This window comes from Prinia subflava, chromosome 10 (assembly GCF_021018805.1).
Source record: "Prinia subflava isolate CZ2003 ecotype Zambia chromosome 10, Cam_Psub_1.2, whole genome shotgun sequence".
NCBI classification, from domain to species: Eukaryota; Metazoa; Chordata; class Aves; order Passeriformes; family Cisticolidae; genus Prinia; species Prinia subflava.
The window spans coordinates 8,294,342-8,355,289 of record NC_086256.1 but is presented as its reverse complement, the minus strand read 5'-3'; the positions used below and the strand labels follow the sequence as shown (position 1 = coordinate 8,355,289).

Here is a 60,948-nt window from a genome sequence, read left to right as displayed (position 1 = left end):
TTAAAGGGTTTGTTCAAACAGGCAACGACTCTGTAATTCATAGAAACTGAAGACAAGAAAATACTTGTGCTTCCATTCCTGCTCATCTGCTCCGTGCTTGGTACGGTGTCAGCCACCATTAGCAGCATGGTGCTCTATAAATCTCTATTTTATATAGATATAAAATACAGCTATGTATAAGATATAGCTATGTATAAGATATAGCTATGTATAAGATATGTATATGTATAAGATATATATATGTATAAGATATATGTATAATGTATATATGTATAATGTATATATGTATTATATATATAAGATATATAATATGTATAATTTATTTTTTTTAAAACACACACATGTTCAATAGACCACTTAGCCTGTAAACACTCCCTAATTAGCGCTGTAGATTTTTAAAAGCACTTATGCACTTGGCTGGATAATTTTTTTTTTTTTTTTTTTTTTAAAGAAAGAGGAATTACCATCACTGCCTGTTAAACCATGGCCGAATGCCTGCCGTGGTGCAAAGGGAAGTAGCACGGCCCCCAGCAGCCCCTTCCTTGCACAGTCAGCTTGGCCAAAAGAAGGGAAAAGGCCACTGGAGCCTTTGGGGGACCTGCGGGTGCCAGGCTGGGGGTGGCTGGTAACGCTCGCCTGCGGCGGGGCATTGCTTCATCGCCCGCCTTCCTTCCTGCCGGCCCCGCGCTCTTCCTCCCGCCCCGGCTGGACGTGTGAGTCAAGCAAGGAAAAAAAAAATTAGCAGACCGTTTTACAACTTTTTTTTTTTTTTCTGCCCGTTTATGTCTTTGGCCGGCTGGGAATGGGCCACCCTGGCATCCTCACCCCACAACGCTCAGGGGTGGAACGCCAAATTAATGATGGGTTCAAGTGGTGAGGTGGGACAGAGGCAGACAGCGAGTGGAGGCTGCTTTGTAAAACTTTATTTAGAAATATTCTTGATATATTCATTATATATATATATTTATATATACACACACATTACAACAAATGTGTTTTTCTAAATAGCACATCCACAGTGAGTTGAGACTCAGGGTACCAGGTCTGGTTACTTCATTTCTGCAGAAAAAATGCAGAAATCCAAGGGGAGGGTGGCAGAGAAAGGGATGGGGCTGAAAAAACCAAAATTGGTAAGGCGGGAATTCACTCACACGGCACAACACTGCCCCAGAGCGCTGTTTCCAACAGGAACGGGGGTGATGGTCCACACAGAGAGAGGTGAAGCAGGCAGGGGGAGAGGTGGGCAGAGGAAATGTACCATTCAAATCACAATTAAAGTACAACTGTACATACCCCGAGGGCCTCGAGCACTCCCTGCAGGAGCGCCTGTGCCTGGGGGCTTTTGGGGGTGCTGACAAGGTTGTACCATTTTCCCGACTGTTCAGCTACCGAGAAGATACAAACAAGGAGTGATGGATTTGTGTGGAATGAGGGATTTCTGAGCATCAGTGAATTATTTTTTTTTCTTGCGACGGTTTAGTAATGAGGGTGTAAAACCCCCACATATCCCGCCCAGGGTTATTTGGGAACCAGGAATGGCTTTACCTGTGTGACAGCACACCCCTGTCCCCCCGAGGGCCCCCTGGCAGCCCCCCCTGCTTGCCTCTCCTGCCCCTGGCACCAGTACCAGTCCAAACCTCTTCCTCAGCATTGCTTCCTCACCCACCAGCACCTTCCCTGGCCCAGCCCTGCAGGTAAAAACCCCTCTAGTAAAAACCCCTGTGCACAGGCCATCCAGAACCAAGAACTTCCCTCCTTTCCCCCAATTTAAGATGGGGGACATTGGTGCTTTCCAAAAATTTTGGGGACTATGCTAGAAATCCTTGTATGGGCCAGGATCCCTTCCCAGGCAAGTAATTCCGCCTAACACACCAAGCCACTTGCCAGACTCTTACCTATTATTTACAAAGAGGCATCAAAACCAAGCAGGGACGGAAAGGACAGGGCTCTGAATAAAGCCTGGACAGACCTGCAGACACCCACTCAAATCCTCTGTGTTCCCCTGTACCTCAGCATCCTTGGGAAGGCACGAGTGTGGTGGAAGGTGTCCCCACTCAGAAAGGTTTATTCCCTTCCAAAGGATGTTTGTGTGTGGGTTTGGTTTGGGTTTTTTTTTCCTACTGTATCATGGTAGAGATTCCTGTGCCTGGACATCTCTGCAGAGGGAGAGGATGGGTTTGAGGCAATTGCTGCATCAGGCCTCAGGAGATGGGCTGGTGAGAGATGGGCCTGATGCAGCAGTGATGGCACGGTGTGGTTCTCAGCTCCCACCACCACAGCAGCAGCCTCCTGCTCCCCTGTCCTCCTGTCCCCCTGTCCCCCTGTCCTCCTGTCCTCCTGTCTCCCAAACATCCTCCTGGGGGGCAGCAGGATCAGAGGAGCAGCTCAGACACAGAGCTCAGTTTTGCAGCAATCTGAGCACTCAGGAATGGAGGTTAATCCCACCACTGTTTTTGCTGCTTCCCCACAAGATTCAGAGAGGCTGTGGACTCCCACCAGCCTTGATAGGTGAGGACCTTCCTAACACCAGAATAAATCCAGCACTATTGTCCACACTGTGGGCATTGGCAGAACTGAATTACCATTTTCACACAATAAAGCCAAAAAATTCAAAGCATACCATCAAAAAACCTTTTTATAACCCTATGTACACGCACACTGTTGATACATCATTGACTCCCTTTGCCCTTTTTTTTTGCTTTTTTGAATTTAAAAACTCCCCAGTCCAAAGAGATACTTCACTAGCAAATATTTTCTTCCCTTACCCACTCTGAAATTCATCTTTCTTGAGAGAAGCTCTGGCCCCACAGAAATCACTGGAAAAACTCTAGGAGACCACAGCAGGCTTAAAATTCTCCTGCTGAGTGTTACCAGCAGAAGGATCACGGACTGGGAGGGTGGCAGAAAATACCTATGTACCTTTTCATTCAGTGGATACTGCATGACAGTGTTAAACAGAAGTAATCCCACATCATAAATACAACAAGCCCAAACAATCCAAAATTAGGTAGAAGAGAAAGGAAGAAAGGGAAAGTAAAAAAAAAAAAAAAAAAAAGAAAAGAAAAAGAGAAAAGGAAAGAAAAAGAAATAGTCTAAATCCTTTTAATAGTCCTTTTGCTGAGGGTATTTTTTTGCCTCTTTAAAAAGATACAGTCAAAAGCTCTCGGACAACAGGAATATGTGGCCAAGCTCGTGCTCAGACCAGCTGGATGTGCCACAGGCTGGAGCAGTGCTGCAGCACTGGTGTGATGAGCAGTTTCCAGCACCACGTGGAGCTGGAAAGCGCCGTGGGCAGTGAAAGAGGAGTTCCACGCCTCACCCAGATGACTGTTTGAAAAGAGACAGTCACCAAGCGGTCTGAAAACCCTCTAGACGCTGGAGAGGCACCAGCCACTTCTCCTTGCCCTCCTCAGAGTCCCATCCCGAGCAGTTCTGTACAACGAAGACGACTGCAGCTCTTTTCTTCTTTGTACGGTCGCGTACCTAAACCCCGAACGTCCATCTGGGTCGGCCTTGTCCTCAGCCGGCCGCTGCTCCCAGGGCTGGGGAAAGCGGGCAGCCCGAGCTCCCGGGGAAAGGCAGAGTCCCAAAGCCACCAGCACAAGTTCCAGCCGCCGCAGAGCCAGGCCTGGCCCTTCCCGTGGCGCCTGGGGAGCAGCGTGAGGCTCATCACCGCTGCGCGCTGCCCTCGACGGGGAGGATGGCGTGGTGCAGGCTCCGCGCGTGCTTCGAGTCCAGCGCCTCGTGCTCCTCCGTGAAGCTGTCCGGGCTCGCTGCTCCGTCCAGGGAGCTCCCGCAGCTGGAGTTGGGGGACAGCATGTCCTGCAGGAGGTCCTCCTGGACTATCCCCGAGTCTTTGTTCACTTTGCCCCTTTGGTTGCCTTCCTCCTCCTGGTCGTTGAGCAGCTTGGCCAGGAAGTTGATGTACTTCATAGCCAGGCGCAGGATCTCGTTCTTGCTGAGTTTTTTGTCGGGCGGGTGGGTGGGGATGAGCTTGCGCAGCTCCGCGAAGGCCCCGTTGACGTTCTGCTGCCTCCACCGCTCCCGGCTGTTGGTGAAGATGCGGCGAACCACCTTCGTGTGAGGACCTGCAATTCCAACCGCGCAGAGTTAGGGGCTGGGCTTAACAGACCAGGTGTTACTTCGCTGAGTAGATCACTGCTTTGCAAATTAACTGACTAATTTTAGCGAGGTTTAATCAGCCAGGCAGTGAAACAAGAGTTTCCAGCTAAGTGCAAGCTGACCCTGTGAGCTGAGAAAGACGTAACTTCTGTTCAGTCCAGTGGAAGGGAAAAATGGAGTTGCACCTCTTTGGATATTTCCTCAAATATCTAAATTTACCTCACCAAGGAGGAAGGCTTAGGCCATGATATATGTCCAGAAGGTTGCTATAATTTTAGGCTATCTCAGCTCATCAACAAGGGTTACTTGGTAACAATGCTCCTATTAAAATTTTATCTCACTAGCTGGTTTTATTTTCTATCCCAAAAATTGTCTAAAGGACACACCATTGGGAAGGGAGGAAATTAGGTTGAGCAGAGGCTTTGACAGCTCTGGGATTCAGAGGCCTTCCCTGCTGAGAGAGACCACAGGATTGCCACCAGCCCTCTGAGTGAAGCAGGGTGGTGGGATTTGTCCCACAGCAATGAGGACAGGCAGGATGTGACCCACAGTGTCCTGCTGGAAGGGTGGTCACAGGTGAGGGTGGAACAGGTCCACAGCTGACCTGAGGGCTGCCTGCTCTCTCTTCTCATCACTGCCACAGGGCAAAAACTGTCTGACACTAATTGGAGAAGGGATTCCAAATTGCCAGAGGTGTCCATTTGACCTAATTATGTGTAACCTCCAATTACACCTTGAAATTTTACAGCCATGTTTCTGAGAGGGGATGCTACTCAGGATGAAGGTACAAAACATAACAATTCTCCTTTCAGCACATCAGGGTAACTCCTGGTGTACATGGGAAAAGCTTTGTCTCTGTGCTAGAAGAGACCCCAAAGCACATCTACTGCAAAGTGCTGTTCTGCAGGAGCAGCAGTGCTGTAAATCAGGACTGCAGCTCCTTGGGTCCATGGAAACCAGCTCACAGGAGGGAACACTACCATAAGACGCTTTTATTATTACATCCTTCCCATCATCTACTCCAGGAGACATCAACAATGGAAGGTCACATCAATCTCATGAAAATCATGAAGAGTGACCAGGGCAGAAACTCCCATGGGATAGGAAGCATCACATCCAATGAAAATCATCACAGAGTGGGAAGCAAATGCTTGCAGGTAACACATTGGTGAGATTTACCCCAGAGGTCTGTGGAATTCCCATTCCCCCCATCTCTCCCCTGTATTCCCCACTCTGAGACACCTGCCTCACTTCCTCCTGGTGGGAACCAGTCCCTGGCCTTGGTGAGCAGTTTAAGCCACAGTTCCAACATCACCCAGTGGAACCAGCACTCCAGGGCACATTTAAACACCTTTATCCTTTTCCAGCAAAACTCTTGGCTGCCTTGACTGCGGCACAGGAGCCAAACAGGTGTGACTTTCTGTAAATATCCTAGTCAGGCTGTACCTCAGCAAATCCCACCTTGCACAACAGGAGAAGTGCAATCCCTTGTTCCAGCTGATCAGACACCATCAGGGGAGGCTGAGTCCCTTCAGTCCAGCACCACACAGAACGCCCTGCACTGCAGAGTTTGCATGGGGGCACACTCCCAAGCAGCCAGATTAAAGCTGCCAGCTTCTCCAGTGTGTGAGCAGTCACACAACTCACTCCTCCTTACAGTGTGCTCAGAGCTGGGAGTCCCCTAAATTCACAAACAGCCCCTGGGAGAAGCTGGGGGTGTAGAAATGACAAACACCTCTCTGACCTCTAAGATTCCAATGTGATGCTTTAAAAAAGGCAATATTCACCCCCAGAAAGCACAATGCCCTTTATATGAATAAATGTGTAAGAGCTCATGCAAAGGGAAGGTTTCTTGTCCCTGATGTGCACAGCCTGATATGCCACAGGATTGTGGGGAAGGTGACAGGGACCAAAGGGACCTCAGCAGCACTGCTAATTAAGCAATGAGGACTGTGCTACATCCTACTAAAATAATATGACATTTTTAAAACTTTACTGCCCTTTCCAGACAAAATAAAGCAGCTGGTCTTGAATCCAGAAAGAGATGGAGCTTAAAAGCTATTTACTTCCATAAGGGTGTGAGAAATAACCCCATCTTGGATACTGTTCATAAAAAAAAATCCTCAAGAGACTCTGAGTCTTCAAACATGGGTCTCTGTTCACTGAAAGGTGATTACTAAAAGACACCTATTCATAAATTGAGTCAGAAATCAGGAAAAAAAAAAGAAGAAAGACCTGTTCCTTTTCATCCAGGGGCACCCAAATCAAGCTTCAGTACATAAAACAAATTCTGACACCACTCAAATTCTTGATTGCTGCACCAACCGAATTAAACATATCTTTTAGAAAGAGATCAGGCTTTGGCCAAAACTTGTCAAGCAATGGAGGAAATTAAAATGCCCCATAGCTGTGTTATAATAGAAAATCTATTTCTTGTAAGAAAACTTGCCTCATAATTAATTCAGGCAATTGGATGAGAATTTTTGCCTGGATTTTGTTCTAATGGATTGACTGATGCTTTTTAAATTTGTAATTAGAAATATGAGGAAAAGTAATAAAAATACGATCTTCCAAAGTTCCAGGATATACTTTTTTAGAGATACTTTTTTTTTTTTTTTTGCATTTTTATCTTGACTTCTGGCTATTTTTAAAGAAGATATTAAATGGAACAAAATTTCCATAAAAATAGATAAAGAACTACTTGCAAAACCCCCACCATTATTCTCTTGCAGAAAAAAACACAAATGCAAAGTGTCTGGCAAGACTTTCCTGCCCTTCTGCAGCCCCCAAGGGCTGAGGACCCTCAGGAGTGATGCTCCTGTGTGCTGTGGGTGTCACTCACCAGGTGCCCAACAGAGCAATAAGCAAAGTCCCTCAGACCACATGGATGTCTCAGCATGGGATGTACATCCCTACAAATTGTTCCTGTTTAGACAACATAATCTAATACTCTTTTTTCCCAAAAAAATAAAATTTGTAGTCAGATCGTGGAAATTCACATGAACCAGAACCTGCAGGATTGGGCCCAACCTGTACACCTGCATCAACCCACATGTTCAAAAACTTGGTTACAACCAAGTGTTTCTGTATTCCTTAATACCTAATTTAATAGCAAGTCCAAAGCTTCAGTCAGACACCGAGATTTGATGGACTTTTCCCCGCCACTGCTAAGCCTCGGAATCAAAACCCAGACAAAAAGCCCTTCTTGTGCCAGGACTCTGACATCCCCTGTCCCACGGGGCTGCAGTCTGAAAGGACCAGGAGGGCAGAGAGTGGGGAGAGAAGGACTGATTAATGCAGATAAAACCCTGAGCCTGCCATTTGGGGATGCATTATTTTAGACCGATGCAGGTTATGATTTAGATTAGTTGGGTAGAAGGAAAGGGACAGCTAGCTGGAAAGAAGGAAAAATAATTGTCCAGCAATTGAAATACAGTGTTCACAACTGTTAAAGAGAAAACACGTTTCAGTGAATCTCATGTGTACGGGCTGTTAACTCCAGAGATAAACAGGCCAGCCTTCCATGTGCAAATTGTTCTTGCAAGTGTCCCTTTGCATGGGCAGCATCCCGTGGGCAAATATCCCCTCGCAAGCAGCATCCCACACCCCGAGCCTGCTGCCAGGAGCAGGCAGAGGATCCTGCCCTTCCCTCTCCCTGCCGTCCATTCTCCGAAATCATCCTGCGGCTCCAACAGGGATGCCCGCACCCGGGATCTCTGCTCGAACGGCACAATATTCCACATCTCCTCCCGGCTCTGCCACGGGATATTTCTCCACGGCAGACGGGAACAGCGTGTGGATGTACACTGAATTAAGGGCCCGGCCACGATCCCAGCGCAGACCTCAGCACAGGGTTAGCTCTGCCGCCGGGCGGGTTAAAAGGCAGGTTATCCTTTCTGCCCAGGGCTGTGCCCTGCAGTGCGAACGCCTCCTGGCTGGAAGGGCTTACAGACTCAACATCTCACTGCAATGCCCCCGATCTGCACTTCAGCAGAGACTTGCGTTTATTGTCTTCTCTGGGATTTAATCTCTAAGCAATTTGCAGAATAGGGATGTAATTAGCCGCAGGCTGAACGGCATCGTTGGGTGCTGGGTGAGGGCAAACTCACCGAGCACGCTACTGAGGGCTGCTGAGGGCTCCGCTCACCCCGACTCCCCGGGCAACCTACTCGCCTTTTACTGTTTGGGGCTTTAGTCTTTTTATTATTTGGGGGTTTAGTCCCGGAGTGTGGCATCGTGCCGGAACCTGCCCCCCTCGGCAAATGGAGACACCCCCCAGAGGCGGCACAGGGGCGAAATTCGCTCACCGTCCGTGATCTCCATCTCGTACGGAGAGGGTCTCCGCTTCACCCGGTTGCTGCCGTACATGGAGAAGGAGTCTGGCTCTCCGAAAAACCCGCTGCAAAGGAAGGCAGACAGGCCGTGAGGACACACCGACATCCCCCCGGCCCGGCCCGTGAGGGGGGCTGCGTCCGGGGCGGGCGGGAAGCGGAGCCGCTCCGTGACCTCGGGGCGAGCTCACGGCTCACGAAGCCCAGCCCGGGGTCGTGCGGTGACACCACAAGCGGCCAGCCGGGGACACGCAGCAAGACACGCCAGCCCTGCGTGGGCAGGGGGGTGTGAGCGGCGTCCAGGCTTACGGCTTAGGGCAAAATCCCCCATCCCTGGGACTCTGTGCTCCGGCTCAGGCGGGCACGCACTGCCCCCGGGCCGGGTCCGCTCCACAGCTTTCCCTGGAGGCGAGGCGGGGTCCGGCCCCGCACAGCCCCGACTGGCTCAGCCCTGTCACAGCCTCTGCTGTCCCTTTCCCGGATTTGCGGGACCCGTCGGAAAACAGAGAGAGCCCGGGGAGCTCGGAAGAGCTAAACCGGTTCTCGTCCGTTTATTGACGGACCCCTTCTCTCTGCCCAGGACTTTACCACTGCAAATATTTTTCCTTCGAGGAACGAATTTTTAGGGAGTTGTGTTTTTTTTTTTTTTTACTTCCCCCCCTCCCGCTTTTCTCTTCCTCTCTTTGCAAAGTTGCGTGCAAACCCGTCAGGATTTAAGCGACGAGCCCCGCGCAGAGGAAGGGATGCTGCTGCTGCTGCTGCTGCCCCCGCACCTCACCCCGCGCCTCCCACCGCCGCTCGGGACACCCCTGGGGAGCTGCTCCGGGATGGGACGGGGCAGGGAGACACGAACCTGTTGATGGTGGCCAGCGGCTGGCCCAGGTTGTAGAGCATGGCCCTGCCAGGGGGCTGCAGCGGGAGCGCGGGGGGGCTCAGCTGCACCATGCGGGCCTCGCAGGCGGCCTCGGCGGCGCGGCACGGCTCGGCTCCCGGCGCTCTCTGCATCGCCTCCCCCGCCGCCTCTCGGCTTTTTATGTCCAGGGAGCCCCCGCGGCGCACCAGCTCGATGACGGGCACGGGGGCGGCGGGGGGCCCGGGGGAGGGCCGGCCCGCCTCCTTGGCCGCCCCGTTGAGCAGCAGCTGGGGGTCCGCCGGCGCCTCCATGCCCCCGCGGCTGCTCTCCGGCTCGCTCGTGGTCTCCGCTTCCGAGTCGTGCCGCCGGGCGGGGCGGGCATCGCGGGGGTCACTGGGGGGCGGCGGGGCGGGCGGCCTGTCCATCGTCCTGCGGAGAGAGGCAGCGCTCAGGGGCGGCCCGCAGGGGGCCAGGGGGGCTTTACCCCTCCGCGGGCACCGCCCCGACGGGGAGGGCGCTTCGGGGCTTACACCTCGTCGGTGAGAAACGGGGGAGTTCCTGATCACCCCGAATAATTTAGAGTTTGCTGGCGGGACTAGGGGGGGTTCTGTGGGTCCACCCCGCCAAGCCGTGCCGTGACGTCACGGGGCGCCCCGGCCCTGCCGTGACGTCACGGAGCCTGGCGGAGCGGCGCTCTGACGTCTGGCGGCGCCCCGGTCCCGCACGGCGGGGACGGGCCGGAGCCCCGGCCGGCCCCGGCGCCCCCGGGGATCCACAGCGGCACCGGCGGCTCGGCCGGGCAGCCACGGGGCTCGGGCAGCGCCCGCACCCCGCCGAGGCTGCGGGGTAAATCGCGCGGCCGAATTACGGCGGAGGCTCAGCACACATCCCCCCGTTCTGGGGGCATTTCTCCCGGTTTTGGGGTCCCCGGAGGTGTTTGCTGCCCTGCGGAGCCAGCCCGGGCGCGGCCCGGCCTGCCTGGAGCGGCCTTAGCCTCACGGGCGGCAATTTCTCCTCCCATGATTATTTTGTATTGTTATTTATAAACTATCGAAATATGCCTGAAATCGCTTTTTGGGGGAGAGGGGGTTAACCCAGCCCCTAACGGAGTCAATCCCCCGCGCATTCGCTACCGCAGGAAGGAGGAAGGGGCCCGGCCGCGGCCGCACACAGCATTGTCCCTTCTCCCACAGAACAAATGCTGTCGCGACAGGGCACCTCCCGCCAAGGGCAGGCAGCGATATCGCGATTATTTCTATGCTTTATCTCCCACATATGCCCTCATTCGTTTTTGGATTATTTTTTTATTGATTGATTATTCTTTTCTGTATAAATAAGGAGCTTCATGGAGCAGAGAGCTGCCACCCATCCTTCTCGCTCCCTTGCCTCGGGTAATTTTTTATTTCGTTTCTGATAGGCTGAGTCGCGAGAAAAAAAAATGCCATATTTCACTATCTCGATGGAATATAAAATTATAAAAAAAAATACAACCACCCTACATAAAGTACAAGTTCTCTGCCTTCCCTCCGGCCCCCTTCCCTCCAGCCCTTTAGAAAGAAAAATCTAATTGCCTATTCCGATATTGTATACGAAGAGATTACTCACATGTGTCATATTTAAGTAGGGACACCGCAAGTCTCTCCTGTTTCAACAAAAGCGCTCTCAGTGTCAGGCTGAATTTACTCCTCCCACCTCAAGGTACTTACGACTTTACAGAGAGGAAGGACACCCGCATCGGGATAAAACTGCTAAATCCTGGGAGGAAGAGAAGGGGGGGAGAAAAAAAAAAAAAAAAAAGGAGAGGGTGGATCTCGTGGGTCCAGATCGCCAGAGATCAGTGGAGGGAGAAAGGTGCAGGGGAGAGGGAAGGAGGGGACAGCACCCCGGGGAGGCCCCTGTGATAGGGGACAGCGGCCACCCCCGGGTCCCCCCCCGCCGCCGCCGGGAGCCGCCGCCTCGCACACGGGGCCACAACGAGCGACGGCCATGGTCTGGCGTGGAAAAAAAAAATAAATAAGCAGAGAAAAAAAGGCGTGAAAAAAAGCGCGCCCTATATTTTGGGCGAATTGGGCGGTTTTTTGGACACATTGCAAGCCCGGTCTTCCCGGGAAGGAAATCACAGACGGGGCCGGACACGGGGTTGTTTTTCTCCCGATGGGCTCGCACGAAGCGGCGGCGGCGGCGTTTCTCCCACGTCGGGATGGAAAATTTAATTCCTAAAGGGGCAAATTAAATTCCTCAAGGGGCCGGTTAGCGGCCGCGCTCCCGGCCGAGGAACCGCGGCAGCCGGCACCGGGCCGGCGGCGGAGGGAGCCCGCTCCCCGCCGCCCAGACACAGGAAGGTGAGGCCGGTTCACCCCGCCAACGAAATCACGAAAAATTAGGTTTTCCCCGTGGTAAAAAAAGAAATAATCCCGATGGCGTCTCTTCCCGCATTCGTTAAAAACGAAATAGGCAAAACCGCAAAGATATCAGCAGAATTTCGCCTTAAATTGGGGTGGTTTCGTTTAGAAAAAATGGAGGGGGGGCATTAAATCCCCGCCCGCTGGTTTCTTCTCCGCAAAATCCTTTTGTTTTCCAGCAGCTGATCGGCAGGAAATTTCCAACCCAAAAGCGCACCTCTGCCGCCGGACCTTTGTAGGGCAATCGCCCCAAAACGAAGGGGCTGGAGGGAGCGGGATATCGGGGACCCCCCTCTCGGGGAGAAGCGCTCAGGTTCTGTCCGGGCCGTGTCCCGGTGTTTGTCCCCGGGGAGAGGCTGGGGGAGCCGGGCCCGGTGGGCGCTGCGCCCCCAGCGCCCCCCAGCCCGTCCCTGCCGCTGCCCGGGGGTCCCGGGGCGGTGGGGGTGCCGCACCCCACAACTTCAAAGGGGAAAGTGTATTCTCCTCCTCACCGACCCCGCATCAAAGAACGAAAAAGATTAAAACCCAACCGCGGAAAAGGTTTTGTGTTTTTTTCCCCTGTCTCTGATGTGGGGCAGAAGCCCCCCAAAGCTCACTCGCTGCCCTCCGGAGCCCCCCAAAACCACAGCCCGCCGTCCCCAGCGCCCAGGCTTCTGCAGAGCCGATTCCTCCTTACTCACCATTTGCTTTTCATTGGGAAAAGTGAGTGGAGCCATTTTGTGGCCTACGCATCGCGGCTATATTTGTAGTAAGTGTTGGGTGGCTTCAGCTGGGTAGGCTCTAATTCCACATCACGTCCAGTTTCCTATTTAGTATGGAGAGCGGAACACTACTGCAATGTGGCCGAGAGAGATAAAACCCCAGCAGTGGCCCGCCTGCCCTGATAAGCTTCTAAACCCATTATTTATGAAATGATTCATTATTATTTGGCAATTTTATCGAAGGAAAGCGGAAAATTATTGCAGGGATATGCATAGGAATAACTCCGGAATGCATGCCTTCTAGCTTTTTATGTGTGTGTGCTTAGATGCTCTTAAAAAGACATGGAAAAAAAAAAAAAAAAAAAAAAAAAAAAAAAAAAAAAAGGTAATAAAAAATTGCACTGTGGCTGCCCGCATCTGAATAGGGATTCTTTATTTTAGTCCTCTTGGAGGTTATTATGCCCCTGTTTTGGTGTGGTTTTTTTCTTTTTTTTTTTATTATTATTAAATATGGAACACCTACTCTGTTCGTAATTAAATTTAATGAGCCAAAATAAATTGTTGGAGATGTTGAGAGAGGGGGAAGGGGTGTTGGCTGCTTTGGGACAAGAGGAGGTAAATAAAGCGCATCGAAAGGAGATGTTTTGGAGAAAAGCGGCCCCATCCCCAGCCTTCGTCCCCCCACACTGTGCATTTTTGCTGAAGAGCTGAATTAGGGCGAGCTCCCTGTCTCGTCTCCCGCTTTGGGGTGGGAGATGGCCGAGCATCCCTGCCGAGCTGGGGGATGCTGGGGACTGGGAGCGGAGCGGGTACCGAGCCGCCACATCTCGCCCTCGAGGAATTTGGGATGTGAGCGGTGGAGCCTGGAGGAGAAAGGGGATCGGGGAAGGGAGAAAAGGGCCCTGGCTCGCCCCGTAGCAGTGCGGGGCAGCCAGCGGGGCTCGGGCCGGGCTGCACATCCCGTGGGGCCGGAGCTCGGGCCCGGCTGAGCGCCCCGTCGGGGAAGGGGCTCCGCCAGCTCCGGGCCGGGCTGGGGCCCGGACAGGGAACCCCGGGCTGGCCGAAGCCGTCGCGGCCCCGGGGCGGCTCGTGGGGACGGCAGCGGGCCGTGCGGGGGTCGCGGTGCCCTGCGAGGAGATCGCAAAGCGACGGGAGGAGTGGAAACCTCCCCGAAATGCCAAAGGCTCCCCGAATGGAAAGGGGGGAGGCGGGAGTCCCTGGAGGGTCCCAGATCCGCTCCTCCGGGCACCCACGGGTGGCGCGGCTCTAAAGGCAACAGCGGGGAGCGGCCTGCGCGGGAACCCGAAAATCAACGAAATCACCCCCGAAATAACCCGGCGCGGGGCGGGAGGGAAGGGGCCCGGCCTGAGGCCCTCCCGGGACACCCCCGGTGCCCTTTGCCGGGTTCGGGCCGGGCCCCCGGCCGTGTGCGGGGCTCGGGGGACAAGCGGCGGCGAGGCCCGGCCGCACCTGCTGCGGAGCGGGGGGGGGCGGGGCCGCGGTGCGGGGGTCGCTATTGTCTCCCCGCCACCTGCGCGCCCTGGCGGAGCGGGAAATGCCGGAGCTGTTATTCTTCCTTTCACTCCTTCCCCTCAGCCTCCCGCTCTGGCCGCGGCCGTGGGAGAGGTTTCCAGCAGGCCCGGCGCGGCCCCGCCGTGTCCCGGGCTGAGGGAGCCCGCACGATGCCGGCAGCGTGCGGGGGGCGGCGGCGCGGACCCGGTCACGACGCGCCGCAGAGCCCGCCGTGCCTCCCGCCAGGAAACACGACCATGTTCGAGCCGGCTCCTCTACCAACAGGAAGCGTTAAAGATAGAACAGCCGGCGCTGGGCGGGGGAGATGAGGAAGCCGAGCATCTTCTGAGCACCGAGGGCTGCTGCGGGGCCGTTCCAGCCGTGCCCGTGCCCGCTGCGGTGGGAGCCGGGGCAGCGCTCCACACACCTCCGGCCCGCAGCTTTACTTCACTGAAGAGGGATCACAGCCTTTGGTCAGGGCAGGGAGCACCACAAGGATCCGAAGTAAAGCGGTCAGTGCTGCTCCAAGCAGGCCCAGCATCTTTTCAGCTAGCACTATAAACATCGTGCCTTAATTATAATAAAGAATAGCCAGAAACAATAGAAGAAAACCCCAACAACTTAATGTTGCCCCATTTACCCATGCCAGCACCTGACAAGCCAGCTCTAGAGCTTGGGCTTCAGTGCTCAGTTAACAAAGCTAGGCCTGACTTTACATGTGTTTTCTTTTTTTTTACCTCAAATTGCAGTAAATGCTTCAGGGAAAAAAAATCCAGACATCTTGAAATTACTCAGCACCACACTGTGAAAGGAAAAATGTTGCTTAAAGGGAAGGGTGTGGGGTTTTTTTTTGTTTTGGTCCAGTAAATTAACATTTTGCTTGCTCAGAGGTTGCTGTCCAGGATTATACGCTTTGCATAACTTATTATAACACCACACCCTTGTCCTGAGCTGTGTGCAAGTAGTTTGGCTTTTGTTTTTGAATTGTTTCTAGCCCTTGAGCATTTGAAGAAAGTCTTTAAAATATTAACCAATACAACTCTCATCTTCCTGTGTTTCCAGACATTTTACAATAGGAAACAAAGAACAAAACCCTGCAACAATAGCTCAGAGGTATGAATTGCCTCATTCATCTCACTGGAATGTTCAAAAACATTAACTATTTTTTGACTGATTCAGCAGAAAATGTGCTGGCAGATAATAAGCTTATGCCTGATCCAGGGGAGATTCAGGGACTGAGAAAGGTTTTATTTTTCAGCACAGCAAAGTAGCACCTTTCCTGAAAGGAAGCAAATATCCTTGTTGATGGAAGAGGCTGCGTGAGAGGAGAAATTCTGGCTTAAAAGGAGCTGCTGCCTTCCTCTCTCTCTACTGGCTTCAAAACAGCACATGGTTTATCTCAGCCCAGTTCTATAATAAATAATTAGCAATTAGTGCCCACTCAAACATACCAAGAACTAACACTGCAGTCCTTAAGATCTGACCAGGAAAGGCCCGGGATTTCGGTGTGTTTTAATCTCAGGTTTAACACTCAGAACAGGAAAGGCAAGGTCAGCACCACTGGCTGAACTGCCCTTGAGACAATGCCAACCCTAAAACAAAGTTTGTTCCAGCGCCTGTGAGAGAATGCTGAGGCACTAAAAGAACAGTGAGAAAACACATGGCTCCACCATCATTCCACTGTCCTCCCACCAGGAATGGTGGGAATGGGAATGAATCACCACTTTCTTCAGCCAAATTCTTCACCTTGTGCAACATTCTCATCACAAGGTTATGGAAAAGAGCTGTTTCATTATTAGACTGGAGTGCTTGGTGACAGAATATTTATGTGTTAATTCAGAACAATGTAAATTATTATTTCTGCTTACCCCACCACCCAGATTCCTGAGGAGTTCAGTAGCAGGTGAACCAGCAAACTTCAGGTCAACCATTTTAACAATGACTGGGAAGCCACATGTGTCTTAAATAAAGGCAGCATTGGACAAGTGAAGATTAATTTTTTTTAATGGAACCTTTGACCTTTATGAGCAGTATGTAATTTTAAATAAATAGAAAACATAGAGGTGGAAAAAAATTACAAGTTTTAAAAGTGCCAGCTTTCCCCCTTTTCCTTCAAAGATTTCATGATACACAGAGTTACATGTGTCATTTTGGCTGAATTCAAAATAAGTTTATGCAAAGTAAAGCCAAAGTTATACTTCTCTTCCCCACAGACACAACCCCCACACAGGAATCTGAGCATTTCAGCAAACTTCTAGAAATTAGTGCTTTAGCTCTGTTACCCCTGCTTTGCCACACACATTCTCAGTGGCTCACAGTTGGCACAAACATGGAAAAGTCTGTTGTTAAAATGTCAACAGAAGAACACGCAAGTAATCACCACTGTTAAAATGATATTAAAAGTACATCTTGGGCTCAGGTTGATTCACCTTCAATATGCTTTAAAATCACACCTAACTGTAAACAAAAGTGCTCACATATGTCTATGCTGATCAGCACTGCCTCAACCAGGCACTTTGAGGTGGCTGTCCCTGAGCTGGGCTGAAAACTCAGTTCTGCAAGTTTTACATTGCTACAACAGAGTGACCTCTTCAAAGACAGCCCAATCCACAGTTTCCTGTGGTCTTTTATAGAGAGATCCCTCTGATTTGAAGCAGTGGTTGCAGCCATCTCAGGGGATGTTCAGAACAGCTTTGGTAATTGCCTGAGTTGTTTCACATCAAGAATGGTGCCAACAGAATTTATGCTGTTTGTCTGGTTTAACATTTCAAGGGTTGGAGTGTGTAGATTTCCACGGAAGGCCTGAGAATCTCCTTCATCTTTCCTGACGGGTTGTTCTGTGAATTCAACCCTCCCAGGTAACAATCTGGTTTTTGATTTTAAATCCTTTAGGAACTGAAGGGAGTTTTCATCTGCTGGATCTGTCCTGGGAGGAAAAATTTCATTTGCAGTATTTCTTAACACAGGGCTGTTTAATTCTGGTGGAGAAGCATTAGTAGTCAACTCCCTGCTGTGACTTTTTAGGTGAAGTCTTCCATCCATTCTTTTGGGTAATTCAGTCCGGTGGCTCAAGCTGTCCAGTGCAGCAGTACAGTTTTTGTCTGGCATGCTTTTGCTTTTGACAGGGCCAAAATTACCATCTTGAGCCTGCAGCTCCTCTTCCTCTTCACTGCTGTCATCGCCCTGTATCAGCCCATATCTCTTCATGTACTTCTTGGTTGCAAAGGACATGTTGTTGGGTGAAATTAAACTCAAACCCACCATGCTCTTGTCTGTGTTTGTTTGCAAGATGTCGTGGAAGGAGAAATCTGTGGGAGGGTTTTGGCCTGAGCGACTGAGAGACAGTCGGGATAACTGATTTTCACTGAGATACTTCAGTGCTATGGCATTGGCTTCCATGCTCAGATCAACAATGTTGGGACACATGCTGACATTGGCAAATGACATGGAATTCAATCCAGGCACCACTGCTTCAGGACTTATGCACGCCAAAATGCTGAAATAAAGCATCAAAAAGTTACCTTAGCATTACAGGAAAAGCATCAATTTCACGATTTTGCTCACTGTACTGATTTCTTTCTTCTGAACACAGCTCCATATCAGGACTGAGATCACATCTGCACATACTGCAAATCAGCTACTCACCCCCACAGTATCCAAACACTGTGGAGGATGGATGATATCCCCTTCTTTAAATACACCTCCCATCTCTAGCAAGTTACAGAGCTGGCTTTGGCTTTAAAGCAGGTTTGAGCTCTTGGTCTTTTCTCACCAGTGAATGTGACAGTATGTGTGCCTGATCCTACAACTCTGAATTCAGCCCAAATTTTATAGCTAGAAATACAAGCCCAATGACTGAGACCAAGAATATCTTTCCCAATGCATGGTAATTCCAGGATTTTTACACAAACTCTACCATAGCATGTGTTTCCAGAAGTCTACAAGGTCCTAGATTTTGAAGTATCCTCAAATGGGAAATGTTCATTTGTTCTGTTGCCTGGTGCAGCAATTTCTTGTATATATATCAAGTGTTTAAAGACTGAAAGGACAAGCTCAGGTACACCAGTAATGGTATATAAAACACTGCATTTAGTTCACACATCATACATTAGTTCACAAACCCAAGCTCCTCATATTAAGAATTAAGAGCCTTCCTATTTAATTGAGCACAAATTCTGAAGTTTGTCCAGGGAGAATAAACTGGCTCAGAACAACAGCAACCACTTATTATGCTATGGAGCTGCACTGTTGTTTCCTTCTCTACTGAGCTGTAGACCTATTCTCAGAATTGTTTATCAGTCTTGAAAGTGGCAGAAGGAAGAACTCCACCCCACTCCCCAAGTTTGAAGAAAAAAAACCCCAAGAATTCCAGTTTTGCCTTATGGGTTCACATGTTAGCACGTTATTGACGTTAAAAGAACACTGACAGACTCCAGCCAGGAAGGCAGTTCAGAAATTCCAGAAAAACACCCAATAAAATACAAGTAAAAAGGAGAGAAAAGAGGTTAGAAACTGTATGACTGGAAACAGCTTTTGACACATGGCTGAAGAGAAGATGAATTAGGAGGTGGTTAGATTTTTTTGTTTACATAACAGCTACACACTGGGATCAAGAAGACAATAAGGATGAAAGTGAAGCTGTACCAGGCAGTCATCCTATGCCTACACAGCTACACAAGTAAATTCCTGTGCCTAAAAGCCCTCCTTCAGAAGTTACTTCTCTGTTCCTTCCTCTGTTTCAACAAGGCTGTTTCCCTCCCCAGCACTTTCTCTGCTCAAGGCACAGCACCCACAGTAAAAAGCAATTAAGACAGAACTAGTTTTGATTAGATACCAAAGCCACAGTAACAATATCACATATACTGATAAAGTGCCAGACAAAGATTGAGAAGCAATGACAAAATACACAGCTGCTTAATGTTCAGTCTCCCAAGTCCAGAGTTGCTCTAGAATACTTTGACACAACCAAAGAATTGCCCATAACTTCCTCGTTGTTCTAGGGAATTGCATGCACAATGCTTAAGAATCACCAGGTGCTCTAACAAGCAAGAGCTACTTGTGTTATATTTAAATAATCTGAGTTTTGCTAGCAGAGCTCTTAAACCCATCTGAAATGCCCACAGCATGAGCCAGCATTCCAATTTTGCAGGAAATGTAGATCAAGGTGCACCCAAATCCCAGTGGTAGTGAACAGTCTTCTCTTCACTCATTGAGCCAGATACTCATTTTCAGTTGGATCTGCACATTACTACTCAAAACCACCAGCATTTACCTGGCACTCTCCACTTTGTGTGTATTTTCCTTCATAGTGCCAGGTGAGTCCACGGTCACTCCAAGACTCCTCAGTTGCTTGAGTGTGGCACTGATGACACTCTCTTTGTCCACCCCTCCTGTGTCACCCTCTGGAGCCACTTCTGCTGTATTCTCAATATCCTGATACGTGGGACAATCACCAATAACAAATCCTGATTTTAAAGGCAAGTGATTTTGCTCTTCTGAGGTCTTTAACAGGTGGTTTACCTGGCCCTACAGAAAAAGGGAGCACATGGCAAAAACATCATGACATACAGGGACTGTCAAATACCAAAATCCCGACTTATTCTTACACAACTTCGTGGATTAATAGCTTATTCTGACAAAGAAGGCAAATTGAGATACAGTTCAGATGCAATCAAACTCACAGCAGTGTAGTCAAACACTGGAACATCTTACACTTCAAGCTTTCTATAAGAGTCTGTTCTGAATTTAAACACATCACAATACTGATATTCTTCGAGATTAAAATATCTGCACTTTGAGGGACTTAAAGGTAAAATGTCATGTTATATTAAAGGCCACTAATCTGGGAAGTTATCAGCTGATGTCCTTGAATAGAAGAATTATTATTTATTAGATAATAGAAAGTACTCCATGTATGCATGAAAGAGAAGTACAAAATAACCACTTAAACACTTTTAAAAATTGAAGAACCACAAACTTGGAGCCTTCTGTAGAGCACAATGTGAATTTGAAAACCACACGCAGCTTTCATTCATGCCAACACCACATCATAACTTCAGCAGGGTGCTGTTCTGACTGTTGTATTCAGTGCAGAATATAAAACGTGCATGAGTTACCAGTAAGTCCTGGTAAAGCTTCTGCTCCTCTGAGGGCTGCAGAGGCTGTAGCGAGGTGGGTGGCTCCGAGCTCTGCTCACTTGTTACCACCACCTGGCTCCTGGCTCCCTCCGATGGCTCTTTCTGTAAAGACACACTGACGCTTTCTTCCAAGGATGAACCACGAGCAAGTGCTTGGGAAACGTTTCCAGTTCTGGAAGAGAACACCAAGATAGATACATACTTCCTTGAAACAGCAAAAGCATCATTATTACTATATGTTTGTTATTTTTCCACAAACATCAGGGGAAGAGAACAATCAAGTACTGCAAACATAACGGGTTTTAATTTTGCCTGCTGCTCAAGGCTTTGCTCCTTTGTGCAGTCACTTCCTCTCAAAAATCATTTGAGGACTGAGGAAATAGACAATAAAAAATAGAAGTGTGCAACTACAACAGCCTGACTAGTTTTTCAGAAGATCATTTGAAAGTGGCAATGGCATCTCTGGACTAGCCACAACTCAGTGACACTCTGTGACTTAAACCAGATGTAAGGAAAGTTATTAACGATTTGGAATTTATGTTTTCAGCATTTCACTTATAAGTCTTTAGGAACAAGTATCTTCTGTATGCTCTGACACACAACTTGTGCAAAAAGCTGCTTTTACCAGGGTACAGAACTTATCACGGGATTCCTGTGGCGGTTTAAAAACTTCTCAAAAACAGTTACAGGTACACACATGCACAGTGAGTATCACAAACTGAGAACACACACCTAATTGAAATATTTTTCAATAAGAGATGTGAAAGAGGAGTTATAAAGGCTAAAAAGGGCAAACACTGAATGAGTTACAACATGATGCTCTGCACCCCCCTCAGTTGGTGTGTGCATTGCATAAGCCCTTGGAGACCAGACATATCAATACTGCTATCATCCCAAGAAGATCCACCAGCAACCCTCCTCCCCCTTCCTGTTCCTCCTGAGGAGACAAGTGTAAGATAAGGGAATTTCAGAACTCAACTGATCAATTGCCTGTGTTGAAAGCGATAAGATTTAAACCACGTGACATACCAGATAGTCAATGTAGGTTATCAGCTACTGTTACACTGGCAATTATTCATCATTCCCAAAAATGTTCCCATCCTCCTCCTCAAAGAAATCTGGGTGATGGTTTACATTCTCACTATAAGATACTTTACAGCTATTTTACTGATTTATGAATCAAAGTTGAAGAGACCCTTAAGATGCCATTGTCCTAAAATACAATATTCATAAGATTGATCTGAATCCATAATATTTCTGGTAGCAGTATATGTTTGCAGACAGTACTTTAATCAAGGACTATGAACAGGTTATAGCTTAATTACCATCATTTTTCCCGATATGAGTATTTTAGGAACCTAATTTAACTGGAAGGGTATTCCCCCTCCTTTGGTTTTTTATACTCAGACAATATTAGATCACTAAAGTGCTACATTTTTGAGCTATTCCTACATAGAAATAGCATCCATATAGATAATTAAAAGCATTTTTAAAACCACTTCCCAAATTAGTCTGAGATTAGTCACTACACTATAAAGAAACTGAGCTTAAAAATAATTAAATTAACAGCAGTGAAGTCAGTATCTGCATACACCACACACAAAGTAATCAGGCATAAAATAAGGAGAAATTCAGGGAACAGCCACATAATTACAAACTCCTCATCCCAAGCCCCTCAGAACTGGAAGAGTTCTGAATGCTGACAAGGAAAAGCCATTGTAGGAAAACAAGTGAGTATAGCAGCACCCCCTTTTGCAGTCAGGATTTAAGGTAAGAAAAGGAGTGCTGCCAGCACAGTGCATGCTTTTGCACATTAAAGGCTTTTGCCATCAGCTGCTGCTGATAGGTAGGCGAGCTAAACCTGCGTGACTGATAAATGCAGACTCTAAAGGCAGCTGTGTTTTGGTGAGCTATACAATTCAAAGCATAATTAAAAAAAATAAAGAAGGGAGAGAACACAACAGCTGAGGTCAGACTATTTATAACTCCTGAAGAAAAAAATAATACAGAAGTAATAACTTACATAAGGCATTTCAGCACATTATGTGAGCACAGGGTGTTTCTGTTACTTACTGGGGAGGGTTCTGATTAGTCCCTTCTTCCACAAGGTGAATACTCTCTACAAAGCTGGGCAAGTCAACCACCCTTAAGGAAGAAGCAATACTTGTATTACTTGCATCTTGTTCAGCATTAATTGAAATGCTTATATCCTCCTTGGAAATCTCTCCATCCTCTTTTTTCCCTTGTGGTACAGAGTTGCCTTGTTTTTCTGAGGTTGTATTCCAAAATAAACTGGCACCTAGGATAAAATTAAACATTTAACTGTTCAGGAAGAGTCATTACTTTTTTCTGAGACCCTTTGGCTTTGTATAGCTAGAGGAATAATTTTCTCCTGTTCATGTTTCTTTCAACATTTTAAAAGTAATTTACAGTTTAAATCAGCTAAAAGTTGCCAAAACATCATTCAAGTCCTAGTTTCTTCCAAAGTATACTTGATAAAAAAAAAAGTTGTATTAAATAATTTTAATGTATTGACCTTGAGCCTGTTTCAAAGTTTCCTCCAGACTAACCACATTTCCATGGATTTAAGAGGAACTAATATGTTAATATGCAGCTGTACAGATACAGCTGCATAACTTGCCTAAATTAAAGCATATACAATCTCCTCTTCATGCATGACTTACAAACAACATCAATAATATATTTATTGGAACACTATATGACACAGAAGCTATATACTTTTCAAAACAGTGTATTAAATCAAAAAAGATGTGGAGTTATGTCTTAACAAGACACCATTTTAAACAGAACACCTTTCTAAAGCTATTGGAAAAATAATTCTTTCAGTGATGGCAATCAAAGACAAAAGTAACTCCAGGCTGAACTTGCAAACAACACCTCAACAACTCAAGTGTTTTTTGGATCTAGGTGCATGTTTGCACAGCTTCAGCATTTCTGCACATTTCCTCCACGCTCAAACAAACCACAGAAACGTCCAGAAGAAGCGGTGCCAGCCCGTTTGAAATCATGCGGCGTTACCTGTGCTCACGGCAACGCTGACGCCTCTCCTCCTGAGCGGTGGCGGTGAGGTCTGTGTCTCCATGGATACGAGGTCCCCTGGCCTCGCCTGCACAGCCCGCCCGGCTGCTGCCGCCTCCCCGGAGCCCGCCTGGCGAGCCTGCGCCTCCAGCAAGCGCTGGATCTGCAACAGCCAGCACAAAGTTAGGCTCTGCACAAGAAAATGTAAGCTGTAGCAGGCAAAAGGGAATTAATTGGGTTCTGCTAAGATCTGGATTCAAACACGGGCTGCGCTGCCACAGTGGTCTGAACACCTTCCAGTTCTCAGCAGTGCACACAGCATAAATCAAAACACCAATTTTGATGTTGGCAGAGCTAGCAAAGATGTTTAAGCACGTTGGCAGAGGCAGCACCAAGACAACTTGGGTAAAGCCTATTTGCACCACACTTGCTGGAAGTATTCCCTCCCTTTCATTCACACACAAAGCCTATTAACCGACTTACCAGCCAAGCATTTATATGCCAACTGTCCCTACACCAACTTTGTATTAATTACAAAGCTAAGCAATTAAATGATAAAATTAAGGTTGCCAGGCAATCTTCTCTCTAGGATTTTCATCCATCCTGTTCACCAATTAGTTTGCAGCTCCAGGGAGAAATACAGTAACAGTGAAGGCAGTAAGGAGGGGTTTCCCCTCACACAATCCATGCTTTGGTAGCCTGACTTTACATACAGGAACTATACCAAAAACAAATTCCAGGTGTAATTTTCTAGTTCAAGTACTGCAAACTTTCCTTTTTGTATTGTTCATCACCAGCAGCAAAATTTAAACTCTGGCTCTTCAGCCCCAAGTCATAGCCTGCAAAATACAGGGCCAGCAGATTGATCAAGGGGCTGGTATTTTAAAGAAACTTAACCTTGTGAGGCAACAGAACACAGCAAGACTCCCAAAGTCCAGTTTTCTAGCACAGCAAAGACCTGATGAATCAGGAATCGATGCAGAAAACTGAAGTTTTCGAAGCAACAGCTCAGGGAGCTGCAGGCTTGAAGGTGGAAAAAGCAACATATGTGAACATTTGTGCTTCATCTTTAAGTTCACAATAATTCCAAAGCCTATGGATTTTTTTTTTTTACACAAATAAGCATTTAAGTAGAAAAGCATTTATACAAAGAGTGTATCAGTTTGCATTACAGTCTACTAAAAGCAAATCTTCATGTTACGGGAACACCACAAAAATAAATGCAAAATTTAATGAGATATAAGTCAAATAATTTTTAAAGGGACACCAATTGGTAGAGCTAATTGAGTCCCTTCTCCATGCCCAGACTCCAGCTGGTATGACAGGCTCCCTTGTTCCAACACAGATAGACAACAATTAATTTAATTCCTTTGGCAGGGGAGCAATCAAAGCATAATCACGGAGAGGGCAGAGCAGAAAGCTGACATCTCCACAAACCTGAGCCTGCAGTAATTTGAGTTGCCTGTCTTGCTCGGTGAGGAGGCGGAATGCATCTGGAGATAATCCCATCATGCCATTATCTGGTGCTGCTGCAGGAGCAGGGCAGGGCAGGCACGGCGAGTGGGCTGCGCAGCACTGCAGGCTCGAGGGGCTCGATGGCATCCTTACTCCAGGTGATAAGCCACTGTCAAGAGAACAGCTCCCTGTTTTCCCAGGATATCTCACATTTATAGGGCTGCTTGTGGCATATCCTGGGTTGCAGCAAACATTTGGGCAAATGGTATTGTGATGGAACACTGCACAAGGATTTTGCTGAGCCACCTCCACTTGGATTTCCGCTCCGTGGTTGGGGCTCATTTTACCAACTCCTTGCCATGAGTTTATGGGATTGTACTGGAGAGAAGCAGGACACTGACAGCTGCATGCTGGACAGGAAGGTGACACCTGAACTGGCACCTGCAGGTCTGGTGGCTGTCTGCAGCTCTGTGGTGACAAAGCAGAGCTGTGGAGGACTGGCTGTGTAACAGCAGGAAGCTGCTTGGAAGCAGGTATTGATGCTCTCCTAGCCAGAGGCTCTCCCTGGGATGTGACACTGTCAGGATTTAATACAAGTTTTTCCAATGGCTTCCTGGGGTGGTGCACAGATGCATCTGGGGAAGGCCCACTACAGGGAGTTGAAGGAGAAGATGATCCTGAACTTTTTCTTGATTGAGAGGAAGCCTTCTTACACTGCACCTGCTGCTGTAGTAGAACTTGTTTTCCTCTACAAGGCACTGAAGGTGGAATTTTCTGGTTTATAGGAGTTGGTAATCGTCTCAAAGAGGGATCTCCCATATTAGTAGGAAAGTTCTGCCTGTCTTCAGAGTGCTGGCTGGGGGGACACTTAGATCTCATGCACCACTTCTTTTCAATTGGCTGATTTGGCACTGTGGGTAGACTTTTGGCATTTGAAGTCCCCACAGGCTTAGATGATTGTCCTGATTCTATGAAGCTCCCATCCAAAATAAGTGACAGCTCCGGCACCGAAGGAAAAATTTTGGTAACCTGAAAGGACAATTACACACGTGTATGGTAATTTAAAAACATTGGCTGCTCTTTGAATGCAGAATTTCCTTAAAGAAAATGTTTTCATTTAAAATCAATATATGATGATTATCAGCTCTAAACCAACCATATGTTAAATACGTTCCTAAAAGATTGGAGAATCCAGAAAAAGCAGCAATATCTTTAGGAACATTCTGAAAGGAAAATTGCTTTCATATAGTGTAACAGCCATGTCTGCCAAACGAATGCTCCATGTCATTTGGGAGTACATTTCAGAGTATAGATATTCCCCTTCTAGAGGTGGACTCTATGTTCCCTCTTGCTATTCTTAGATGCAGGAGATACCTGCAATGGAACATATTTTATACACAATTATCACATCCCTCTGGACCTACGCTGTACAAGGGCTGGTATTTATTGCATTTGTATACACTTTAGTAAAAAAGGGACAGAGCAGCAGATCTTTTGGGTAAATGAAATAAATGTCCTATTTAGGACAGCAAGAGCTTGCTGTCTTTGTCTCAGACACTACAGCTCTTGCATTCAACAAGAATGAGATTCCTAAAGTAGAAACTACTTTCGCTGTTCCCAAATCATAGCATTACAGGAATTATAGTGTCTAGAATCCTGGAAAAATGGCAGGTTAACTAGAGAAGGAGTGGGACTCTTGATTCATTTCTTCAATTCTGTTGTTCCCTGCTAGCATTTACAGAGAGAGCCTTTAACAGTCTCCAGTTCCTTTACAGTGAGTTTTGCTGCTCTAAGTGTCACATCTGAGACACCAGGAACAACTATTTCTGTAGTTACCTGTTGACTCACTGGGTGAGGACTTGGAATTGGTCTGGGGGATAAATCCTCATCTTCCACACCAGAGTCATGATCACTTGCTGACAACTTGCTGGGTGAAGAGCTGTGGGGAGGACTAAAACCAGAACAAATCAAAGTAAAAATGTTTCCTTGTCACATTTGGCAGCAGTAACATGAAACTTTATGTTTTTCAATGTGCCATCTACAGTGCATCATTTTTCTAAGAAGCAGTTGCCATCTCTCTTCTCCCTGATTAGCTGGGGAGTTCACCCAGCAAACAGTTCTAAGATCAAACAATGAAAATACAAATGTTGCTTTTGGGCAAGAATATACAAACCCTCCCTCCACACAGCATCACACAAACACACCTTTTAAGTGACATTCTAACAGCAAAGCATTGATTTATAGTAAAAAGATAGGAGATGCTACAGTAAAGATTGTAACATTGTTTGAAAGAAAATGAAGGCCATCTTCTAGTCATATATAAAAATTTGATGGATAAGCTAGGTTCTTAAAAATTACTAAGTTTCAACCTATCCAGGTCTTGGAGCTCTGAAATCTCCAAGAAGAAAAAAAAGGATTTTTTTCTGATCTAGGTAGATTTCAAGCAGAGATTTGCTTCAAAGGACAGATCTCACTTAAAGCTTAATACAGTGAACTAAGCCTCATCAGTGAGGAAGCCTTTTTAGAAACATCCTCTGTATAAATTAAAACCACCAGTACCAAGTAGGTTTTTTGGAATACAGTCAGCTTGACCATTTTACTAGAAAAATATTAACTCGAGGAATAAACAAAAGCACATACACAGATTTTAATGCAAGAGAATTGCATTAAACCAACACATAGATCAAAAGCCTCATCCAATAAATATTTCATTTTTGCATATAAATGGCATCTGAGAGATTTACCTTTTGATTGGAAGTTTCTTGCAAATTCTGCTGAAGAACTCAGTTTCTGCATTTTGGTTTTCTGCACTCAACTCAAACTGGATAGAGCTCTTGTCTGATGGTTCAACATTCTGGAATTAAATGTTCCACACTTGTGAAGCATGAAACTTTCAAACTTTCAATCACTGAGGTACTACTCCCAAAGAAACAGCTTTAAGGACATTTACATGATTATTTGCTGCTTGTCCTCTACTTTCAAATTTTTCACCACTACAAGGAAGCAGGCAACTTCCCTTCCTGTTAGGCACTGCTCCCTGCTACTCTGTGAAGTAGTTGGGCTAATTATAGTCAGGAGCAGATGCTTCCTCACTGTAACTGCTCAGATACTCCTCCAGGGCTGTCACCACTACAGGAAACTGCAAACGTTCCTGAACTGTTTCACACACCACAGCTAGGCAACTCCTGGAGACAACAGTGAGCTTCTGTGGAGAGATCTGTCATCTTCAGAAAGCTAAGCTGTCCCTAGGCTAAAGGCAGCCCTGAAGAAGGAAATTCAATTAGGAAGAGAACTGAGTACACAGCATAGCATACACATTACACTCACTGCTTCTCTGACAGAGCATAGCAGCATTTACTGAGTAAATTAACAACTCAGCCTCAGGTTCTGCACATTTCCTAGAACTTCCTCAAACCTTACTAGCCATCTCCCAGACTTCTAGCATCAAATTCTTTGAGAGCTCCTTTGCACTAAGTTAAAATTTGCCATGATAAAACTGTGATGAAATTTGTAACCTCTGAATTCCTTTTTGCATTCAGCTTCAAGCAAAGCACAATACTCAGCTTTGCTCTCCAGCAAGCATCACCCAGATGTGAACACAGCACACCAGAGTCACAAATACCATAGGAAGTCTGAGTTTCATAAGGCCAGAAGGTCACTAGTAGGAAGGAACACTAAGCAAGTACAACACAGCACAGTGTACTTAAAAGACAGATGTTTTAATGCTATTAGAAAAGTGAGCAGTGCTGACTTTGGAAGTCATTTCTCAATTTGAGGGACAAACTGAATTTCCTAGTAGTCCCTAGGAAAAAGAAGCTTTATAGAGCTACATCATTTTCAAACACTGCAGATCCATTTGGGTCACATCATAATGACTCTTTTTAAGGCAAATTTTGAAGAACCACGAGGCAGGAGGAAAGCAAGACACTTACTTTGAAGAGGTGAACTGTTTCATGACAAGTTAGGATCTGAAAGCCCAGCTCAGTCTGCCCACTGCACGGAACACACTCATAAAACTCTGGTTCCTTGTGTGTCAATGAATAAAGCACAATAAGAAAACTCCCAGATTCTGAAAAAACCCTAAAACAGAAGAAAAACACATCTTTAAATAGCTTAAACATGAAACCCTTATATTTTCAGTACAGTGAGAAAATTTTCACACAGTTTAGCAAACTGGTCAGTCTCAGCATTCTGACTGGTGCTGAGCTACAGACAATGCAGATTTATTACTGTAGCCACATGCAAGAATCAAAGAAAAGTAGAGAAATGGGAATAATCCATCTCCTTTGTATTTCAAACGTTTATGATCACTTAGTACTTCAAATGAATTCCTGGAATAGCTTAAACATAACACAGAAGAAAACATTTGTAAGAATGATACTGTGTTTTATTTTCTTTAGTTTTCAGTTGAAGATGCATTATAAAGACACTTAGTGACTTAATTATCCCTAAACATTCAAACAACACTAATTAACAAAAAGATTTTTTTAAGGAAAATTATATTGAAGTTTTTTTCCTACAAGTTGAGAATAGCACATAACAATCAGCATTTAACACAAGTTCAAGGATAATAACGATGTGTGTTTCCAGGAAAAGGTAATACTACTTTCAGAATACTTTTCTTTTTATAGCACTTGTAGCATGCTTCTTTGTGGAGTTTTTGATTTGTTTGCTTTTTCATTAAATAATACATGTGATAGAAAAAACAGTAGAAACAGGATGCTTGAAAAACACATTCATGCAACTTCAAAATTATACTTACAATTTAAAGAGTTAATGTATGATGCACAGATTAAGCAGTTAGCCTGCAGAGGTTAATGCTGTTTGCATGGTTCATCAAATCTCCTTAATCCACCTCCATGATGGCATCAGTGAAAGTTAATGAGAGTCAAGCATCCAAATTGCGTATCTAATAATCTAATTGGTCTCTTATCTGTGTTTGGACATATTTCAGTTGTTAAGGGAAAGAAGTTTATTTTGTAATTGCAGACACATCTGTTCACCAAACGTGTCTGTATTTCATAATTTAAAAACAAGTGTGGTCAATCAGAAGTGCTTATGCATACAGCATATTTTGGAGTCTCATTTACCTGAGGGCAATTTCAAACTATAAACATCTTGGCAAATATCACAGGTGAAAAAATGTAGACAACGAGGAATGATTATCCACTAATATCACAATGAAAAAATAACCCGCAATGCAAACACTCTTAAAAAACTGAATATTTAACAGGAAGTCATAACAGGACACCATAGGCTGCAAATCAATATGCCTCAATATGCTGGTCAGGCACTACCAGGAAGAAAACTTTTCTGAAAGAAAATACCCCTAAGGAAAGATCAAAAACAAAATCCCACCACTGTTTAAATTACTGTTTTCTGCTGGTGGCTTTTTATTTGAACTAAAATGCAGTGACCTTAATGATATTAATGTTTACCCTTTTCTGATTTTGAGATATCAGCTTACCTTTCCAACATTTCAGTCACAGAAAATTTTTGTGCAGAAGCCAAAATTGAAAAGAACATTTAAACCAGACAGCTTTACCTCTATACAACATATAAATCACAGAATTTCCTCAAAAATCTTTGAGCACAGCCCATGCTGTCATGCATTTCTGGGGAATACTTTTTTAGGCAGCCAATAGCTTCTGTGTGTTACCTATAAAAGTGACTTGCCTTTCTTGAATTGAAGAACTGAACAAATACCGCAAGCAACAGGCCCAGACTTGAGGACTATAAATATGAGTAACTCCACTCAGCCAACTAGAAATAAGAAAAAATCTAATTAGAGACAGTTCTGTTACCAAATTTTTGCTGTGCAATCACTCAGACACATCTCAAATCTGTGTGTGTGTTAATCTGGACAAACACTTACACTCCAACTAATGGCAGAGCATAAGCCTTGGGATCAGACTCAAGCAGCAAAAGCAATTTCCGTGTTTGGTCCATAGTAAGGTAGCTGAAACAAATCAAAAGTTGGGTTTTTTTAGTATTTTGGAAGGCAGTTTTTTAGAAAAAAATCCTGAAGAGACAAGTACAAGTTTAGAAAATACAGTAAAAAAAGAAATTTAAGGGAAAAAAAAAATCAAAACTACTCTTACTCCATACACCTAACAGCAACTCCCCAGCTTTTCAGCAATTCCCTGTGTATCAAAGAGTTATCAAGGACAAAAATTACTTAGTACTATTCACAGTATTTTTAGTGAATACTAGAATTAGTCTTCATAACAAATCCCAAAGTGCAAGTCATGTTAAATTTGAAGAACAACTTTCAGAGAGGCATTCATAAAGTCCCAGTCCAAATATAATGATATTCAGTTGCTTCACATTATTTCCCTAATCTATCCTTAGGTCATCCTACTAAATTAGTTACCAGTCAGAATGATGACTCCTCATAACATCTCAGAAGCACAATTAACAAAAAAAAAAGCTTTGGTCTCATTTTCATTGCAGGGCAAGCACTGATGATGTTTAAAAAGCTGTTTATATTTATTATGTTAACTAGAGGTGTGTTCTCCTGCCCCAGAAGGAAGATCCTTTCACTGAAGCCAAAAGCAAGAACTCCTACTCAACCAGTTAATGTTTATGTTCCACCCCATTTCCTGTTTCTTATTCATAACTTTGAATATATTTCCATGGCCAGAAGACATGCCTTTTTTGTGACAGTTATTTTATTAAAAAGCAAAGTACAGTTGAGATCTCTCCTATCCACCTCCTTCAGGAAAGGCAAGAAACTGCCAGGCAGCTTTGACAGTTTTAGCATCACCCTTTACTCACCCACATTTGTAAGTTCCTTGAACTTGTGCAATATTCATAGGACTGTTCAAATTTCTAGCTAGGGCTGTTGGAATAATTGGGACAGACTTCACAGGGGTGTATTCCAAAATATTTGCCACAGTAAGAGAAGCCCAGTGAAAATTAAAGTGTAGATTATCCAGGTTTTCTGTGAAAACAATGTGAGCTCTAACAGTGAGCAGTTTGGAAAGATCCAGAGATTCTTTACTGCACAGACTCTGCTGCAGACCCTAAAAGTAAGAGAGAAATAAAAAAAGAGTTAAATACACTAAATTATTTTCATATGATTACCACGATTCAAGATGCATTACACTAGGAACTCAAATTATTCATCACAGCTACTATTGCAGCAGGTACTATACAAAAAGCCGTTAACCCAGGTCTCCAAAGCTCACTGCTCTACTGAATAAAATGAATAATGCAGAATACACTTGAAAGTCAGCTATGCACACCTTAGCATTGTTTTATGATGTATTAGAAAACTTGGGGTTACTTCAATTATATAAAAATTAACATAACAGACAACTAAAAGGCTCAAGCTGATTTGTTAAAGTTTTCTTACTTGCATTCAAGAAATATGCAATTTAACATCTGGATGTATCATCATGAGCAAGTTCAGGTGTGAGGCAGGCTAAATTAATATTATAAAATACACACTACAACAACTACAGGGAGAAGTTTACAAGGACAGAAAGTGCATTTAGCAGATTACATGTCTACAGCAGAGCACACATTTCAGCTATGGCTGTGAACCTACCAAGGGCTTTGCACGTTTTGGGCGGGTCACTTGCCTAGCAACACTTCAGCAACAACTGCCCAAATATTGCAACTGATTAATGACAGTTTTGAGGAAAAAGACCAAAAAAGCTATTTTCTCTTGTTTAAGTAAGTTTGCTGCAATTGCTTTTGTTTTGCTGGTTAGACCAGCTGAAAAACTCAGCAGCAAGATTTTCGTCCAAGATTAAAGACTGTGTGATCCTTAAATGCCTGTGAGGATTAACTGATTTTAACAGTTTCCAATACATTTTCCAATGACACTCAAGCAGCTCATTTCACACAGTCTTGCTTCAGCCATGACCTTGCTGTGCTGGAAATCAGGCTCTGTGTATAGTCCAGTGTCCTGCCTGGCAGAGAGTTCACTGTTTAAGAGACCCAAAAGCTGCTAAGAGCTGCCTACCTTGAAAACCAAGCTGATATCTTCAGCACTGTGCACTATTATATTATCTGAACAAGGTCCCCAGGCATTAACTGTACATGGAACCAAAAAGTCTCCAGGAAGGGATGCAGTTGGAATTTTGCCCGATCCACCAGCAACGTCTCGGCCAGGATCAAAGCGATCTATTGTTAGCGTTATGCCTTCCCCATCTTCAAAATAAATAAATAAGGTTAGAGTCCAAGAGCAACAGCTCAGGCTGCTTAACAACCGCTTACTCAACCCACCAATACTGCATGTCTACCTCACGTTTAGAATTACCTTCATCTGCTGCCAGGGTCCCAAGCAAAAAACAGGAAAAAGATTTCTTTTCATTCTGCTTAGCATGGCGATAGGCAAGCCGCAAGGTTTTCTCTAGCAGAGAGAGTCTAGGGTTTCTAAAAGAGACCATACACAAGTTTAAATCACAAATTCTTTTTAATATTTGTTTTAAAAAAGTATCACTTATCCATATGGGAAGAAAACGGAAAGATATTTTAAGTTACTCTAGACTGATGCACCTTCAAGCCATTGGACTGTGTTACACAAAGGAAAGGAATGGAAACTGAAATCTTTCCAGTGAAAATCCCCATACACTTGTAATAAACACACTGCTTCCTTTGCTATACAACAGAATCAAAAGACAAAATGAGGCTTTGCATCACACAATCCATTACTTATTTTAACCTTTAGCTTCCCTGAAAATGGATACCTGTAATAGGTGATGTGTGCGCCAATGACATCGCCCATGGGCATTGGGTCCCAAAGTGCACACTTGGACAGAGGGAAACTGAAAGGAACCATCCTTTTGGGAACAAATCTGGGAAGATCAGAGATAAAAACATGGATTAAGATACATTGTTATCTTACAGTCTTTAAAACAAAAAACAAAGGCATGACACAGTAAGAAAACCAACAAACAGGATATAGAAACTGTTGGTATTTTTTTGTTTCAAGTTCAGGCCAACAAAACAGAAACTTTGTCCTACAAAACTGTCGAGTTATGAAGCCAACACAAAACCTTTTTTGCTCACCTGACAGTTTCTTTGTGGAACTTTGGAAGATTTATAGGCCAAAATACAAGCTTGAAAACAAAGTTTAATGAAGAGCTACTTGAATATAACTCAGCGAGAAAAAGAGTCATCACTAAGCAGAAACTCCCATGGCACAAAAAAACCTGATTTAGCAAATTTAACACTAGATCAGCTTCCCAAAGCCTTCTTTTAGTCTTCGTATTTCAAGTAAGCATTCAAACCACTTAAACTTTGAAGACTTCTGAAATAAAGCCTTGGCTTAACTCAAATATTATAGTGCAAAACTTGCAGTCAGACTTCAAAGAGCCCTGCAGAAATTACTATGTAATCACATTAACTTATTCACACAAGCAGGATTAGATTTTTTTTGAGGCGCCTAAACAAAGCAACATACAAAACAATTGACAGCCCATACCATTTGGCAAATACCTCAATACCTTTTAACAAATAAGCCAGAAGTCTCTTTGTAGTTATCTCAAGCATGAAACTTTGCCAAGCAAAGGTGCTTCCTCTACATTTCAACTTGCCAGGAAAGAACTTATTTTTAAGGCAGTCCTCCAAGGAACTCGGCCATCTCTGATGCTTCCAGCGGCAGTTAATTAATTCCGCTTAAAAGCCAAATGCCCAAACAAGCCTCAAACTTAAGTTTATAAAATGGGGAAATTTTTTAAAGCCCACTGTTTCAACTTGACAAGCATGAAGCAGAAGCCCACTCCCCCTCCTCCCACAGCTCTTTATACCCACAGCCGCCCTAGCCCGGGGCACCGGGCGCGGTGTGCCCGGCGGGGCTGGGGCGATGCGGGCCCTCCCGGCGCCGAGCGGGTACCTCAGATCCGACCCAACGGGGTCCGGGCAGGGCCGCAACTCTGCCCTCTCCTCTTCTCCCTCTCCCTGGCGCGGGGCCCGCCCGCTGCAGCCCCGGCGCGGCCGGACAGCGGCCGTGAGGGAGGAGCGGCGCCGGTGCCACCTCGGGCTCCCACTCCGGCACCGCCGCTCCCGCCGCGTCCCGCCCGCCCCGGCGCCTTCTGCGGCCCCGGCCGGCCCTCCGCCCCGCCAGCCAATCAGAGCGCAGAGCCCGCCCCCTCTACCAGCTTCTGCCCAATCGACGCTCGGAGGGGAACGGCCCGCTCGGCCAATCAGAGAGCGGCCCGGGGAAACCAACCGCCAGCGCGCGGACAGGGGGTTTTAAAATGCCAGGGGGCGGGGAGAGCGCATGCGCAGTGCGACGATGCGGCGGCGTTGCCATGGCAGCGGGGGCGCCGCCGCTGCCGCCGGGCCTGGCCGGGCCATGCCGGAAGGGGCTGTGGCGAGGCGAACAATGAACCGACATACCCGGTCCCGCCGGAGCGCCGCGCCGGCCTCGGCCTTCCCCAGCCGGAACCCGGGGCCGTGAGTCCCGGCAGAGCCGCCGCCGCCAGCCCCGCGCCCACGTGCCCGCCCCGCCCCGCCCGGGACCCGGAAGCACTTTCCCTCCGCGGGGACAGCGCGGCGGCAGCGGTGCCACAGTCACAGCCCCGGTCACAGCCCCGGCCTCGGCCCCGCCGCTCCCCGCCCGCCCTTCGGCCGCCCCACGGCCGCCGCCCCGCCGCCGCTGTCCTGCTGCTGCAACGCCGCCGCCTCCTTCTCCTCATGAAGCCCGTCGTCGTCTTCGTCCTCGGCGGGCCCGGGGCGGGCAAGGGGACGCAGTGCGCTCGCATCGTGGAGGTGAGGTGGAGGGGGTGCGGGCTGGCCGCGGGGGAGGCCTGGGAGTTGTAGGATCCCCCTGTGGGGTCCGTGACCCGCTTTGGGGTGGTCGCTTGGGGGTCGTGTCCCGCTTTGCTCGGTGGTGGGACCCCCATCTGCCCTTTGGTCTGGTCTCTTGTCGAACCTCCATTCATTCCTCGCCCCTTCGAGGCGATAAATCAAAACAAGCGACCCACATCTCCCCTTTGGTGGGTGAAGTGCTGGGGCAGCCCCAGTCCAGCCCCTCCGTTCCCCGTCCAGACGCTGTCAGGCCGCCTGGCCTTTTCCCTTCTCCTGCCTTTTCCCTTCTCCTGCCTGTGCCGGCGTCCACCCTGGGGACACCGCGGGGTTTTTGATCCACTTCGGGGACACCCGCTTGTGCTCCGGAGGCTGCCGCGGGTTCGGCCGGGAGCGGCATTGCCCTGGCGGAGGGGCCGGACAGCGGCCCCGGAGAGGCTCCCGGCTGCCCGGGCGGTGCCGCCCTGTCGGGCCGGTCCCGCAGCCCGGCCCGGGTGGGTGGCTCCGTCCACGTCTGCACCGCCACGTAGGTGGCTGCGGGGCTGCCACCCGGATGCTCCGGAGCTGCGGCTGGCAGAGGAGGTGAGGTGTCTGATAGCTATTGGGAATACGTGTGGTTCCGATGGATCAAGGTCCATATCTGCTCTGGGGCCTGTCCCATAAATGTTACAGCTGGTACAGCAGACATTGCAGGGTGTTGGCTTCTTGACCCAGTGCCATCTCAGTAAGTTGTGGAAGTAATGTGTTAAAAATAGAACAAATTTTTTTTTTCTGTGGCACAGTATGATAGAGGTCAAAGGATATCCTGATCCCATAGATCCTTCATCTCATTCCTTCTTCTTTTTTAAAGAGCCTAAGACTGACAGTATAATTTGACTAAACTTTCAGTTACATTATCAAATTTTCAGTTTTCCAAATACATTTTTCCAACCTTTTGAGACAACAAATATCTAAGAAAGAAGGGTGGATGATACATGGTGTACTATTGTCCTTTTAAACACCAAAAACCACAGAGGTAATTACAGTGTATCCAGGTTGATAATTACTTAAGTAGTTAGGCCTGAATGCTTCCAAATGTGTGTATGTTGGATTTGAAACAGCTCTTTTATATTTTTTCCCTTTTTTTTTTTTTTTAAACTGAGCGGTTTTGTGTACTCTTATTAAAAGCCATATAGGATCAAAGCTTATCCATACTCTCACTGAAAGCTATGGCTAAGAACTGTGGTGATGCCCATGTTCCTGAAACTTTTGGTGGGAAAGAACCCCTGGAACAGACACGTTGTGTGTGTCCTCTGCTCTGGTGGTGCTGTTACAGTTTATCCACGCTGCTGTTACATCCCAGACCTCAGTGTTGTATAACTAAATTAAGTGAATTTGGTCCAGACTAAAAAACGCCGTTATGTCTTTAGTTCTAAAGGATTTAAACCTCAAATTACAGACTTGCATTCAAACCAGCATATTCATTAAATTAAATTGTGGGATGGAAGGTTCACAGTGCTCATAAAGCCTTTTTGGTAAGGTCAAATTCAGCCCCTGGCACGTAGAAAACAAATGAGCTTAAACTATAGGGGAACCTTGTAGGCTGTGATTAATGGCTTTCACCAAACCATTAGTGTAGCCTCAGGGCTGAAGTACCTTGTGTGGCTGCTGGCCTGTGTTTAGGAGGATAAATGCCTATGGCTGGATAGGCTGATATAATTGGATAAAGACCACTTTATTACGAGGAGTTCAAATGAGCCATTGCTACTCAAATCGTATTTCCAGCTAGAAAGGAAAAAAGAAAAACCTTGCTTGTGCAGTATTTATTTTCTTCTCTAAGCCTGGAAAGGGAAATCCAAATTCGAATAAATGCAAATTTGCTTTAATTCTGCTAATCCTGTTCACTACATGGAAAGAAGTCAGTGAGCTGACAGTAGAAAGCACTCAGACCTGTTGAATGCAAGGACAACCCTCCTGCTGGCTCAGACAACCTCCACAGGAATCTCTGGCTAAGCTGGGAGGCAGAGAGGGTCTGAGGTAGCTTAAAGAACAGTTGAACTGTGCTGCACATGTGCTGGAAAACTTTAGAAAAAGGGCACATGAACAGGGAAGTGTGGGTGAAACACAGCAGAGGTACTGGCAAGCAGCAGCTTTTCTAAGCACAAATCCTCAGCGTGGCCCCTGGCAGCCCCCAGAGAGCAATGCTGCAGGTGAGTGAGCAGCCTGTCTGCAGTCAATGCTGCCTTTAGGTTGAAAGGGTATTTTTATTTGTATTTTAAACCCCGTTGGCTGTTTGCCACAGAGAAAAAGGAGGCTGTAGCTGAGTAATAATAAACTTCATTCATCCTTGTTAAATGGGCGGAATAATATTAGTTTACATTTGGAATGAATCTGACCCAGTATCTTGCTGTAGAGCTGAAGGTTGTGCTGAACAAAAAGTCAGTATGAGCTATAAATATGTCTTGGTTGCTATTCATACTGGAGATTTGGGACAGAGCACATCACATGTGGAAGAAGTCTCATTTGGCTGAGGTGAGCTCTTGTATGAATTTAGCATCAAACCATTTTTATTAAAAACCAAGGGTGTCTGTGTTTTGTAGAGTAAAGGGGATATTATGTACTTATTACCTGGGAATGATTTCTCAAAGAAGTGTTGTAATTTTTTAGCTGACTGTGCTTTAGGTTCCCAAAAAAAGGGAGATGGGTGTCCCATGTTGTGGGTAAAATATGTATTTGTTAAATACTAGCCTAAATCATAACTGCTCAGAACATGTGTGCTGGAGTCTGTGAATGTGGAGAAGGCATGCATTCATGCCAAATTTGGACACAAATGGAGAAATGATTTGAAGGAAGAAGACCTAGTAACAAGTGGAAATGGATATTGACACAATGCAAGAAAAGGAACAGTGGGTAAGTGATTAGGATTCTTTATCTCCACAGATAAGGCTGGATGAGACAGCTGAACCAGGCTGGTTTTCGCCACAGAGGGAAGATTCGACTCCCGTGTGTTCCACAGACACAGAATTGTCAGGGAAATGCAAATGCAGCAGAACTGCTGCTGTTCTGGAGCAGTTCCTCCTATTTAGAGAGGGATGAAGCAGAATTCCCTCTTAAGTTCTTATCCTCTCCATTCCAGCTCTGCAGATTAACTCCTGAAACCTTCCACAGCTTTGTTAGGTGGAGCTTGCCATCATCTGGGATTGTTGCGTAGCTGTCACGTGAGGCAGAATATTTCAGCTATAGTTGAATGATGTCATTTGAATGCAGGTTCTTGCAATAACCTTCATGCTTTCCACAGTGTATCTTCTGTGACTGTGAGATAATGAAATGTGCTTTATTGCTGACTTCTGAACTTTGTGTATAAAGTCATTACAGTAAAGTCAAGGAAAAGAAAATGCATTTAGCAAATCTGCACAAAATATGCTTTCTTGTGCTTAAATTTTAAATCCTTATAACCTCTGCCTGAGATGTAAAGCTCTTTGGTTGGTGGGAAGAATAATAACTAAATAATTTGTCTTTATTCCAAGCAACATTTGAGTTGTACTTTTTTCTCTGTTTGTTTTGGCAAGGTGATCTGTAGAGATTTGGGGTATGCAAGACATTGCTCTCTGTGTACTTAAAATATTATTCACCTCCACCACAGCCCTGTCCTGTATGTTTGTGGCTAAATCTGAAATTAATTCCACAAACTGGGATGCTGAGTCTTCTCATTTTTATAAGAGCATAAGTTAATATCCAAATGGAAAAAGCTGTTAAGTTGGATTGGGATATATGATAAGGAGATTTCCTAGGGTAAAGGAAACAATGCAGAGAAGAATTCATTGTATCTGAAATGCTTCTCTGAAAGTAGCAGAGGATTTAGGTTTTGCTGTCATGTGTTAATTGTCTTCTAGAAGTCTGCTGAGATACAGCGTTAGCTTCCTTGAAATAAAAACAGGGTTTAAATTGTTTGCTTTAAACTCAGCTTCTGAAATCTCTTAAATGAGTGTCATGTATTAGTATTCTTCTTAGCCTTAAGTTCTCATACATGATTTTTAGAATATAAATTCATATTTCTGAATTTAAGAGCTTTTTTTTAAAAATGTGGTGAGTGTTTAAATCTACCCCCTGAAAATTTATCCCTGAACATTTCCATTTTGCAGAACACTGGGCATTAAATTTTGGACTTTCCTGAACATACTGTATTGAGTCAGTGCTCCTGAAGCACCCAGGCTGCTCTGTTTTCTCTGCCCTTTCTCCCTTGAAGGCACTGTCAATGGGATCTCCATTGTGTGTTTTGGTTTGTTAATATGGGGGTTTTTTTGTTTTTATTTCCCAGAGACAGGAACATATTTCAAACTAAGAAAATTGCTTCAATTTTTCTAATTGAATAAGCAGACAGAAGGTCTAGTACTGCATTGTAGTCTGTACCCCAAAGATTTAATTCCATGTGCTAGTAGGACAGCCAAAAGCTTTCTAGGTTAAAAAAACCCCGAAGGCTGCAGGCTTTGCACAGTTTTATTTTTATTTTAATGAGTTCTTGAATGGTGTATGTAGCAAATTTTGGTTGTTTATTAAGGTTGCCCAAGATATGACAGGTCAGAACTAGGGCAATAAAAGTTTGTATTTTATTTGTTTAAATCTTAAGCCCTGTGACTTTCATTTTCAAACTAACAATGATAAGCCAAGATAGGAGTCAAGGTCAAAGCAGTAATTTGTGTTTCTCTTGCTTCTTGGCTTCTGCTCTCTTAAGGAAGTCTCAAGCTGGGTGTTTAGTGGGGAGATGTGTTGCAGGACCGCCAGGGCTGCATCAGAAATAAACCCCGTGCCCCTCGGAAGGGGCTGTGAAGGGAGTCCCAGTGTCAGCTGCTGCTCACCTCTGCTCCTTCCTGACACCTCTGCTCCTCCCTCACTGCCGGAGACTCCTCCTGGTTCCAGCATGACACAGATATGACTCATGGATTTCCAGTGCTCTGCATCTGTTTATTGTATTTACTGAAAACAAAGCGTGTTCTGTCTGCGGGGTGAAAGTTGCAAATCCCGGCTGACAGGAGGAAGCTGGAAGGGCCGGAGGACAGCAGAGGGAACATCCCAGGGAGGCTGCAGTCTCGGGCTGGAATTTGGAGGTGTGGAGCACACAGCTTGTGTGTCCCAGTGTGTCCTGCTATGTCAGGACTGACTGAGCAGGCAGAGGCAAAGAGCAAGGGGTGTTCTGCTCTGCTCTGTCCACTGCTGCTTTGATGGGATTGATGGAAACTTGAGCTCGCCTTTCCATTTCACTGGGATTTTTTAAAAATGATTTTTGTGTTTTATTTTTTTAAAGCAAAAGAGGAGGATGTCTCAAGTATTTCTGAAGACAGCACTTTTTCTTTCACAGTTGATTTTAAAGTTATATTTGAAGACCCATACTTCAAAAAATGGTTTTAAAAATAATGAGAACTTGTGTAATAAGTAGATGAGGTGCTTACACTACTCTTGCCAGTTTAAATCAAGATGTTTGGGGTACAAAATTTTCTTTTATTTTAGGTCAGAGAAACCCTCAGCAAGTGTCCTGAATTGGAGCAAATCATCGCAGCACCAAGGGCTTGCACTACTTGTGTAACAATGAGAACTTGTGTAATAGTAACTTACTGATTTAATCTCTTTTTTTATCTTCTAGATCATACCAGTCTGACAGCATAGCAGAAAACATTATCTCTGAAATACATTTTAGAACAGTTAATTCTATATTTTCTTTTTCTGCTCTGTAATACCAAAATCTCTCCAGATGTTAGGTGCTTGACACCTTTTTTTCCAAGTCTTCCTTTCAGTCTGACATTATGTGCCTAGTAAGAGCTGGGGAAACTGCGTTTTTATTGTTTGGCAACCACAGCCCTGCTCCCTTTTTGATTGCAAGGATTATGTGGGAGTGGCAAGGAGTCACATTGTGGGGATTGCATCAAGATGTGCTTGGCACTGCTGGAAAGTCCTGCTGCCACAAGGCAGACCGTGTCAGGACTGGGAGTGGTTTGGGTTGTGTTTTGTGCAGTTACATCACAGCCCCTTCTGCGAGCCCTTGGAGCTACAATGATTTGCTCCAGTTCAGGACGCTTGCTGAGAGTTTCTATGACCTAAAATGAAAGAAAACTTTGTGTCCTGAACGCCCTGATTAAAACTGGCAAGGGTAGCACGAGCACCACATCTCTGAAGCTGTCTGTGTGTGGAGCAGCAGCCAAGCCATCCCCCCCTTGTTTGCATTGTTTAAAGCCACGTGTTTTCTTTGGCTCTTGGCTCAGTACAGTTAACAAATAGATGTTTTGCCCCTGAAGGAGAGGTTTGTTTTTCTTATTGCCTAGTTAAGCCCTTCTGAGAGTTAGTTTTGAATATAATTTATTATTATCTCAAACAAGTCTGTTTGTACAACAACACTTTAAAACACTTCTGTCTTTTACTTTCCAGTTCTGCCGTTAAAAACTGCTTTAGTTTGCTGTTGCAAAAGGCGGAGAATTCCAAAAATTATCTGACTCAGTTTTGTTTTCATGCATGAAAAGGGAAATGCCAAGGAAAATTAAATGGTTTGGTAATCCTCTAAAACCTAAGGGATTATATTTTCTTCCTGTTTTCTCCTTTGTGGAAACCTGATGTTAAAAAAATCATCATTCTATAACTTTTCCAAGAAGAACTACATGTTAATTTAGCATTCAGCAGAGTAATGTTTCTTGCTTAAAAGGAACAATTTATTCTGGTTTATGGCTTCTGTAGGTTATAAATATTTAGATTTGCAATTAGTTAGGCATATCCAAATGCAATGTACATTAAAGCAAGAGTACAGTGGGCTTACAGAGGATGTCTGTGAAGCTTTTCCTTCACACTTAGAGCAAAATCTTGCTTCTGTTTTGCCAACTGTGTACAGTTTTGGAGATTTAGGTAATTATATCCCTTCTTAAATTATGACTGTGGCAGAACTAACTTTCCATGCTTTTGTGGGTGAAATTGGAAAGGAATTGAAATGTTTTAAAGTCACTTAGTGGGTTGTGTAATATTTCTCTTGTACTTGGTTCAGTAGCCAAGTTTTTAAATCCTAAGTTCACAGCCTCACCAAATGTGTAGTCACATTATTATGCCTCTCAGACACCTTGTTTGAAATTTGCTTTGGGTGTTGCTGCAGCCAAACTGATAACCCTGAAGTTTTTTGCTGCTGTTTTTGTTTTGTGTAAAAACTTTCTGATGAGAATGTATGTATGTGCTGTGTTTTGGATTTATAGCTAGCTTAGGTAATCAAGATGTCTTTTTCGCCTGTTTTGATGGACTTATATTTGGTTGAGGAGCATAGTGCACTTTGTTAGTTTTCTTGCAGTGTTAAATGAACTGAGAAAATGATTGTTTTGAGCTATGATATTTCCTTTGTGGCAATGAGTTTCTCTTTGATAGTAATGCATTTGTGTGCTTACACTAGGTATCTATTTACAATGATAAACACCTGAGAAATTCACATGTAAAAAATACTTCCATCAGTATTTTTCATAAGTGACTGTTTTAGCTGTAGTTTGAGGTGAAAGAGCAATGGTGTGTGCTGTTTTCCTGCACACTGTGTCAGATTGATAGATCTGAACCTGATCTCTCTGCCCTCTTTGTTTACTCTGTGTGCTGTGACAGAGGGTGTAGCTATTTACCTTCATCTACCATGTCATCCTTAGGAGAAGTCACTGGTTTTCCCCAAGGGCTGCTCTCTGTGGTCGTCTCAGGGAAGGAGGTAACAGGGGCAGGAGGATTATTTGTGCTGTTACAGGTGATTTCACCAAGGTAGGGGAGGAAATTGTGCCAGAACCACAACATGAACATAGGGATTTATGACTTATCCTGTGCTTGGGACATTTCTCCAGCTCCAAAGGACTTGCAATCACTCTATGTGTTTTTTTAAGTAGGTAATTAAACAAAATTCTTGTCTTGCCTTGTTTCCAAACATAACAAAATTGCTTTTGAAAACTGTACACATACACCTGACCAAAGCCCTGTTGAGTGTTTTACCCAAGGATGTCGAGTTCTGGGCCCCTCACCTCAAAAAGACATTGAGATGGTGGAGTGTGTCCAGAGAAGGGTAATGGTGCTGGAGAAGGGTCTGCAGATTGAGTCCTATGAGCAGCAGCTGAGGGAGCTGGGAGTGTTCAGCCTGAAGAAAAAGAGGCTTAGGGGAAACCTTGTCATTCACAGCTCCCTGAAAGGAGTTTGTACTAAAATAAGTCAGCCCCTTTTGCCAGGCAGCCAGCAACAGGACAAGAGGAGATGACCTCAGGGTGCACTGGGGGAGTTTCAGGTTGGGAAACAATCTCAAGGTGCACCGGGGGAGTTTCAGGTTGGACATCTGGAAGAATTTCCTCACTGAAATGGTTGTCAAGCACTGGAACAGGCTGCCCAGGGAGGTGGTGGAGTCACCATTCATGGAAGCATTCAAGAAACGACTGGATGTGGCACTTAAAGCTCTGGTTTAGTTGTGACAATGGTGTTTGGTCAGAGGCTGGGCTTGATGATCTTGGAAGCCTTTTCCATCCTTAATGACTCTGATTCTTACTGTGCGTGTTGTGTGCAAAGTGTGCTCTATTGTCAGATTGCACACTGAAGATCTATCACTAGCAAGATGCTGTTCCCTGGGTTTTTCTGTTGCAAAGCAAGGATAAACAGGGCTGACAGTGTTGACTGATGTTGGGTTTGCACAAATGCTCTGACTGAAAGGAGCCTGTGTTTGTTTTGCCTGCTGCAGAAATACGGATACACGCACCTTTCTGCCGGTGACCTTCTCCGGGATGAGCGGAAAAGGCCGGGCTCCCAGTATGGAGAACTCATTGAGAACTACATTAAGGAGGGGGAGATCGTGCCAGTTGAAATAACAATCAGCTTGCTGAAGAGGGTAAGGAAAGGGCTATTTCCTTGCAGGGTCACTCCTGCAGCAACACAGCAGTGGCTGTGTTCTGGCAGAGCTGCCTTTCCTCCATGTGAGCAGTATGAATGGGCAGACACGGAGCTGCCTCTCTCAGCAGTCACTTGTGTTTCTTTCTGACTGCTGGAGAGCTGATGGCCTCCCATACCTGGAGATCTGTGAAAATGGGTTGGTTTTATTTTCCTTTATTTTTTAGGAGCTCTAGGAGAATCAGTTAAACTGTATTTCTTATTTCCCTGCACTAGCTTTTGGACCTCTTGGTCCATTCAGTCATATTTGATTGGAGGTTAGAGGCCTTAAAGGCACTTTAAAAAAGATTTGTGAGTTTTATCAAAATAGATAGTCAGGTGAAGAGCACTTACTGTTTTTCTTGTGAAAGGAAAAGCTTCAGTTTCTATTGGATGTCCATGAAAACAATGGGAGTATCTCTTAAGTCAGAAAAGGCTGCTGTTCATGGCACTTAATTTATCTGTAGCTTTTCCCTTCGAATCAACTCTAGATCAGGAATTTTCTGGTGTCTTATTGTGTAAAGACACTTCCCAGTATCTTGTAGAAAATAAGCTTTAAAGCTGGGATTTATTACAAGATTTGTTTGTTATGAGATTTTTGAGCTTGGTGAAATAATTAATTCAATTTGAACAATAGCTGTGTTGGTGCATCAGTGAATTAACCAGCATGCATTGAAAGTGAAACAAAAGCACATTTTGCAAATCTGCAATAATCCTAAAATAAATGCTTCTCAACTTACCACATCAACATCTTGGGGGTAAATTAATAAGTAGATAATTCAGCATATGTGCAGGAGATTGTGAATTGAATTCTCTTTTATCAGGCTATGGATCAAACAATGGCTGCCAATTCCCAGAAGAACAAGTTTTTGATTGATGGATTTCCCAGGAATGAAGATAATCTTCAAGGCTGGACTAAGACTATGGATGGAAAAGCGGATGTTTCCTTTGTTCTCTTTTTTGATTGTGACAATGAGGTAATGAAGTGTGTAATTCTGTAACTTCCTTTCTTGCAATATTGTGGGAATCATTCAAGAAGAACAATTATACTCTGACAGGGAGAATGGACTAATGTAAGACTAGAAGGAAAACTTGGCCTGGGTGTTTGAAGGATTTTTCGGCAACTTGTTTTAGCAGATGAAAAGCTGCCTGTTTATTGAAATAGACAGTTAATGACACTTGGTATAATCATATGTGAATAAATTGTATTGAGGAAGTACTCTAGGCAATTGCATTCTTAAAGAAAACTTATCAAAACTTGAAGTACATTTTACAAAATTATTTGGTTACTTTTCAGAAAATATTACTCTGCTTGCTCTTAATAATTTGTTGTTTAGTCCAAAATGAACTTGGTATGACATCTGCTTGAATTCTGAAGTGCAGCAGTAATCTTTATTTTCAGTTATTAGCTGTGCTACAGGATAGTCAGTAATCAACGTTTTATTCAGCAAGTCATTAAATTACAAGGGCATTTTGACAGTGATGCATTACATTCATTTAACAAGTGCCATGATGTGCTGTCTTTTTAATTTGTCAGTGCCCTTGAGCATGAAAACTGTTATGAGTATCCCAGCACCTTCCAGTGACTTTTTTCCTTTTACCCCTTTCCCCAACTTCCTGAGATTTTTTTTTATACTTATTTGCAATTGTTTTGTAATCTTAAAGAGTATGTGAGGGATTTTTTTTCCTATTAAATAAGACTAAATTAATTTTTTCACTTGTTGGAGCATTAATTTTGTGATTCTGGTTTCTTTACAAGATTTAAAAATACACAATGCCTAAATGATCTTTACCATGATTGTCCTGTGTAGGAAAAACTAATTTTTAACCGTTGTCCTCTTGCATGAGTAGGATAAATGTATTCAAGGAGTGTACATGTGTCAGCTTTGCTTATTTAACTAAAGGTTTAAAAAACTTAGTTCATTGGGACACTTCTAGCTATGGTTGGTTCTTCATTTTTTACTTAGATTTTGAAGTCTTCATTATAGCAATGTCAGGTAAGAACATTTTAACTGACAATAACTTGGTATTGTCAGTTTGCCTTACAAATTTCTTGAGAGAACGTACAGTGACTTTCCTTTGGTGCAGACATATATTAATAGCCCCATTTGACATGCTGCTTTTCAGAAAGCCTGAACACATCCTCGAAAATCAGCTAATTTTCTTTTTTAATGTCTCAGATCAAAGATCCAGTCAAATCACAGAGCTTGATGCTGCTTTTACTTCCTCTGACCCCAATCCCATTTTCATAAACTGGATTGTAAACCATCATCATTCTTCTCTAGAAGAAATTAGCTTATCCTGTGAGTTCTGGTTACATCCACCAGACCTGGACTTTATTTTGTGTGCCAGGCCGATTTAGATTTCCAGGATTTTTGTTTGTTCCTGCCCTCAGGATGGCAGCTTGTGTTGCTGGCTGTAGTCATCCTTTTGATGGTTTTTTGTAGATATGTATCGGCCGCTGTCTGGAGAGAGGCAAGAGCAGTGGTCGGAGTGATGACAACCGGGAGAGCCTGGAAAAGAGGTACTGTCTTCAAAACTTTTCAGTTCTCTTCTCTTTAGATTTTACTGTGTAATGTGGGTTTTTTCTCCATGTGCTTTCTCTTAGAATTCATACATATCTGCAGTCTACTAAGCCTATCATAGATTTGTATGAGAAAATGGGAAAAGTCAGAAAAGTGGATGCCTCTAAATCTGTTGATGAAGTAAGTATATATCCAAAAAACCATGGGGATGACAGGGTAGCAGGGTGCATATTTTTGGCATTCTTCTGAGATGTGTGTGCGTGTGATTAGCCTGCTAATTAAGCACTGATGTTATTACTCAGGGATGTTGTGGAACTCTTGATTTGACTCTTGAAGGACTGAGTAAGATGTGAATAACTTGAGGAAATTGATTTGTTCTGCTTGAGTGTGAGCTGGGCTAAACACATTTCCAGTGTTTCTGTGTTTAACAGGGCCTTGGCTTTTTCATTTTCATGAGCTTTTGTTCTTCTGCAGTAGTGTTGCTCTTCTGTCTGCTTCCCAAAATTGATGTTAATTTCACTGTTAAAGTATTACTGTGAATGTTCTAAAAAACCCTATATATTTTTAAAAGTACTGTCAAATACTGTTTATGTTGGCTTAATTTGGAGTAGCTGTTTGATGAATGCTTCATAAAATTGTTCTTTATCTTTTTAGGTTTTTGAAAAAGTTGTACAAATTTTCGACAAAGAAGGCTAATTCCCAGCTTGAAACTTCATTTAAACTTGTGCTTGAATCTTGCTTGAATAGCTGCTACTGCAGTCCACTCTTTGTAATTATTTTAAAAGATTTTTTTTTATTTTTTTCACATATCTAATGACGATTGGTAAAACAGTTGATTAGAAATGGATCTGTTTTATAAATAGAAAATCATTTCTTGTGGCTATAGTATACAACTTTCAGGGTTCTCCATTAGTGCAAGTTCAGTTACTCACATGGCAGGATCACAGTTAATACATCTTGCTGAAGAAACTGTTATTCTGTCACAGTTCTGTGTCTATCATGGGCAGTCCTTTTTCTTCCTCCTCATTGCTGTACACCTTTCTTTTTAAGGATCAGCTGAACAGCAGCATTAAGCAATGAAGGACCCATATACCTTATTTTTCTTTGGATGCTTGGACCAAATTTAGCAGTTTTTTTTTTCCAAAGTATAATTTTGCCCAAAATTCCCTTGTATTCCCAGACCTGAATTCTCTAAGTCATGCTACAGTTAGTGTGAGAATCTGTTTCAGCAGTTCTCAAAAAACTATTAAATAGCTTTTCAGGAGCAGACATACAAAGTACTTTATGGAAAGTGGTGCTTCCTTATGACTCTGGATGTAAACTGTCTTGCAAGTTCTTGGATGACATGGCCCTGGATTTTTCCTTGTTTTCATTTGCAAAAGATTTAGAAAGTCAGTTTAGTATTTCAATACTCATTTATCTTAAATGATAGTTATGTTCTTAACTACAGCATGATCTTCACAAGATGGCAAAGCTCTTAAATAGTGTACAGTAAGCAAAATCTTTTGACAGTTCTGTCTTTTGTAACAAATGGAAGGGTTTTTCTCTATTATTATTGAAATACTGTGTTACCAAATGCTTTAAGGTTTGTTACCTGGGGAAACATTTTTATGGTTAAACTAGTGAATGTTTCCCTAAAAATGTGTAATTTTACTAGCTGTTTATTTGAGAAGTTTGTAAGTTATTGCACTTTTGTTATGATGTGGTCAGCTGATGAGAAGATAATTGCAGACAAGAGTTTCATTCCCTGTAAGAGAGTCTTGCTTCCTTCTGTTCTCTTGAGTAAGCCAAGTGCAGTCATTAGGAGGAGCTGGGTGAGCAGGGAACTGGTTGAAACAACCTGGATGAAATGTTTGCACAGATGTGGTGCAATTTTGTCTTTTGTTTAAGCTTTTCTGTCCCCTGTATAGTATGCATAGGTCTGGGAGGGGGCCCAACCATGGATTCCTTTTGTGCCCTAAGCTTCCACTGACAGCCTGAAGATGAGAGTTTTAACTGATTTTAGTGCTAGAGTGGTTGTTCCTACATTAACTGATGCTCTAATTGGTTTGTGACATGCTAATTACACAGAATTGCAATCTGGAAATCTTGATGCTCAGCTTTTCTTTAGTCATGGCTTTATTTAAGGAAAGGTTTAAATTAAGCTTAGCTTTTAATTAGAATCAGATGTGTTGGTCCTCATCCTGCAGTCAGGTTTGTATTTTCAGGAATTCTCATCTTGCTGAGGTTGTTGAGGCTGCTGGACTGGGGAAGAGGTGAGTGCAGAAACAAGGATAAACTGCAGTAGCTTTTCCAGTCTGGTAGGAGTTCAGGCAATGGACTTGCCACAAATAGCTGTTTACTACTTCAGAATATATGGACCATGACTGCTTTTTTGAGTGTGGGAGGCCAATGCTCTCACTTTACAAATTTCTCCTTAAAGAAAACAAAAAAGAACACCTGGAATTTAACTCTTACTATAGAAGTATGCTGACATGGATAGGATCCAGTGAAACTGCATGTTTTAACATGAAGGTTAGAATCAGGGTTTTTTAAAAAAATACTTCAGACTGGATTCTTTCATCCAGTTAGAGATTTCATTAACTCTTGCTTCTAAGTTATTGGTTTTTACAAGTTCTGTTCAGAATTTCTCTCATCATATATTTTTCTGTGTATTTAAGTGCTGAAACAAAAAAAAACCCTCCAAAGCAAGTTTTAGAAAAACACCCAACAATGTTTTGGCAATATTGAATTTGGAGTGGATTGTAATGCGTCTGTGCAAGGACTAGATTTTTTTTGTCATTTTATTTATTGAAGATGCCATTAAATGTGTTACCACTTCTTTCAAGATGGACTTATGATTGAAATAAAAATTAAAGGCAATATGCCAATGTGTTGTGTCTATTGAGCAGCAAAACTGTATAAAGAATTTGAGGAGATCCAATAAACTTTGTTCTGTGGCTTAATGAGTGCTTGCCTTACAGTTATCTGTCACAAGGGATGTTTTTCACATATATCCATCTGTATAAAGTGAGTATTTATTGATGTTAAATACTTCATGTGGCCACATGCATGGGTATGTGTATAAAAGTTCAGATTTTACTATCAAACTGAAGTCCTGAAGATGCTTTTAGGCACAGGAAAAGGTCAGGCCATTGCCTGTGGAATTGGTCCCTTTTCTTGCTTATACAGGTTTATCAAATGACTGCATTCATACACTTGTGCAGTGATAATTCATTTGGTGCATGTGTGAAAGAAAACTGGCTTGGAAACTGGTTTAGGAAACACAAATGTATTGTGCTCCTGCTGTTGGAGATGTTTTTGGTCTGGATTTCTCATGATTCCTTGCTCAATCAGCAGCTGATCTCCTGAGTGCCATTCTGCTGCTCTGCAGCACATGCCTACATGCTGTACTCCAGGCTGTTCTTACAGGAGACTGGCACAGCATCGTATTCTTTGTAAAACAGCCTGAGAGGCTGCCAGGCTCATTTTAAAGTAACCTGTTTTTTGTAAAGGTCTGCTACAAAAGAGGTTGTTTTCTCCATGTAGCTTCCCATTAAACTTGTTGAACTTAAAATTATACAATCATTTGGGCTGGAAAAGACTCCTAAGATAGATCACTGAATCCAGCCCTTCCAACTTGAATCTTTGCACTGGAAAGATTTGCAGGGCTGGTCTGAAAGGGGTGGAGAAAAGCAGGGGATTTTTCAGTAGCAGTAGGTACCTTTCTGCTGGTAAATCTGCAGGGACTAAACTTTTGCTGAAACCTCACCCTGAAGTTGTAGCATCTTCTCAGGGACAGACTGAAAGGGGCAAAGCTGCCCATCAGATTTGCACCTTTTGGACAGAGATTTTGAGTTCAGTCTCCCACTTTGGGAGCAGGAGCAAGCAGAGAAGACCATAAGAACGCACTTGAGGATTGCCTCAGTGTTCAATATCTCCCACTAGGAGCAATTTGTCCTTAGTAAGAAGAGCTGGCTCATGAGAGAGTTCCGAGGTCTTGTGGAAAATTCTGTGTCTTAAAACAGTGGGGACATCTGTGTGCTGCTGCCCAGGCTGAGCTGGGGAGAAGGGGAGAGTTAAATGGAAAAAACACTCAGTCCAAGCTGGAGCTGCCAGCTGTCGTTACCGGTTGGCAGTTTGTGGCTGCCAGCATTTAGGAAAGTTGCAGCTTAGGGGATTACTTTCCTGCTCTGGTGTGAGGTTCAGTACCAGCTCGGTCCCTCTTGTGGCACAGATGTCTCTGAAGGCTATGATCTGTGGCAGCTCTGCTGGTCTTCTGCTCTGGGCTCCTTGGCACGAGCAGGTTATTTCTTCAAGCCGTGGTGCAGCAGGACTTGGAGACCCTTATTTGCCCTTGCCACAGCCCAAACATCCCAGGGTTAATGGCTGATAATGAAAACTGCGAGACATTGTGAAGAGGATTTGCCTGATCAGGTAACAAAGGAGACAAGACATGAGATAATATAAAAATATTAATATGTGGTTTCATATAGCAGCAGTGTGAACACTCTTGAGATCTGTAAACCTTTATAAGCCTTCCAGTGGAGACAGGGGAGCATGGAAGAATTTAATCTTGCATCTCTCTGCTATTTTTCATGGACTGCTTAGTTTAAGATGGTGGGTTTCAGCCTGTGTATTTGTAGAGTATTTCTGTTGGTAACAATAGCCGTCTTTATTGAGTGTTCTAATCTGCTCAGCTGAGGTATGCTCTATCCTCTTTGCTTTCTGCCTTTTAATGCCTTTACCTTACCTTTTTGAATTGCAGATGCTCTTTGGCATAGGGAAGGGGGTGCTCTTGCCAATCTCTGTGTGCCTTCCTAAATAAAGAAAACCTTTAAACCTTCATCTGAAGCAATCTGAACCTGTTTCTGACATGAACTTGGTACATAAGCTGTTACAAAACTGACATAAAGCACATTGCTTTCTTTTTTTCCCCCAGCTACAGGAAATCTCTGTGTAGTACCTCTGCTCTTTTCTCCTGTGAGTCAGATCAACTGTGTCTGCCTTGCTTCAGCTTAGCAGCAGTTGCATGAGGAAACCTCCTCAGTCACTAGATGTTAAACCAGCAGTGACCAGTTGTGCAACAATGGAGGCAAGTGAGATGGTTGAAGAGGGGAGGGAAGATGCTTAGAGAAGCTCAGTCAATTCTGCTTCACTCCTAAGACTTCAGCTTTAGATAAATACCTGTTCTACAGGGCAGCAATTCTTGTGGGGTACAGCTATTTCATTGTGCTGTGCAGAAATTAATGCAAAAGCACTCCCTGCCTACTCAATTTCTCATCTCCCCTAGTTGAGTCTGGAATTTTTCTTCAGGATAACACTGTAGAAACTAAACTGGGCAGGATGAAGGCAACATGAGCCTTGCATGTGAAGCGTGAGATGCACAGTGCATTTCACTGTGGGTAGCAGTGCCAGGCACTTTCATCATCCTGGCTTAAAACTGTGTTCAGACAGCAAAGCAGAAATTTTCTCTTCCCTCTCAAATGTTTGGCAGAAAGCTTGCTTTTGTCTAAAATGCTTCTTAAGCACTGTGTGAACCCTTCAGTCCTAAACCAAATACCAGTGTGAGTTGTGCTTTTTCTATCCAATTTACAAATAGGAGGGTTTGGTTTAGTTTCTTGTAATAACTGCTACAGCAAGACAACTCTTGGAAAATACAAGGCACCATCCCAAAAGATATTATCTGCTTTACTCTGGAGGGCTTTTTAGCACAATGCTGTTTCTGTGTGGTAAGAAATGGCACAGATTGCTGTGTGACTACCAAAGTGTGATGGGCTGGGTAGGGTACGTGAAAATGGCATCTTGGACAGCTTCTGTTCTCAGCATGCACTTTTATTTAGTGCCAAGAGGTATAAAAAGAGATTCGGGGATAGAATTAGATCAAGTTTTAGGATTAAAGCCTAATCTATGGTGGAGCTCTTCAGGACTATCACAGTGTATGGAGGATGTAGTGTCTGGTGGCCCTCTCTCCTCACTGAGCAGAGGGCAGCTCCTTAGCTTTCTGTTCAGCTTTCTGCTCAGGGCAGTACTACTGTTGTCTTCTTAAACCAGAACCAGCTGAACTTCCCAGCTATGGTCACCAAGTATGCTGAGGTCTGTAGTATATTCTAATACCTCTGTTCTGTCTGAATACCTTCTCTACCTTCATTTGGATTTGATGGAAATCACAAGGAGAGGGAGGCCTGGCACAGTTAAAGCTGCTGTTCCACCTCATGTTCCACACACAGATTTTTATGAGAGTGAGATACTTTCTGGGAGCTGTATGGCTTCCTTACTTCCATTTTTCCCTTCCAGGCTGCATGTTGGATGCACAGGAGTTCCCAAGGTACAGCAGTATCTCCATACCCCAAGAGGGGTGTTGGTAGCTGGGCCATGGAAGAAACCCTTTGGGCAGAGAAGACAACAATAGCATGAAACATCCTGGATGCATTTTTCAAATGAAAGTATAAGCAGGAACCACTTTTTTGCTGGGTAATCAAAATGTCTGTGGAAAAGAAACAGGGATGATTTCACCATGTTCTTTCTAATTTAAAATTTTCTGTGGAAAGAAAGTGCATTTGACCACTTCCTTGCAACAGCAAGCACAGGGGTTTAAGTGGTGTTCCTGAAGCAAGCATTGCTTTTGGCTTACTATGTGTGACTCCTTGTGAAGCTTCCCTGGCTCTTGGATGTTGCTCTTGCCAGCCAGAGCAGATTGCTTCCAGCAATAAACATCCCACAAAATTATGTATGTTCTTTAAGAAAAGTACCAAGATTTTCTGCTAATTGCAAAAATACATAATGGATGCTTTCAGCATCTGTTATTTATTCTCTAACCAGCTTTCATCCAAAAGTAACCTTTAAACAAGCATGAAGATTGAGAAGTGTAACTGTTTCAATGTGTCACACATTTCTACTCCCTCCAGTTTAATGATGTTTGAAACGTGTGCTTAGAACTGACTTCTAGTAAGAAGCAGAAATTGTTTATATCTCTAGTTTGGAGACGTTCACAACACGGAGAAGGTGGTGCTTGGTGCCAGGGATGATGGATGTCTCTGTGCTCTTTTTTGGGAGCCAAAGCCCAGCAGAGAGGATTTTGCTCACATGACAGTTGCTTCGATGCACCACAAGGAGGGGTGCAAGGCTCGTGGAGAGCAGGATAGAGCTTGGAAGTGCCATTCATAGGATGCACGGTACTGCCCGTATATTGAACGACCTGGTTCTTCGTTTAAAAGCCTATTTTTATTGGTATAACTTAAAAAAAAAAATCTATATAAAGAAATAGATTTTTGATTCGTTTTTTGCTTCACTGAGATGGATCTCCTGTATTGGTAACTTGACAACAGCCATTGCCATGCCTCTTCTTCTTTTCTTTTTTAGTAATTTTATTTAATTGTATCTAATGAGGACAGCTAGATGGGCACAACTTAATTATTTTGGCTGTTCTGTGCAACTACATTCGTGACAGCATGAACCAAAAGGCAAAGTTCTGAGATAATCTCGAGTGAGAGTTTGCCACTAGTGAAGGAGTTATGTGGTACCATGGCAGAGAGTATTCCTGGTGTCTCTCTTCTGAGTGCCTCAGAAGTGAGGTGAGGTCTACCTGGGATGGCAGGGGGAACACAAGAAGTGAAGCTGCTGGGAGGAGCTGAGTGGTAAGCACCCTGATTCCCTTTCACAGGTGCATTGCACCTGATTCTTTTTCACAGGAAAATTTTGGAGCGAAAAGACAGTAACAATACAGTCAAAACCTTAATTGCTTTATCTGTGGATAGATGTTTTTTGTTGAAATCTTCTAGATGCCCTTCTACCCTATTATTCCTTCCAAATGACTCTGATGGAAAAGCATGGACTAGTTTACTCTTCAGGCATGGCTGTGCAGATGCTACCTGAGTATCCTTCAGCAATAACAAGCCCATTCTTTCCCAAAAGGACTTCAGGCTAGGGGAATGGGAAGAGACAGAGTGGGACCAGCATCTTGGCTGGTGCAGGACAGAAATGAGAAGTGTGGAGGTGCCAGCAGGGTCAGACTTTGTTTTGACAACACTTTGTGCTGGGGCATGACCAGTAATTCTGACCGTAGGGCATGAGCAGGACTGGTATCAGCAGCCACCCCCTGGGTAGGCTCAGCATTTCTGCTGTTCCAGTGACATCTGGGTCTTGTGTCACTTCACAGATGGACAGCAGAGTGGCACTGCTAGGGGCTCAGCACTAAGGAAGCTGTAGCCCCTTTGCAGCAGATCTATTCCTCTCTGCATAGATGTGTTCCCATTTTCTAAGCAGAGGGGAGATCAATGTACAAAGGGACTCTCAAATTTGGGAGAAGTAACATTGTACATGTCTGGCAAAAGGAGAAACAGTCTTTGCAAAGAGCAACTGCTCAGATTTGATCAAACTGGCTCCTAGCTCACCAGTTAACAGGGCAAGGTCCCTTAAGAAGGACAGGCTTATTGGGCTTTAGGAGAATTCACTGCATCTCTTCAAGGAGCTGGGAATCATTTACCTCCAAAGTTAGTCCAAGTGTTTATGTCAGGGTGTTAATTCTGCTGTTTTTCCAAAAGACTGAGAGGGATTTTTTTTCTGGGAAATTCATCAATGCAATTTTTAGAACACCTGCTGATGCTGGTAGAGAAGTGCCTCAAGAACAATTTATCATAGTTGTGGGAATCAAAACTGTTTTGGGTGTCCAGTAATCCTTGAAGGATGTGATATCTGTCAGTAGTCATGTCCAGCCTGCTAAAGTCCATCTGCACTGCAGAATAAAAGAATAGATAATTTTAATTCAGACAACACATGTTTTTAAAAGTTAAAAACATCAGTTAATGAAAATGATAAAACACAAGGGACATTATCATTAATAATAATAATTAAAAGTTGTAGCCTTAATTTCGAAAATTAGGGGAAAATGATGCATCCATTAACTGACACTGTGATAGAGACTGCTCCAGAGAAGGGAGATTCTGGGTCTCTTTGGGAGAGCGGGTTGGTTTCTGCTGTCTGAGCAGGCACAGGGTCACCACAGCAGCTAATGAAGGTTGGAGGACAAATATGAAGATCCTTAATTAGCTTAGTTGTTATTCTTCCATCGTGAGCAATTCATTAACTCCTGCCTTTTCTGCACTGCTGTTCCCTCCCTGAACTGCACAGTCCCTTAACAATATAAAAAAAAAAAAAAAAAAAAAAAAAAAAGCTCTGGGAGTAAGGGGTAAAAGTGGGGAGATGAGAGCCCCCACAAACAGCAGAGGAGATGATGAGGGGAGGAAATGAGGAAAGTCTTTGGCAAATACCCACATGTGAGAGTCCTTAGCACAAACGCTGATGTGCTGCTAATTGTTCTAATTGGTTCCAGCAGCGAACCCAGCCCAGATGGGTGAGGACAGGCATTTACTGACTGGGCTCCTACTGGTCCCCAGAAGTCAGTGTGGAATTGCTGAAAGGATGTCACACACAGCGAAGAAAGTGCTGGTCCTGCAGCCCCAGGTTTGGGATCCGGGGAAGGAGCAGAGGTGAGAGCTCACGGTTTGGTTGTTACTGCGTTGGTTTGCTCAGGGGTAAAGTTGCTGGGTCCTTTGGGCTGTCTAAGGGGAAGGTGTTTTTGACCAGTGCCAAGGACGTTTGGCTGAGGAGCTCCCTTTCAAAGGGCATTATTGGACGCAGAGTGGAGCCCAAAACCTTAGGTACCCTTAGGCAGAGGTCCCTATCAAGCTCAGGTCTTTCCCGTGCTCCGGGTCCCTTTTCCCCACCAGTAAATGCTCCAAAGCTCCCAAACTGCTGAGGAGTTTGATAACTGAGGAGTTACTTAAGGGGAGGGACTTTGGTGCCCCAAAACCTTCGTGACTGGAAAGCCTGCCAGGCACTCAGGGAGCATGAAATCCGGTTAGAAATCATCTGAAGCTTGGCTTTCGTTGTTTTTTGTCTTTTTTTTTTTTTTTTTTTTTAGTTTGTTTCTTTCCAATAGCCACAAGGAGTAGGAAAGATGGTTTGGGTTTTTTCTCTTTTTAAGTGGACTCAGATTTCTGTATCATCTTTTGAAGCTTTATTTAAAGAAAAAAAAAATCCTATCCAACTCCCTCTGACTCCAGTACTGAAAGCTTTAAGAAAGCACAGCTAGCTCTATTCAATGAGAAGACTTCTTTTTCTGTCTCTGTACTGCAGGCTTTAATTTTAAATGGGGAAAATGAGTAAAAGATAGCAGGTGAAAGAAATGCTGAAGGTTAAATGAGTTAGCACACACCTGTAGCAAGTCAGTGAACCTTGCTTTCTGGAGGAGCTGCCCTGGTTTATCAGACTGGTGGCAAGATCTGCCTGCTGTGCCCTGCCCACGGATCAGCAGCATGTGTGAGGGGTTGGGCTTTCCTCTGCTCGGTATGAAGTCAGAGCCAGTTCTGAGTAATGAGCTAAGTGAGCTGCATGAGTAAACCCCGACCCCTCCCTCAGCAGGTGACAGAGGTGAGACAGAACGATCATGACCCACCAGCCCTGTTCTCTGTTTCATGTACAGCTGATGCCATTTTCCCTTTTCTACTGCAAAAAAGATGTTTTTAACACCTGAGAGGCATTAGACAAATGAGAACTGTTTGTCCCAGTGCTGAGCTGCTGCTGTGGACCTGCTGGCTGTTGCTGTGCCTGGCTGCAGTGACAGACCCTGTGCTCCCCATCCACAGGGACATGAGACCCTGTCTGGGCTCTGTTCACCCCATCCCCACACACACACACTGGTCCCCACAACCTGCCTCTTTAGGGGTGACATTTCCAGCTTCCCCCAAGGTCCCTGGGGGTGAAGTCACCACCAGCAAAGTTAAAAAGCCTTTCTGGAGGTAAATAAAGCCCCAAGCTCTGCTATTATTTTAAAGAAGCTGCCTCCCACGTGTGACCTTGGGTGTGTGTTGATGCGAGCCTGCCGCAAGGGTTTAGTCTGAAACCAAATCCCCTCTCCCTCTGCCTTTCTCCCTGAAATGGTAGCTGTCATCATCCTGCTCAATCTTTTAAGTCAGCCTGAATGCTGATTGTCTCTCTTTACTAAAAGGAAAGAGTCTGGGATGCTGCATGAGGCTGCAGCTCTGTTTTAAGGTGTGCTGTCTCTTGCTCTTTGGTATTTGCCTGGTCTCCTCTCTTGTGACTCCAGTGAAGGTGCATTCCTGATGAAAGGTTTGCTTAAGTGAAAGTGGGGCAGATGGGAAGCTTGCAGGCCTGTGAACACACCTGTTTTTGAGGCCACTGGAGTCTCTCAGACTACCCTTAGTTGGTAGGGAGGGGAGGAATGACAGACCCCAGGGGTGGCTGCAGGTCCCCCACGTTCTGTGGGTGAGAGGAACTCTGGGGGTCACCCCTCTCCTCATGGGCGAGAGTGTGGCTCTGGGGTGGATGAGGGTGAGGCAGGCAGAAATTGGGCTCTTGCTGCTCCCTGATGGAAAACACAACCATGAAACTGCTTGAAATACCCATCATAAGTAACAAACACACCAGCAGCTGCCAGGAAGCTTTTGGGGATGGACCAGCGTTGGGATGCTCGCTGCTGAGGCCTGGCTTGAAAGCATTGGGCTGATTCAATGGGGAGATCATACATCCCAGGTGGAACATAATCCCTCTGACAGGGATGAAATAAGCTCTCACAGCAGGGACCTTTCCCTGCTGAGTGTGGTCTTTTCCCTCTTTGGCCCCAGACCACAGCCTACTTGACAGGGCCATCTTTAACTGTGTCAATCAAAGTGCAGTGGAGAAGAGAAGGCAAACAGGAAGAGCACAGTGGAAGGGCAAGTTTGAGTGACCTGATGATGGGGTGGGGACAAAAAGCATTGGAGCGTGGGTGAAATGAATGGCTCCAGCAATGAAATCCTCAGTCTTTCAGTGAACACAAGGAGGGGAAAACTGTCTGGCTCCAGGAGAATACCTGGTGACTTGTGTAGAGGAAGAGCTCTGGCACCGACCAATGCATGAGGCTGATGAGATGTGATCTGGGCAGGTCATTCAGAAAATCTGGTTTGCTGGCCTGGGAAGGACATAATCACCCAGGGCTGATGTTATCTGGGAGGCTGTGTTGAGGAGGAACCAGTGAAATGGGCAGGCAAGCAGGAGCCTCTGGCTCAAAGTCAAGCCTTGAGGTCCCAGGGAAGGGGTGATGCTGGAGGGAGAGGGGATTTGAGTTACCTGTGCTGGGGAGGGATACAAGGCATTGGAGGAACTGGCTGGGCTGAGTCTGCCTTAAGCTCAACTTTATCTATGTCCTTTCTGATGCTGGGTGCAATAGTTTTCTGCTTCTGTTGTTTTAATGTGGTTGGTAACTTGAGTCTCCCTCCATCAAAACAAAATTTCATCAAAACCTTGATTTTCCAGAATTTTTCAGAAAAGTTTTTATTTTTATCAGCAAGCACACCTTTGGAACTGTAGGCTAACATACCATAGATCCTGGCTGGGAAAGGATGTGGCTCTGGACGCCACTGTGTCCCATCACAGGCTCCAAATCCTACAAGAACCCAAAATGTGGACCTCGTAGGAACTAGGTATCTAGCTCCAGACTGGTGGAGCTGAAGTGACTTTCCCAAGGGTTCTGGGGCACGAAAGGTAAAAACCTCTAAAAGGCCCCGCCAACATTAAAGTATGAAAACATCTTGTGTCCTCCTTAGCCTGCATTAACAGGCAACAAACTCGTGGTTCCTGTCAGCACAAAACCTTGTTCATATTGGCTGGTTTAATGCTGAAATTGGTGTCTTTCTAAGTTAATCACAAAAATGTCTTGGTTTATTATTATTTTGAATGGCATTCTTATTTTCAGATGGCAATGTCATGAATAGGAGGGACCTGCTGAATAAACAGCTATTCCCTTTCTTTGTGAAGAGATTATGTTTTGTTGTGCTTGCAAAAATGACTTCTGCTGCCATGTGTTACCCTTTAAAAGCTAAGGAATAATAAATGAGTAGAACAAGCATCTCAGATACAGTGCCTATTTGGAAGGAAAAATCAGGTTTGGGATTGTGTGCGTCGTTCAGTTTCTTGTATGTTAATTTGATCTTTTTCTTTTTTATTTTGGTGTAGCCCGATTAGTTCCACATGTTTCCCCCTAAGGATTGGACAGTAAAACTGCTTGTCTGAGTCATCAGCAAGATAAATAATTGGCAAATTCAAGGTCTCATCTCCTAAATCATTCCACAGTTGCTTGTGGCCCTCGCAGAGTCAGCGGTTCAGTCCCCAGCCTGGGCTTTCACTGGTCTCAGGAGACCCACAAACCTCTGGTCACGGAGCCTCACATCAGCTTGTCTTGGCACATCTGCTGGAAGAACACGGGGAGCCGCTGGGATCCTGCAGTCAGGGCTGGTATTTACAGCCAGGGCGGAGGAGCCTTCCCCAAATGGGCACCCTGGGGTGCCCACCTGGCAGCTGTGCCACCCCTGGCATGGGGCTGGGCCGTGTCCTGCGGGGAGCTGCTGGGGTGTCTCCTTCTCACCAGGTTTCCTGAGCCCATGGCTCAAGAGGAGCTGACCTGCCACCCAGGGGTACCTGGGGATGCCACGCTGACCTCTGATTTAACATGCTGATCCTGAAATGGGCCATAGCAGCATCCTTATCTTCTCCAACTGCAGGTATCGGGTCCAGCTGGCCTAAACATAACCTCACTCATGGTCCTGTAGAGTAGCCGTGAGATAGGAAATGAGAACATGAATACAGTGCCTGGGGTCCAGCCATGTGTGAGCACTGAGAGATCTGAGATGGACACATAGCTGCTTCTTCATAAGTGGTGGATGTCTGGAAACATGAATCCCTTCACTTGAGTAAGAGGGATATTGGACTCCTGTTCTTCTGTCCCTGTGGATTTTTTCTGGCTTGGATTATTTTTTTTAAGCGGTGCCACTTGTGTCTAGTGGAAATCATATCCAAAGTGTAACCCCACCATGGCTGGAGAAGTTGTACTGCTGTCCTGGGAATGTTAAAGGAGCTGAACTGGATGGTCCCTTGTCTGGATATGTTGTTTTTGTTGGTTTATTTTGGGGGAGGGAGTATGATTGCATTTTAAAATGAAAGAAAGTGCCAAAAGCAGAATGAGAGACAGCTCAGTGATGATCTCTGAGCTTAGGGAAAACCAGTGTAAATCTGGAACAGGCCCATAGTCTTCAGAGTGGGCTCCAGGCTTCTTAGCAGCAGAGCCACAGTTTCTGCTGAATTAGAAAAATAAAGCAGCCCAAATGCCTCGAGAGAGAGGTCCTGGCCCCTTGGCTCGAGTCAGGTGTGTTTGGAGCAAACCTGATGCCTTGAAAGGGAAGCCACTGAGCCCCAA

The 60,948-nt window shown here is 44.8% G+C and overlaps 3 protein-coding genes across 6 annotated transcripts; 1 reads left to right on the top strand and 2 right to left on the bottom strand.

Moving 5' to 3' along the window:
• Window positions 1-465: 465 nt before the first annotated feature.
• On the bottom strand, window positions 466-12,663 carry TAL1 (TAL bHLH transcription factor 1, erythroid differentiation factor). Of its 4 annotated transcripts, none has more exons than XM_063407130.1 (5): window positions 12,389-12,661; window positions 10,912-11,061; window positions 9,307-10,724; window positions 8,430-8,521; window positions 466-4,088 (listed from the first exon to the last, which is right to left on the bottom strand). In XM_063407130.1, exons 3-5 carry the CDS (start codon window positions 9,729-9,731, stop codon window positions 3,670-3,672), a joined length of 936 nt encoding a protein of 311 aa, XP_063263200.1. In that variant the 5' UTR covers window positions 9,732-10,724; window positions 10,912-11,061; window positions 12,389-12,661; the 3' UTR covers window positions 466-3,669. The 4 variants fall into 4 exon arrangements, with proteins under 4 accessions (XP_063263200.1, XP_063263199.1, XP_063263198.1 ...); XM_063407129.1 differs by having other exon boundaries at window positions 9,307-9,735; window positions 10,912-11,522; window positions 12,389-12,660; XM_063407128.1 differs by having other exon boundaries at window positions 9,307-9,735; window positions 12,389-12,660.
• Window positions 12,664-15,907: 3,244 nt separating this feature from the next.
• STIL (STIL centriolar assembly protein) lies at window positions 15,908-34,739 on the bottom strand. Its single transcript, XM_063407123.1, has 16 exons — window positions 34,400-34,739; window positions 33,252-33,359; window positions 32,822-32,937; window positions 32,525-32,712; window positions 31,330-31,577; window positions 30,428-30,511; window positions 30,229-30,315; window positions 28,485-28,632; window positions 27,297-27,406; window positions 26,389-26,503; window positions 24,535-25,581; window positions 23,098-23,260; window positions 22,132-22,357; window positions 20,038-20,230; window positions 19,194-19,447; window positions 15,908-17,417 (listed from the first exon to the last, which is right to left on the bottom strand). Exons 2-16 carry the CDS (start codon window positions 33,341-33,343, stop codon window positions 16,604-16,606), a joined length of 3,885 nt encoding a protein of 1,294 aa, XP_063263193.1. The 5' UTR covers window positions 33,344-33,359; window positions 34,400-34,739; the 3' UTR covers window positions 15,908-16,603.
• A 38-nt stretch (window positions 34,740-34,777) lies between these two features.
• CMPK1 (cytidine/uridine monophosphate kinase 1) lies at window positions 34,778-49,663 on the top strand. The gene is made up of 6 exons (XM_063407124.1): window positions 34,778-35,277; window positions 44,009-44,155; window positions 45,018-45,170; window positions 46,641-46,717; window positions 46,802-46,898; window positions 47,373-49,663. Exons 1-6 carry the CDS (start codon window positions 35,203-35,205, stop codon window positions 47,412-47,414), a joined length of 591 nt encoding a protein of 196 aa, XP_063263194.1. The 5' UTR covers window positions 34,778-35,202; the 3' UTR covers window positions 47,415-49,663.
• The last annotated feature ends 11,285 nt before the right edge of the window (window positions 49,664-60,948 follow it).

Coding starts and splice junctions, on each gene's coding strand:
- CMPK1 (XM_063407124.1), top strand. CDS start 35,203: ATGAAGCCCGTCGTCGTCTTCGTCCTCGGCGGGCCCGGGGCGGGCAAG. Junction 44,156..45,017: donor CAATCAGCTTGCTGAAGAGG/GTAAGGAAAGGG, acceptor CTCTTTTATCAG/GCTATGGATCAAACAATGGC. Junction 45,171..46,640: donor TTTTTGATTGTGACAATGAG/GTAATGAAGTGT, acceptor GGTTTTTTGTAG/ATATGTATCGGCCGCTGTCT.
- STIL (XM_063407123.1), bottom strand. CDS start 33,343: ATGGTTCCTTTCAGTTTCCCTCTGTCCAAGTGTGCACTTTGGGACCCA. Junction 28,633..30,228: donor AGTTCTTCAATTCAAGAAAG/GCAAGTCACTTT, acceptor CTTCTGTTTTAG/GGTTTTTTCAGAATCTGGGA. Junction 19,448..20,037: donor AGCTTTACCAGGACTTACTG/GTAACTCATGCA, acceptor CTTTTTCTGTAG/GGCCAGGTAAACCACCTGTT.
- TAL1 (XM_063407125.1), bottom strand. Junction 8,522..9,306: donor CCGCTGGCCACCATCAACAG/GTTCGTGTCTCC, acceptor CTTCCTTTGCAG/CGGGTTTTTCGGAGAGCCAG. Junction 4,089..8,429: donor CGAGATGGAGATCACGGACG/GTGAGCGAATTT, acceptor TTGGAATTGCAG/GTCCTCACACGAAGGTGGTT.